At 39.1% G+C, this 60948-nt stretch overlaps 1 protein-coding gene and 1 pseudogene across 2 annotated transcripts; one reads left to right on the top strand and one right to left on the bottom strand.

Moving 5' to 3' along the window:
• Positions 1–4897: 4897 nt before the first annotated feature.
• TRMT2B (tRNA methyltransferase 2 homolog B) lies at positions 4898–60607 on the bottom strand. Of its 2 annotated transcripts, XM_036270903.1 has the most exons (13): positions 60376–60607; positions 59626–59680; positions 58097–58231; positions 57266–57365; positions 55297–55367; positions 28285–28431; positions 27084–27178; positions 26528–26742; positions 26264–26365; positions 24769–24888; positions 24441–24540; positions 5221–5318; positions 4898–5109 (listed from the first exon to the last, which is right to left on the bottom strand). In XM_036270903.1, exons 1-13 carry the CDS (start codon positions 60594–60596, stop codon positions 5069–5071), a joined length of 1500 nt encoding a protein of 499 aa, XP_036126796.1. In that variant the 5' UTR covers positions 60597–60607; the 3' UTR covers positions 4898–5068. The 2 variants fall into 2 exon arrangements, with proteins under 2 accessions (XP_036126796.1, XP_036126797.1); XM_036270904.1 differs by having other exon boundaries at positions 4898–5318.
• LOC118635892 lies at positions 49777–50563 on the top strand (annotated as a pseudogene).
• Positions 60608–60948: the final 341 nt, after the last annotated feature.

Below are 60948 nucleotides of genomic sequence, written 5' to 3' on the forward strand. Positions count from 1 at the left end.
TAAAAAACTACTTGGTCATAAAAAGCAAAATATTTTACCCTTTATGACAGCATAGGTAGACCTAGAGAGTATTATGCTAAATGAAATAAGCCAGATACAGAAAAGCAAATACCACATGATTTCACTCATATGTGGAATTTAATCAACAAACTGAACCAGCAAAATAGAGGCCGACTCAGAGAGAGAGAGCAGGCTGACAGCACTGGTGCGGTGGCAGGGAGGGCGGTGGTAGAGGGATTGAGCGATAAATGAAAAAAAAAAAAAAGAGATGCCCTGGCTGGTTTGGCTTAGCTGTTAGAGCATCAGCCCATGGACCAGAGAGTCCTGGGTTCCATTCCCGCTAAGGGTATGTACCTTGGTTGCAGTTTGTCCCCAGTCCCGGTTGGGGTCGTGTGGGTTGCTACCAGTCGATGTGTCTCTCTCACGTTGATATTTCTCTCTCTTCCTCCCTCTCTCCCTCCCGCTCTATCTGAAGATAAATGCAAAAATGTCCTCGGGTGAGGATAAAACAAAAATTAAAAGAAAACCACTGGTTATAAGAATGCTCAAAGAATTCAGGGGAAGAATAGGTCAACTCAGTGAGAACTTCAGCAAAGAGATAGGAAACATAAAAAAGGACCAGTCAGAAATGAAATATGCAGTAACTGAAATGAAGAATACAGTAGAAGGAATCAACAGTAGATCAGATGAAACAGAGGATGGAATCAGTGGTTTGGAAAATAAGGTACAGAAAACACCCAATCAGAACAGCAAAAAGAAAAAAACTGCAATTAAAAATAAAATTAAATAAGTAAACAAACGAGAGACCAAAGAGACACCACATCCAGTTTGCAACATGTGAACCAGAAACAAATGACATTCAGAGGACAACTGGGGAAATCTGAATACAGAGCACTGCTACTCAGCCAGCCCATCGATGTAGATGAACTATGTCACTAGGGACGCCATTTAATTCAGCCAACATTTGTGTGGCAACAAGACTTTCTTGAAGAATGTGATGCACTGATACACACTCTGGTGCACGCTCCTTATCTCTCTGTGAGCCATCAAGCAGTCTGCAGACCACACTTCAGGAAGCACTGGACTAGATATTAGATAATATTCGTAGAGATCAGTGAGGGGTTAGTTATGTTTTATAAGCTGGGCTTATGGAATTATGTTATAATGTCCTTATGCTTAGAAGATGCATGCTGTGGTATTTAAAGATAAAGTGTTATGATGTCTAGAACTTACTTTCAAATGATTTATCAAAGAACAGATGCACACACAGATAAAGCAAATATAGTAAAATGTTAACATTTGTTGAGTCGTGGTGGTGGATACACTGGTGTTCATTGTATTATTCTTTGGTTTTCACAATAAAAATGAAGGAAGCAAAATGAAACAGGGAAGAATTTCTATGTTTGAAAATTGGAAATAAAGACCACAGGTCTTTTGCCATGTAGCATGCAAATTAGACCCAAGTAAGATTTTCTTTTTTATGGTAAATTGCTTTCTATTTTTTTAAATATGTTTTTATTGATTTTAGGGAGAGAGAAGAAGGGAGAGGGAGAGAGAAAGATCAATAAAAGAAAATCATCCATCCCAGGCATGGGCTTTGACCAGGAATCAAACAAACAACCCATCAGTACATGGAATGACGTTCAATCAACTGAGCCACATTGGCGGGGGCATTTTTTATTGTTTTAATTGACATACCCTTGGTTTATACCATTATATATGTTTCAGCTGTGCAACATTATAATTTGACGTGAAGTCTTCTGACAGCCTAAATAAGTGACTTATACTGTTTGAATTTTGTACTGATTTGTAAATGTGTTGTTTCATTTTTTTAAATAGAGAAAAGCAAGGAATACTTATGCTTGTTTGTATCAACTAGCTAACAGTTTTATAATTCAGAAAGAAATGTACACATTAAAATGACACATTGACAGCCAAAAAAATAAAAAATGACAAAAGTATGATTCTAAAACCTTCTGACTTACAAGATCTAACTTTAGCACAATTATCAGGAAGCTGATTATCCATAGCCAATCCTATATTTGTTCAGTTGATATCCCTAGGTGAATAAATAAAAAGCAGAAAAATGCCCTGGCTGGTTTGGCTCAGCAGTTAGAGCATTGGTCTGCGGTCCAGAGAGACCCGGGTTCAGTTCCCCGCTAAGGGCATGTAACTTGGTTGCAGTTTGTCCCCAGCCCTGGTTGGGTTGTGTGGGTGGCAGCCACTGGATGTGTCCCTTCCAGGTCGATATCTCTCTCTCTCTCTCTCTCTCTCTCTCTCTCTCTCTCTCTCTCTCTCTCTCCCTCTCTCCCTCTCTCCCTCCATCCCACCCTCCCTCCCACTCTATCTGACCAAAAAATGTCCTTGGGTGAGGATAAAAAAAAAAAAGCAGAAAAATGACTCGAGTTAGCCAGAAGAGGTAAGGAAAGCATATCCCAAGCTGAGGAAATAGAATATGAAAATGACCAGAATGGGGAAAAGTTAGTGTCTTATTCAGGGAAAGGAATTCAATGTGTATGGAAATAGGGCTTCCCAGATCATGAGGAGGTTTTGAGGCTGCATCAAGTATTTGGGACTTTATTTTAAAAGCAATAAGAAGCCAATGACATGGATTTTAAGCACTGGAGAAACACATGGAGATGGGCATTTTAGAAAACTCACTCTGGCTGTAGAGAATGAAATGGATGGGAGCAAGAGTGGAAACAGTAGCAGCACTTGGGAAGATGGCCCTGTCAGTAATAATCTGGTGAGAGGTGATGGTAACCTGCAGGGATGGAGACTCAGTGATACACTGGATGTTGGCAGGGATAAGGAAAAGGACTCAGAATTCCCAGGTTTCTGGCTTGATTGACTGAGTAGATTAGATATTCATCCAGATTATGAATATAGGGAGAAGAACAGATTCGGGGGCGGGGGGATGTGAAACATTCAACATTAGATATGTTGGTTTTTGAGTACTTATAATATATCCAGGTGGTATCTACCCTGTAGGCAGTTGGATACAGGAATGAGAAAGATAACTCAGTCCAACTTAGATAACTAATAGGTGGCTTTACATTTATACTTTACATTTAAATATTTTAAGTTATAGTATAATCCCATTACAAAATGAAACATAAGGAAATGGAAATAAAACTTGCATAGCTACCATATATCAACATTTCTTATCATTTTTCTCATTTTTGTAAATGGGTATTTATATATTTACTTTAATATACATTTTTTTCTAAGAAGGAGGCTTCTCTAGAAGTATTTAGGATTGAGAATTAAAAATATTAATTGGCCTGATATAATTTTGTAAATCAGACAAAATCATGCTAAATTACATGTCCTAAGGCTGTTAAAAGTTGGGGGAAAAAATCTAAGTTGTTGGACAAGAACAACTCCAGAGTTGAATAAAGAAATCATGCACCAATAAGGAAGCAAAAAACACCCAATCAGAACAGCAAAAAGAAAAAAGAATCCAAAAAAATTAGGATGGTGTAAGAAGCCTCTGGGACAAGTTCAAGTGTGCCAACATTCATATCATGGGGTGCCAGACGGAGAAGAGAGAGAGCAAAAAATTGAAAACCTATTTGAAAAAATAATGACAGAAAACTTCCCTAACTTGGTGAAGGAAACAGACATCCAAGTCCAGGAAATAAGAGTCCCAAAGAAGATGAAACACTAAAAGGCCCACACCAAGACATACTATAATTAAAATGCAAATGGTTAAAGACAAACTGAGAATCTTAAACACAGCAAGAAAATAGCAGTTAGTTACCTACAAGGGAGCTCCCATAAGACTGTCAGCTAATTTCTCAAAAGAAACTTTGCAGGCCACAAGGGAGTGGCAAGAAATATTAAAAGTGATGAAAAGCAAGGACCTACTACCAAGATTCCTTTATCCTGCAAAGCTATCATTTAGAATCAATGGATATATAAAGAGTGTCCCAGACAAGAAAAAGCTAAAGGAGTTCATCATCACCAAAACAGTATTTTATGAAATATTAAAAGGTCTTGAAGAAGGAGGTGATAAAAAATATGAACAATAAAATGGCAAAAAATACATATACATCAACAATTGCATCTACAAACAAAATGAACAAGCAGAACAGAAACAGAGTTGTAGGTACAGAGAGCTATTTGCCAGATGGCAGGTGGGTGGGGGGATAGGTGAATGAGGTGAAGGGATTAAGAAATACAGATTGGTTGTTACAGAATAGTCATGTGGATGCAAAGTACAGCATAAAGAATATAGTCAATAATACGGTTAAGAACTAGGCATAGTGCTGGGTGGGTGTGGGATTTATTAAGTTATGTAATGTCTGGTCACTGGGTGTACACCTAAAACTAATATAATAATATATGTCAACTGTAATTGAAAATAAAAAAAATGAATAAACAAAAGAAATGCACCAGAGAATGTCAGTTTCAATATCCAGTTTATTATAGTATATACTGGACCATTAGGGGGTTCTGGAATTTTCTGTCTCCTTACTACACAGCACAATTGTAGGTAGTCAGTCTGTTCTCTGAAGACCTTCTTTCCCATGGGGTCTCTACTATGACCATTTCTCCCTCCACAGGTGAAAACTAATTAGTGCTATTGCTCCTAGGAATAACCACATTTTTAGAGGGTATTCTAGAAGCCTCAAAGCCTTGGAAACCCAAAGGAATGAAGCTCTACTGAGTTCATGCAGTCACCCTGCAATCACTTTATAGCTCACTCTGCTGTTTCAAAAAAAGCTAGACTTGTTTCTAGTTCTAATTCTTGGCTACCTCATGAATGCAGAACATATCTAATAAAATCTCTGGGCAAGTACAGACTCCCAAGGCAATGTGAAATTATTATTACCAGCTGCTGAGAAAGCTCAGTGTCGCCACACCACAGGCAGTCAGACAGAGGAGACGAGACTATAAACTAGGACTGAGGGAGCCACGACAGGCTGACAACAAAAGGAAAGAACAGTCTAGGTCCAGGGCCACGGAGTGGTTATAGCAAATAAACACACATGAGAGCAAGGGAACCTGAAAACTGAGGTCATAAATCTGGTTCACTTTGGAAGGCTTGTTTTATTCTTCCTGCTCATGGTCCAATGGTTGGTTTCCCTGGTAATGCTCTCGGGTCTGCAATGTAACAATATGCCAAACCTGGAAGTTAATGAAACTTCAGCCTTAATGAAGAGCCTACCATCTTGTAGGAGGCTGCTTATCGAGTAAAGAGGAACACCAGCTCACAGTGTGGTGTGTGGGGGAACAGATCCACAGGCACAGCTTGTCTCAGGACAAAAGGCTCGCCGAGAAGCTTCTTAGTAGAGTTTGGGGGACAGCATAGCCTGTAAAAAAAGATCATAATAGCAGTTCCTGGAAACCAAGAACTTCCAAGAACACAATTTCTTACATTTTAAGCCCTGCCTCTGTGTTCCCCCGGCCCCTGTGTTTCTCTCTATAACAACATTTGTCATGTTTAATGTAACCAGCTTTTTTTTTAAACCATCTTCCTCACTGGAGTATAATCTTTTTAAGAGTATAAATGAGGCAAAAACTGCTTAGTCATCTCTGTGTTCCCAGTGTTTGACGCAGAGTAGGGTGCAATGGTGGAAACAAGGGTCCTAGGTAATATACTTTTCTGTATGATTTGCACACAATAGGTAATTAATAAATATGACTGAATTAAATTATTCTAGTGAAATGTTTCAAAGTAGATTACTTTTTCCCTTTATTTCAAAGGCAGTCAAGAAAAAATGAAAACAGCAATTCACCTATAAATTCACCATTCAGAGAAAGATAACCAATGTTAACTTCAGAATACATCTTTCCAAAAATGTATATTTAAATTGGCTTTTTAAAATGGAGTCACACTGTATATATTGTACCTACTGCTTTACAACCAGTTTCTTCAGTTAATAATACATCATGAGTATCTCTTCACTGTATTATTATATTGTAAAGCTACCTCACTTTTATTGGCTATATGGTATTTCATTAAGTAAGCTAAATGCAGTTTAGTTTAATTCCTTGCTATTGGAAATTTAAGCTGTTTCTAACTTTTGGCTATTTAAAAAAGTCCTTCCATAAATATTCTTATAGTTATATCTTTACACACATTTTTATTTAGTGGAACTGCTGAGTTGAAAGGGCTGTATGTTTTTAAGGCCCTAAGATATGTAACATTAACGTGTTCCAAAAAAGGTTGTAACAATTTATACTCAAACCAACAAAGCAGAAGAGTTATTTCCATGGTTTACACTGAATAGATTAAATATCACTGTCCCATTGTAAAGAGAATCAAGGAAGTTTGTTTAAGGTTGCGTCTATAAATGTTAATGATATTAACAATTGTTATGAACAACTATTGCTTTTATAATGTTATTAACAAATATTACCTCAATAAATTTAATTTTTAAATTTTTTTTATTAATTAATTTTTGTTACAGATGTTTCTCCTTTCCCCCCCAGACACCCTTCTCCCAATCCCACCCCCAAGCCCAGCCTTTTTGTCTATGTCCATTGGTTACTCATACATGCATATAAGTTCTTTGATTTATTTCATCTCTCCCTCCTGTCCCCCTCCTCTGAGGTTTGTCAGTCTTAACCCTACTCCTTTCTATGTCTCTGGGTCTATTTTGTTCATCAGCTTATTTTCATTATTTTACACAAATAAATGAGCTCATGTGGTATTTGTCTTTCTCTGATTGGCTTACTTCACTTAGCATAACACTCTTCAGCTCCCTCCATGTCATCTCAAAGGATAAGATATCTTTCTTTCTTACAGCTGCATAGTGTTGCATTGTGTATTTGTACCACAGTTTTTTCATCCACTCATCTACTGATGGACCCTTGGGCTGTTTCCAGATCTTAGCTATTGTAAATAGTGCTGCTATGAACATAGGGGTACATATATCCTTTCTGATTGGTTTTTCAGGCTTCTTAGAATATATTCCCAGCAATGGGATCACTGGGTCAAATGGCAGTTGAGTTTTTAATTTTTTGAGGAAACACCTTACTGTTTTCCATAGTGGCTACACCAGTCTGCATTGCCACCAGCAGTGTACTAGAGTCACCTTTTCTCCACACCCTCACCAGCACTTGTTGCTTGATGATTTGTTGATGGCAGCCATTCTGGCAGGTGTGAGGTGATACCTCAGAGTTGTTTTAATTTGCATCTCTTTGATGATTAGTAACGCTGAGCATTTTTTCATAGGTCTCTTGGCCATTTGTATGTCCTTTTTGGAGAGGTGTCTATTTAGGTCCTCCACCCATTTTTTAATTGGTTTTTTGGTCTTCCTTTTGTTGAGTTGTATGAGTACTCTATATATTTTGGAAATTAACCCCTTATCTGATGTATTGTTGGCAATTATGCTCTCCCATACAGTGGGTTCCCTTTCCATTTTGATGGTTGTTTCTTTGCTGTGAGAAGCTTTTTATTTTGATGTAGTCCCATGTATTAATTTTTTTTCCTTTGTTTCTCTTGCCTTAGGCATTGTGTCCGTGAAAATTCTGTTGTGTGTGATGTATGAAATTTTGTTACCTACATTTTCTTTTAGGATTTTTATGGATTCACAATTCACATTTAAGTATTCTATCCATTTTGAGTTTATTCTTGTGTATGGTGTAAGTTGGTGGTCTAGTTTCATTTCTTTGCACGTAGCTGTCCAATTTTCCCAACACCATTTATTAAAGAAACTGTCTTTACTCCATTGTATGCTCTTGCCAGCTTTGTCAAATATTAATTGAGTATAATGTCTTGGATCAATTTCTGGGTTCTCTGTTCTGTTCCACTGATGTATATGCCTCTTCTTGTGCCAGTACCAGCCTATTTTGATTACAATGACTTTGTAGTATAACCTGATATCCAGTATTGTGATCCTTCATACTTTGTTCTTATTTTTCTTATTTTTTTCTTTATTGATTTTAGGGAGAGAGGAAGGGAGAGGGAGAGAGAGATAGAAACACTGATGAGAGAGGACACTGAATAGCTGCCTCATGCATGCCCCCTACTGGGGATTTGGCTCACAACCTGGGCACATGCCCTGACCAGGAATCGAATTGGTGACCTCTTGGTCATGGGTCAATGCTCAACCACTGAACCACATCAACTGGGCTGTTTTTATTTTTCAAGATTGCTGTGGCTATTCGGGGTCTTTTTTGGTTCCATATTAACTTTTGAAGTATTTGTTCTAGTTCTGTGAAATATGTTATTGGTATTTTAATGGTGATTGCACTGAATCTATGAATTGCTTTGGGTAGTATGGACATTTTAATGTTAATTCTTCCAATCCATGAACAAGGTATGTGCTTCTCCTTTTTGTATCTTCCTCTATTTCTTTTTTCAATGACCTGTAGTTTTCTGCAAATAAGTCCTTTACCCCTTTGGTTAAGTTTATTCCTAGGTGTCTTAATTTTTTTGCCACAATGGTAAATGGGATTGTTTTTTTAGTTTCTCTTTCTGTGAGTACAGTATTAGTGTATAAGAATGCCGTCAATTTCTTGATGTTAGTTCTGTATCCTGCTACTTTGCCAAATTAATTTATTAAATCTAGTAGATTTTTGGTGGAATCTTTAGGGTTTTCTATGTACAATATCATGTCATCTGCAAATAATGACAGTTTCACTTCCTCCTTTCCAGTTTGGATGCCTTTTATTTTTTCTTCGTGTCTAATTGCTGTGGCTAAGACTTCCAGTATTATGTTGAATAAGAGTGGTGAAAGTGGGCATCCCTGTCTTGTTCCTGTTCTTAATGGAAATGTTTTTAGTTTTTGCCCATTGAATATGATGTTGGCTGTAGGTCTTTCATATATGGCCTTTATTATGTTGAGATATGAACCCTCTATTCCCCCACTGCTGAGCATTTTTATCAGAAATCGGTGCTGGATTTTGTCAAATGCTTTTGCAGCATCTTTTGATATGATCATATGGCTTTTTATCTTTCATTTTGTTCATGTGGTGTATCACACTTATTGATTTGCGAATATTCCACCAGCCTTACATCCCTGGGATGAATCTCACTTGGTCATGGTGAATAAATTTTTTAATGTACTACTGGATCTGATTTGCTAATATTTTGTTAAAGATGTTGGCACCTATGTTCATCAGGAATATTGGTCTGTAGTTGTCTTTCTTTGTAGTGTCTATATCTGGGTTTGGAATTAAAATTATGCTGGCCTCATAATACGAGTTTGGAAGTCTCCCTCATTCTTGAAATTTTTGGAATAGTTTGAGGAGAATGAGTGTTAGTTTGTCTTTGAATGTTCAGTAAAACTCACCCATGAGGCCTCCAGGCCTGGATTTTTGTTTGCTGGGAGATTTTTGTTTGTTGTTGTTGTTTTTAATTTTTCTTTATCGATTTTAGAGAGAGAGGAAGGGAGAAAGAGATAGAAACATTGATGAGAAAGAACAACATTGATGGCTGCCTCCCACATGCCCCCCAGTGGGGATTTGGCCCACAACCTGGGCATATGCTCTGACCAGGAATTGAACTGGCGACCTCTTGGTGCTTGGGTCAACGCTCAACCACTGAGCCACACTGGCTAGGTTGCTGGGAGATTCTTGATTACATCTTCAATTTCCTTAGTTGTTATTGGTCTGTTCAAGTTTTCTATCTCTTACCGGTGCAGTTTTTAAAGACTATGTGTTTCTAGTAATTTGTCTTGTTTGCCTAGATTATCCAATTTGTTTGGCATATAATTGTTCATAGTATTTGTTTACGATCCTTTGTATTTCTGTGTTGTCAGTTGTTACTTCTCCTCTTCAGTTTCTGATTTTGTTTATTTGGGTCCTCTCTCTTTGTTCCTTGGTCAATCTAGCTAAGGGTCCATCGATCTTCTTTATCTTTTCAAAGATGCAGCTCTTTGTTTCATTGATCTTTTGAACTGTTTTGTTTTTTGATTTTTTGTTTTTGTTTTGTCTCTATGTCGTTTATTTCTTGCTCTGGGTTTTTTGTTTTGTTTTGTTTGCTTGCTTTCTTGTTCTTTTAGTTGTGAGGTTACATAGTGAATTAGAAATTTTTCTTGTTTCCTGGGGTAGGCCTATAGTGCTATGGACTTCCCTCTCAGGACTGCTTTCGCTGCGTCCCATAGATTTTTTGTTGTGTGTTCATTTTCATTGGTTTCCAGGAAGGATTTAATTTCTTCTTTGATCTCCTTAGTAACCTATTCATTGTTTAATAACATACTATTTAGCTTCTATATGTTTAAATGTTTTCACGTGTTTTTGTTGTAATTGATTTCTAGTTTTATGCCATTGTGATCTGAGAAGATACTAGATATGATTTCAATCTTCTTGAACTTGTAGGGACTTAGTTTGTTTCCTAAAAACATGTGGTCTGTCTTTGAGAATGTCTCATGTGCACTTGAGAAGAAAGTTAATTGTGCAGTTTTATGGTATACTTCTCTGTAGATGTCTATTAAATCCTTTTGATCTAGTGCATCATTTAGAGTCCCTGTTTCCTTGTTAATTTTTTGTCTAGAGCAGTGGTTCTCAACCTTCCTAATGCTGCAACCCTTTAATACAGTTCCTCATGTTGTATGTGGGCAGATCTGCATGTGGGCAGATCCGCCTGGAGACAGATAGAGAAGTGGTGTCTTGGTTCCTAAGACCATTGGAAATATGTGTTTTCCAATGGTCTTAGGTGACCCCTGTGAAAGGGTCATTTGACCCCCACAGGGGTCACGACCCACAGGTTGAGAACCGCTGGTGTAGAGGATCTATCTAGTGATGTCAGAGGGGTGTTGAAGTCCCCTGCTATGAATGTATTGTTGTTGGTTTCTCCTTTGAAGTCCTCCAGAAGTTTTTAAATATATTTTGGTGCTCCTATATTGGGTGCATATATGCTTACCAAAGTTAGCTTTTCCTGTTGGATAGATTCTTTCAATATTATGTAGTGGTCTTCTTTGTCTCTAGTTATGGCTTTCATTTTGAAGTCTATTTTATTGGATGTGAATACTGCTACCCCAGCTCTTTTTTCCTTTCCATTTGTTTGGAAGATTTTTTTTCCATCCCTTCACTTTCAACCTATGTGAGTCTTTTCTTGTGAGGTGGGTCTCTTGTAAACAACATATATATGAGGCATGCTTTCTTATCCAGTCAGCTACTCAGTGTCTTTTGATCAGACAATTTAATCAATTTACATTTAAGATTATTATTGATATGTACTTATTTATTGCCATTTTTGTTTATTGTGGATCTATTTTTCTTCCCATTTCTTCTACTAATTACAGCAGTCCTTTTGACATTTCTTGTGGTGCTGGTTTGGTGCTAATATATTCCCTTAGCCTTTTTTCTTTTCTTTTTTTTTTTGGTCTGGGAAGCTCTTAATTTGACCTTCTATTTTGAATGGTAGCCTTGCTAGATAGAGTAATCTTGGATTCAGATCCTTTTTTTTCATTACCTTGATTACTTCATGCCATTCCCTTCTGGCCTATAGTGTTTCTGTTGAGAAATCAGATAATAGCCTTATGGGGGTTCCTTTGTAGGTAACCTGTTGCTTATCTCTTGCTGCCTTTAGCATTCTCTCCCTGTCTTTAATTTTTGGCATTTTAATTATTATGTGTCTTGGTGTGGCCTATTTGGGTTCTTCTTACTTGGGGCTTTCTGTGCTTCTTGTATTTGTATACCTTTTTCCTTCATGAAGTTAGGGAACATATTAGCACCAAACCAGCACTGCAAGAAATGTTAAAAGGACTGCTGTAACTAGTAGAAGAAAAAGGAAGAAAAATAGAATCACAATAAATAACTATTTCTTCAAATATATTCTCTAACCCTTGCTCATTTTCTTCTTCTTCTGGAACTCCTATGATGCGGATGTTGTTACATTTCAGATGGTCCCACAGTTCTCTTAATCTGTCTTCCTGGTTTTGAATTGTTTTTACTTTTTGGTTTTCTGATTGGGTGATTTTTTTTCTACCCTGTCTTCTAATTCACTGATCTGGTCCTTGGCCTCCTCTACTCTGCTGGTTATTCCTTCCAATGTGTTCTCTATTTCTGCTATGTCACTCTTCATTTCCAATTGGTTAGCTTTCCATACTTCTATATCTTTACTCATGTTGTTGACCTTCCTCATGATAATTACTCTGACCTCTCCCTCTGATATCTTGCTCAATTCTCTTTCATTTATTCAATCTTCTGTCAAATTTTCTTGTTCTTTTATTTGATATGTGTTTCTGTGTTTCACCATTTTGGCTGTCTCAGTGGGTTTTGAAGCATGCCAAATTTTCCCTGTGGGTATTGGTGTTCCGCTAATTGTGGCTTCCTCTACTGGGTTTAAATGAGTGTGGGAGGACTCACGTTAAACACCACTGTCCTGGGTAGATTTGCAAGCCCAGATAAGGTTCAGTTATCCTCAATAAATTTAAGTTCAAAAAGTGAATTCTAAGGTCCACTTTTGTACTTTCTGCTTAGTTTTTCTGCAAATTTAAGACTGCTCTAAAAATAAGGCCTATTGATTTAAAAAGTAAAAAACAGATCAGGAGAAGACAAGATTTTCACTATCACTCCTATAATAGAACATTTTTTTATCCAATGTAATAAGGGGAAAAGTATTGGAAGAAAATAAATAAAACTGTGTCTATATGGTGATCATATGACAAGCTACCAAGAAAATGCAAGAAAATCAACTGGAAAACAAATAAAACTAATAAAAGAGTCCAGTAGCTGAACAGAAGATTGACAATAATCAGTTAGAAAACATCATGAAAAAGGTCCCATTCACAACAGCAATAAAAACTTTATAATATCTTGTAGTAAGTAACCTTAAGAAGAAAGACCTATGTTAGAAAAAAATATATATATGCGTGTGTGTGTGTGTGCCTTTAGAAAATTTTACATAAAACTAAAGTGAGGAACACGCCACATACCTGGATAGAAAAAAAATACTATGAAGATTTAATCCTCTGTAAATTAATTAGTAAATTCAGTGTGCTTCTAATCATAATTCCAAAAGGATATTTTTGATAAGTTGAGTCTACAGCTCTGTTAGAAAACATGAAAATATTAAGAGCATATATATCCTTTAACCCAGCAAGTCCACATCAGGGATTTATCTAATGCATATACTTATTCATCACATGTACATAACATTTCACAGGTGTGCAAAGATATATGTACAAGGATATTCACTACAAAACTGTGGTAAAAATAGAGTACAAACAACCTTAAAACTCAGTGGTAAGGGACTAGTTAAGTGACATATTTATGAGAAGAATGTTTACAAGTAAGTTCATTAATTATTTTAGATCTGGAGCTTGATTTTGTTTTTTAATAGTGATAATAATGGTGCATTACTAGGAAAATTCTGGAAAAATGCTATCAATTTTACTTTAAAATAAGAATCTGGTGTTTCTGTATTTTATTGTGTTCAATAAAACTTCATATGTTTTGGACTTTTTGAGAAAAAGAAACTATTTAAAAATAGTTTTTAGCCTATATAAAAAATCAAGTAGACCTATAAGTATTGATACAGATTCTACATCATTGTAAAACAATCTCCAAAATCTTTTGTTAACTAAAAAGCATGGGGCAAAACAGTGTTAATAGTTTGTTTGGTTTTAAAAACAGAGGTATGTACACATACATGTACATGTATACATACACACACTTGTATAGTCACAGAATATCTCTGGTAGGCTACATAAGAAACTAGTAAGAGTGGTGATATCTGAAGGACTAGGGGTCAGAAGAAAGAAAGAGACTTTATTCACCACATATTCTTGTATTGTTTGAACTTTCTCTACCACATGCATATACTGGCTTTTCAAAATAAATATTTCTTGCCTTTTTGAGGCCATGTTTATTGTTTTAAGCAGTATGAATGTTAGCAGAATCCTCAGTTTACTCTTAATCATTGCCATTTTAAAACTTTTTTTGCATAATGAATATTTCCATTTTATTTGGAAATGAAATACATAAAAAGGTATACTGTGAAGTCTCCTTCCCACCTGTGACTCCCATCTCTGCAGTTTTCTCTTGCCATAGATAACTACTACTGTCAGTTTCTTATATAACTTAACAGTTTGTCTATGCATATACACGAAAATACAAATCTATATTTGTTGTAGGGTTGGGGGTTTGGTGGATGAACAAAAGGTAACCTTGAGGTATGCACTCTTTTGGCCTGGCCAGCCAAGGATCAAAGTATGCATGTGAATAGATAAAATATGTATGAATAAGGGGTTGGAACTGCCACCCTGTCTGAATCTATAGTAGGTGTGTGAATAGATAAGGTATGCATAAATATGGATTTTTGGAAAGCCACCCTGAAAGTGATAATGGGTGATATGCCCAGGTGTGAATGAATTTGTTATGATGTATCTCTGCTAAAAACAGCGAGAGACAGGAAATATGCTGGGCTTGGCTCTATGGTCAGCACAGATGCGATCTAAAGGACTTAATTACCTAAAACATCATGTAACCTAGGGAACCACTTTGAAAATAAATTGGGCTGCATCCAGAGATCTGGGGCATTTGCTCCCTTGAAATGCTCCCTCTCATTCCAAGCAGTGTCTGCTTGTAGTTCATTGCATTGCGACAGACCTCAGCAGGCCAACAGAGTCAGCAATTCTTCTCATCCTATGTCCATTTTTTTTACAAAGATAGTTTACTATTATATAAACAATTTTTGCACACCTGCCTATTTCCACTTAGTAATATACCTTAGAATCAAAATCACAAGTCACAAAAGAAAAAAATAGTCTGGACATATTAAAAATTAAATACCCTGGGCTTCAAAGGACACCATCAAGAAAGTGAACAGACTCCTCCAAAATGGTGGTGGAGTGAATGGAAGTTACACCGACCATCTCCCAAAACCAAACTGGAATTACAACTATAACACAGACAAACTGATGGGAAAGAGCAACAGAAAAGCAGCTTGCAAGGACCATATAACCAGGGACACTGACTCGATCCTGGTAGGATTGCAAAGGTGCGAGACGGGGGCTAGGAGCCCACAGACAGCAGCAGCCTTAGCTGGGAGCAGCGCCCTCGGGTCAAACTCCCAAGAGGCTCCACAGCGCAGAGTCCGGACAGAGGCTGAAAAAGCGACAGCCACTCACCTTGGGCTCCGGCAGAGGGAGGGCAGACTGGACTGGAACTGGGTGGAGACACTCAGGATTTGGAGGGCACTCAGAGCTTTTGCTGAGTTGCTGCCACGCAGGAAGGTGGCCATCTTGCTCCTTCCCAGGGCTCTGGGGAGAGGCAGCAGCCCCTCCCTCAGAGATCCAACCCCACCCTGTGGGCCATTGAAATACTAATTGAGGCTCATTAACAACCAGTATCAGCCCCACCCTCGGGGAATCCCTTTATGCTGAGCACCTGAGAGAGTTTTTCAATGAACTGAAAACCCAAAACTCTTCAAGTAACCTTGACTGCTAGCCTCCAGGCCAAAAGTTAGAGGATAACAGTACCTTTCCTGGGGTAGTAACTTTAACCAGGAAAGTAAGACTTGACAGTGGTGTTTAACGTGGGTCCTCCCTCGCTCATCTAAACCCAGGAGAGGGAGCCACAAAGAGCAGAACACCAACACCCACAGGGAAAACTTGACAGGCTCCAAAGCTCACTGTGATAGCCAAAATGGTGAAACTCAGAAACAGAAGCCAAGTGAAAGAACAAGAGACCCCCACCGAAGATGAGATCAATGTGGAGCAGTTAGGCAAGTTAACAGAGCTAGAATTCAGAGCCATGATCTTGAGGAAGCTCAACAGGATGAATAAGGACATAGAGATGCTGAAAATAAACCAATTGGAAATTAAAAACCACCAAGAAGAGATAAAAAATGACATATCAGAAATTAAAAACACATTGGAAGTTCTAAAAAGCAGAGAAGAGGAAGCTGAGGACCGGATCAGTGAATTAGAAGACAGGGTAGAAAAAAATCAACTAATCAGAAATCCAAAAGGAAAAAACGATTAAAAAACAGGAAGACAGCTTAAGAGAACTGTGGGACAACTGGAAACGTAATAATATTCACATCATAGGAGTCCCCGAAGAAGAAAATGAGCAAGGGTTAGAGAGAATATATTCAAAGAAATAGTGACAGAAAACTTCCCTAATTTGGTGAAGGAAGAAGGCATTCAAGTTCAAGAACCACAGAGAACCCCAAGTATGAAGAACCCAAACAGGCCCACACCAAGACACATAGTAATTAAAATGCCAAAAATTAAAGATAGAGAATCCTAAAAGCAGCAAGAGATAAACAACAGGTTACCTACAAAGGAAACCCCATAAGGCTCTCAGCTGACTTCTCACAAGAAACACTACAGGCCAGAAGGAAATGGCATGAAGTAATCAAGGTCATGAAAAACAAGGTTCTGAATACAAGACTACTCTATCCAACAAGACTATCATTCAAAATAGGTCAAATAAAGAGCTTCCCACAAACACAAAAAAGGCTAAAAGAATACATTAGCACCAAACCAGCACTGTAAGAAATGTTAAAAGGACTACAGTAATTAGTAGAAGAAATAGGAAGAAAAACAGAACCACACTAAACAAAAATGGCAATAAAAAAGTACATATCAATAATCACCTTAAATGTAAATGGACTGAATGCTCCCATAAAAAGACACAGAGTAGCTGATTGGATAAGTAAGCATGATTCATCTATATGTTGTTTATAAGAGACCCACCTCACAACAAAAGACTCACATAGGTTGAAAGTAAAAGGATGGAAAAAAATTTTCCAAGCAAATGGAAAGCAAAAAAAAAAGCTGGGGTAACAATACTCATATCTGATAAAATAGATTTGAAAATGAAGGCCATGCCCTGGCCGGTTTGGCTCAGCGGTTGGAGCGTCGGCCTGCAGTACAGAGAGACCCGGGTTTGGTTCCCGCTAAGGGCACGTACCTCGGTTGCAGTTTGTCCACGGCCCTGGTTGGTCGTGAGGGTGGCAGCCACTCAATGTGTCCCTTCACATCGATGTTTCTCTCTCTCTCTTCCTCTCTCTCCCTCCCGCTCTATCTGAACAAAAAAATGGAAAAATGTCCTCGGGTGAGGATAAAAAAAAAAAAAAAAAAAAAAAGAAGGCCATAACTAGAGACAAAGAAGGCCACTATATAATATTGAAAGGATCTATCCAACAGGAAGATATAACCTTGATAAACATATATGTACCCAACATAGGAGCACCAAAATATATTAAAAATCTTCTGGAGGACTTCAAAGGAGAAATCGACAGCAATACAATCATAGAAGGGGACTTCAACACCCCATTGACAGCACTGGATAAATCCTCTAGACAAAAAAATGATCAAAGAAACAGAGACTCTAAATGAAGCACTAGACCAAATGGATTTAATAGATATCTACAGAGAATTACACCCCAAAACTACAGAATTCACATCCTTCTCAAGTGCACATGGTTCATTCTCAAAGATAGACCACATGACAGGACATAAACTAAATCTCTACAAGTTCAAGAAGATTGAAATCATATCAAACATCTTCGCAGATCACAATGTCATGCAACTAGAAATCAATTGCAACAAGAACATGCAAGGACATTTGAACACAAAGAGGCTAAATAGCATGCTATTAAACAATGAAGGGGTTACCGAGGAAATCAAGGAAGAAATTAAAAACTTTCTGGAAACCAATGAAAATGAACACACAACAACACAAAATCTATGGGATGCAGCAAAAGCAGTTCTGAGAGGAAAGTTCATAGCACTACAGGCCTACCTCAAGAAACAAGAAAAATTTTTAATTGACTGTCTAACCTCACAACTTAAAGGATTAGAAAGCAAACAAAAAGAAAACCCCAGAGCAAGTAGAAGGAAGGAAATAGTAAAGATCAAAGCAGAAATAAACAACATAGAGACCACACACACAAAAAAAATCAAAGGATGGATGAAACAAAGAGCTGGATTTTCGAAAAGATAAACAAGATTGATGGACCCTTAGCTAGACTCACCACGAAACAAAGAGAGAAAGCCCAAATACATAAAATCAGAAATGAAAGAGGAGAAGTAACAACCGACACCACAGAAATATAAAAGGTCGTTAACAGCTACTATGAACAACTATATGGCAACAAATTCGACAATCTAAGCAAAATGGACAAATTTCTAGAAACACACAGTCTCCCAAAACTGGACCAGGAAGAGATAGAAAACTTGAACAGACCAATAGCAACTAAGGAAATTGAAGAGGTAATCAAGACTCTCCCAGCAAACAAAAGCCCAGGCCGGGATGGCTTCATGGGGGAGTTTTACCAAACATTCAAAAAAGAACTAACACCCGTTCTCCTCAAACTATTTCAAAAAATTCAACAAGGAAGACTTCCAAACTCATTCTATGAGGCCAGCATAATTCTAATTCCAAAACCAAAAAAAAGACACTACCTACAGGCAATATCCCTGATGAACATAGACGCCAAAATCCTGAACAAAATACTAGCAAATTGGATGCAGCAATAAATCAAAAAATTATTCACCATGACCAAGTGGGATTCATTCCAGGGATGCAAGGCTGGTACAATATTCGCAAATCAATAAATGTGATACACCACATAAACAAAATGAAGAATAAAAACCACACGATCATATCAAGAGACGCTGAAAAAGCATTCAAAAAAATTCAGCATCCATTTCTGATAAAAACGCTCACCAATGTGGGAATCGAGGAATCATATCTCAACATAATAAAGACCATATATGAAAGACCTACAGCCAATATCATACTCAATGGGCAAAAACTAAAAACATTTCCATTAAGAACAGGAACAAGACAGGGATGTCCACTTTCACCACTCTTATTTAACATACTAGAAGTCTTAGCCACAGCAATCAGACATGAAGAAAAAATAAAGGGGATCCAAATTGGAAAGGAGGAAGTGAAACTGTCATTATTTGCAGATGACATGATATTATACATAGAAAACCCTAAAGACTCCATCAACCAGCCGGTGTGGCAAAGAGGTTGAGTGTTGACCCAGGCACGAAGAGGTCGCTGGTTTGATTCCCTGTTGGTGCACATGCCTAGGTTGTGGGCCTGATCCCCAGTGGGGGTCATGCAGGTGGCAGCCAACCAATGTTCTCTCTCATCAATGTTTCTATCTCTTTCTTCTCCCTATAAAATCAATAAAGAAAAATATATATATATTTAAAAGCCCTGGGTAGTTTGGCACAGTTGTTAGAGCGTCGGCCTGCGGTCCAGAGAGACCCGGGTTCGGTTCCCGCTAAGGGCACGTACCTCGGTTGCAGATTGTCCCCAGCCCTGGTTGGGTTGCATGGGTGGCAACCACTCAATGTGTCTCTCTTACATTGATGTTTCTCTCTCTCTCTCCCTCCCACTCTATCTGAACAAAAAATGGAAAAATGTCCTCGGGTGAGAAAGACTCCATCAAAAATCTATAAGAATAAATAAATGAATTTGGCAAAGTAGCAGGATACAAAATTAAGGTCAAGAAATTGACGGCATTTGTATACACCAACGATGAACTCACAGAAAGAGAAACTAAAAAAACAATCCCATTTACCATCGCAGCAAAAAAAAATTAAGATACATACTAATAAACTTAACCAAAGAAGTAAATGACCTATTTTCAGAAAACTACAGGACATTGAAAAAAGAAATAGAGGAAGATATAAAAAAGTGGAAGCACATACCTTGTTCATGGATTAGAAGAATTAACATCATTAAAATGTCCATACTACCCAATGCAATCTATAGATTCAATGCAATCCCCATCAAAATACCAACAGCACATTTCACAGAACTAGAACAGATACTTCAAACGTTCAAAAAAGACCCCAAATAGCGACCACAATTTTGAAAAAGAAGGACAAAGTAGGTGGGATCACAAAACCAGATATCAGGTTATACTACAAAGCGACTGTAATCAAAACAGCCTGGTACTGGCACAAGAACAGGCATATAGACTAGTGGAACAGAACTGAGAACGCAGAAATGGACCCAAGGCAATATGCTCAATTAATATTTGACAAAGTTGGCAAGAGCATACCGTGGAGTAAAGGCAGCCTCTTTAATAAATGGTGTTGAGAACATTGGACAGCTACATGTAAAAAAATGAAACTAGACTATCAACTTACACAGAAATAAACTCAAAATAAATAAAAGACTTAAATGTGACCCATGAATCCATAAAAATTCTAGAAGAAACTGTAGTCAACAAAATTTCGGACATCATGCGCAGCAGAATTTTCACTGATACATCACCTAAGGCAACAGAAACAAAGGAAAAAATGAACACATGGAACTACATCAAACTAAAAAACTTCTGCACAGCAAAAGAAATAATCATCAAAATGGAAAGTCAACCCACTGTATGGGAGAACATCATTGCCAATGATATATCAGATAAGGGGTTAATTTCCAGTATATAAAGAGTGCTCATACAACTCAACAAAAGGAAAACAAAGAATCTAATTAAAAATGGGCAGAGGAGCTGAATAGACACCTGTCCAAACAGGACATACAAACGGCCAAGAGACAAATGAAGAAATGCTCAACATCACTAATCATCAGAGAGATGCAAATTAAAACAACAATGAGGTATCACCTCACACCTGTCTGAATGGCCACCATCAACAAATTATCAAACAACAAGTGTTGGCGACGGTGTGGAGATAAGGGGACTCTAATACACTGCTGGTGGGAATGCAGACTGGTGCAGCCACTATTGAAAACAATATAGTGTTACCTCAAAAAATTAAAAATTGAACTGTCATTTGACCCAGTGATCCCACTTCTAGGAATATATGCTAAGAAGCCTGAAACACCAATCAAGAAGAATATATGTACCCCCATGTTCATAGCAGCACTATTTACAATAGCTAAGATCTGGAAACAGCCCAAGTGTCCATCAGTAGACGAATGGATAAAAAAGCAGTGATATATATACACAATGGAGTACTATGCAGCTGTAAGAAAGAAAGATCTCTTATCCTTTGAGACGACATGGAGGGACCTGGAAAGTATTATCCTAAGTGAAATAAGCCAAGCAGAAAAAGACAAATACCACATGATCTCACTTATATACATACGGAATATAATGAACATAACAGTCTGAGGAATACAGTAGACCCAGAAACATGGAAGTAGGGCACAGACTGACATCCCTCAGAAGAGGGGGTGGCGTGGGAAGAGATAAACCGCAGAACTTATATGTATGTATGCCTAACCAATGGACATGGACAACAAAGCCGGGGACTGGGCGGGGGGGGATGGGGTGGGGGGTGTCAATGGGGTAAAAAAAGAGAAACATCTGTAACAAAAAAAATAAAAAATTAAAAAATAAAAATAAAGGAAAAAAAGAAAGAAAGTGAACAGAGAACCCACAGAATGAAAGAAAATATTTGCAAATTTGTTTATCTGCTAAAGGACTGGTATCCAGAAGCCAGACACAAAAGGTCACATATTGTATGATTCCACTGATAGGAAATGTTCAGACCAGGGAAATCAGTAGGGACAGAAAGTAGATTTGTGGTTACCTAGAGCTGAAGATGGAGGGTTTGGGGAGAAATGGGGTGCATGATATATTCTTGGCTTAATGGAAATGTTCCACAATTTTTGTGACAGATGCATAGCTCCGTAAATATACTAGAAACCAGTGAACTGTATAAATGGGTGATCTATATGGTATATAAATTGTATCTCAGTAAAAGTTTTAAAAAATCAATAACTTGTATGATAAAAAACACCAAAAGCAAAGACAGGTGACAACATACATGCTGGAAATAAATTTGCAGTTCACATCACAGACAAAGCCTTTTTTCCTTAATTTATAACAAACCCCTGGAATTCCATAAGAAAAATAGTAACAGCTCAAAAAAAAAATGAACAGAAGATATGAAAAGAAAATATTATAAATGTGCTTATGAACCATGAAAGGGTTTGCAACACAAAAGTATTTTTTTACTTTGATGATGTCCAATAATAGACATGTGCACACGCACACACACACACACAACTTATTTGTTTTTATTTATTTGTTGTTGTTGTTGTTTGGGATTTTATATCATATCTAAGAAAGCTTTGCCTAACCCAAGGTCACAATGATTCACTTCATGTTTTAGCTCTTACATTTCATTCTATGATGCATTTTCAATTCATTTCTGTGCATGGTATAATGAAGGGAGAAGTTACTGTGTATGTAGCCAAATTTAACAAACTTTTATTATATGTCTTCTGAATTTTCATAGTTAGAAAAGGCTTCTGCACTCCAAGATTATAAAGAAATTCTATGGTTTCCTAGGGTACATCGTGGTTTTCCCTTTTTACATTTATTTATTTTATTATTTCTTATTTTTTATTTTATTTATTTATCTTTGTTAGGGATGTTTCTCCTTTTTCCCCCATTGACACCCTCCTCCCCCTCCCTCCCCGCCCTGTCCCCAGCTTTGTTGTCCATGTCCATTGGTTATGCATACATGCATATAAGTTCCGTGGTTTATCTTCCCCCCCACCCCGTCTTCTGGGAATTGTCAAATCTTTGACTCCTTTATAATATATCCCGGTACACAGTGTGAGATACAAATCCAACTTTTTTTTCTCACCATGGCTACCCAGTCGTCCATCTTTATTTATTAAACAGTCTATCTTTTTCCATTGATTTGAGGTGCCACCTTTATCATATATTAAAAAACACTTTTAAACAGTATAATAAAAATAAAATAAACTACAAATGAAAGAGTAAATGTACAAAAATAGATAAAGAAATAAGACTCTGAAAACAAATGGGCCTCATGCTATCATTTTGGGTAGAAGCAGCTCCTTCACAACTTCCCCAATTTTGTTTCCATGGTTACTGGTTTATTTAGGTTTACTCTATCTTCTGAAATTAGTATTAACCATTTGCATTTTTCCAGAAAATCGCCCATCTAAGTTTTCAAATGTATTGCAAGAGAGTTATACAAAGTACTTCTAATCACTTTTAAAAATGTCTTCATATTTGTAGTTTTGCTCATTTTCTCGTGTAAGACCATATTTTTACATTTTATTCCTTTATATTCTTTTTTTTTTTTTTTTTTTTATCCTCACCCGAGGACATTTTTCCATTTTTTGTTCAGATAGAGTGGAAGGGAGAGAGAGGAAGAGAGAGAGAGAGAAACATCGATGTGAAGGGACACATCGAGTGGCTGCCACCCGCACGACCAACCAGGGCCGGGGACAAACTGCAACCGAGGTACATGCCCTTAGCGGGAACCGAACCCGGGTCTCTCCAGACCGCAGGCGGACGCTCTAACCGCTGAGCCAAACCGGCCAGGGCTCCTTTATATTCTTGATTAGGTTTATATATCTATTTTGTTTTCTTCTTCCAATAACACCTTCTTGTTTATATGTCAAGTTTACAGGCTTTTGGTTTGTAGTTCATTAATTTCTTGATTTTTAAAACATTATTGATTTCTTCTTTCAGTTGCCTTTAGTTTTATTCTTTTTCTAGATCATTAATTTGAAAGTTCAATTCACTTACTTTTATCTTCAGTTTTAAATTATTTTATTGAATTTATTGGGGTGACATTGGTTAATAAAATTATATAGGTTTCAGGTGTACAATTCTATAATACATCATTTGTATATTGTATTGTGTGTTCACCACTCCAAGTTCAGTCTCCTTTCATCACTATTTATCCCCCCCTTTACTCTCTGCTTCCCCCGATTCCCCTTTCCCTCTGGTAATCACCATACTATTATCTGTATCTATCAGGTTTTTTGTTTGTTTGTTTGTTTGTTTGTTTTGCTTAATCCCTTCAATTTGTTTACTTTTAAATCTCACTTGTTTTATCCAGTCATATCATCTTTATACCCACCTATGTGGTTTGAATAGTACAAATAAATTGTATTACTTATATAAAAATAAAAAGAGGGAGGAGAAAGGCAAAGAGAGAGAGAGAGATTACAAGAAGAAGACATTTCAGAAATAAAAAATAATTAATTAACCGGGTCCAGAACTGAGATGAAGCAAGAGGCATTCACTTTGGGTGTAAAATTTAAGACAATGCCAAAAAAAAAAAAAAAAAAAAAAATCCTCAATAATCAAGACACATGATATTTGATGCGGTATTTTGGAAAATGAAATTAGAAAACTGTGGCCTGCAGGCCGGTTGCCTACTTGTGTAAATAAAGTTTTATTGGAACCAGGGCCAGGATTAGGGTAAGGTGAATGAGGCAAGGTTTAGCAAGTACAGGAGTGGATCTCACCTTTCTAAACAGTCTTAATATTTTGTTCATCACAGCTTTTTGTAATAATTTTGATTTTTGAAAACATTGCACTAAAATGAGTTTTGATGACTGAGATTTTTGAGCACCCCTTAAATTTTACAACTGGAGTTGCTTTACTGTGCCTCACCCAAGACCTGTTCTTATAATTGACTCTTGGTGGCAGTATAATAACTTTTTTCTATTTCTTTACACTTCTCTGCATTTTCCAAAGTCTACACAATAAGCATGCACTACTTTGATCACCAGGAAAAAACTAATTTAAAAAAGATGTCAAGACTCACTCAATGATGTTCCGTGTGGTTTCACCAAGAGGCTTGCAGGAAATAAAAACTAGTGTGCGAATGGCCCTGCAGTTTCGAATAGCTTGAACCACCTGGTAATCTGAAGGCAGAAAGACATTGCTATTGATATAATTAAACTATCATAATCTGGGTTATCACAAACTTTCAACTTGCCAGCACCTAGGATTGGTGAGGAATAGAGGAGAAAATGGGTTCAGAGCCAGTCCACCAGGGGTACCCTTAACATGGTGTGGGAATGGGGCTAAGGCTGGAAGACATCACGGGAACACCCAACTAGTTCTGTAGCAGGAGAGCTATTCATCCTTACGCAGTCCTGCCCGGGCTGGGTTCACCACAGCAACAATTAACTGCTCATTTTCCTTTGACTTTAGCAGCTGTGGCAAAATCTTCTCTGCTCGACCAGCATAGAATTCACAGTTGGTGATGCCTACAGAAAAGAGGACCACATGACATAAATGAAAACTCCCGCCCAAGAGTGGGGTACAAGGAGCTTCAGCTTTATAGAAATGTACAGGGGCCCTGGCCGGTTTGGCTCAGCGGTTGGAGCATCAGCCTGTGGACCAGAGAGTCCAGGGTTCAGTTTCAGCTAGGGGCACGTACCAAAAAAAAAAAAGAAGAAGAAGAAATGTATAGGAGCTCTGGCCAGTTTGGCACCAGCCCATGGACCAAAGGGTTGTGGGTTCGATTTCCAGTCAAGGGAATATACCTGGGTTGCAGGCTCAATCCCTGGCCCTGGTCGGGGTCATGCAGGAGGCAACCAATCAATGTGTCTGGCACATCAATGTTTGTCTCTCTCCCTCCCTCCCTCCCTTCCACTCTCTCTAAAAATCAATGGAAAAATATCCTCAGGTGAGGATTAACCAAAAAAGAGGAGAGAGAGAGAGAGAAGGAGAAGGAAGGAAGGAAGGAAGGAAGGAAGGAAGGAAGGGAGGGAGGGAGGGAGGGAGGGAGGGAGGGAGGGAGGGAGGGGAGGGAGGGAGGGAGGGAGGGAGGAAGATAGATACAAGGAAGGAAGGAAGGAAGGAAGGAAGATAGATACAAGGAAGGAAGGAAGGAAGGAAGGAAGGAAGGAAGGAAGGAAGGAAGGAAGGAAGGAAGGAAGGAAGGGAGATAGATACAGGAGCCATGGCTCTGCCATCTTCCTTTAGATCTAGCATACCTCTGAATAAGAAAGAAAGAAAGAAAACAAAAAACAAAACAAAAAACAAAAAAAACGCTTTGAACCTGCTTCATTTTCCAACGTGCTCTCTCTTGCAATATCTCAGTAGACCTTTCGGCTTAAGAGGCTAGACAATGTTATTTTACAGCTTCTTGACACAATACATACATTCTGATACCAAAAAGAGAAACTTGACTTTTATTCAAGTCCTCTTTCTGTTATTGAAGGTAGGGGGAACAAAGGGATCTGTTTTCTATGTTGCAGTTTGGCACAGCATTTTGTTCAAAGAAAAGGTTCTGTTGCTAGAAATAGTTTAAAACCTATTGTATTATGCTCTGATGAATCTCATGTCAAGAGGCTCTTTTATATTATCCAAAGTTTTGCTAAGTTTCCTTGCTATCATTTAGGCTTACTTCTTCCCTCAGGCTCTGCTTCTGGATAGAAAAAAAAAAAAAAAAAAAAAGATTAGCTATTGGGATCTCTTTCAGAAAACCATCAGGACCCAACTCTGACCACTCCAGAACACCCTCCCCTCCTTTTCATAGGTCAATGATACAGTAGATGTCCTTTCCCACACAACCCTTTTCATTGCACAGAAAAAAACTGCAGCTCTTCATTTCTCCCCCGACTGTGAGCAGCATACCATTGAAGGCTGCAGTCCACCTGGCGTCTTCTATGGCCTGCTCCACCAACTCAATCCCAAGGACCTGAGAGGTATACTGAGCCAGAGAGAGGCCAATCACACCTGGGGAAGTAAGAGAATGAGAGCAGGGTATTTTAGGGTTTTAGACCAATGAGGTTATGCCTGCACCACTACTACCACCTTCCCACCCAGGACCTTAGGTGCTGGGTAAATGGAGTTTGGGAGCTAAGCAGCATGTAGATTCGACCCTGTGCTGCCACTTGCCAGTTCCACAGCAGATGTCAAGGAGGATGGTGTTAGAATTCACTCCACTCAGCTTCCCCACAGTCCGATACAGCATCTCTGCACCAGCAGTGTTAATCTGGAAAAAGGCATCTGGAGAGATGCGGATCTTCAAGCCCAAGAGCTCTTCAAAGATGTGGGGTTCCCCAAACAGGAGCTGGTAGGGGGACTGCTGATGGCTGCAACGGGTCCTGGTGCTGGAAAATAATAAAAGAAGAAAGCATCTTGGAATGTCAAGCCATTCTATCTCTAGTGATTAGTTGGAAGGGGAGGCCCCAGCATCTCATCTAGGAGACACAGCCACCAAAGCATGGCCCTGAAAGCTCTGTAGGAGTTCCCGTCTGAAAGGATGGAAGTATATGCATGCAGACACTCTCTCATTTACAGGTGGCCTGGGTTCCTGGACCTCAGTGGTATACGAGGGCCTATACCACTTAGCCCAGATCCTCCATAAGCAGCAGCCCTGCCTCAGCAATCCATACCCAGACTATGGCAAGCCACCCACCTTGTGCTTGCTGTTTGGCTGTCCCAGATTTACCTTTCCTGGAAGTAAAGTGATGTCAAGTCACAAACTGCTCCTGGCCCTTTGATGAAAAACTCCTTTATAGACTCCTTCTGAACACAGAGCTCCTCCTGCCCAGACCACAAAATCAGGAATCAAGCAAAGACTCATCTCTAATAAGTTTTTGCTCCTAGCTCTACAGTCATCAGCCCACCTGATACAAGAAGGCACATTTCTCAAGTCCTATTATAAATAACACTTAGCATAAAGCAATGTAATATAAGACAAAACATAAGTGATTTTCACATCTCAGTAGAAGCATTGCTTTCTGTATTGGCTTTTGACAAATCCTATAAAATAGATACACACTTTCTCTAGTCTGAGCTCCTTTAATAGTTCTCTAAAGAAAGTGTGAATTATTGTAAACAGGAGCCAAACTAAACTTTTGTCCCATCACGAAGAAGCAATAACCTTTCAATTCCCTTCATACTTCTCACTTCATACATCCCAATCACTCACACAAACACCACCTCAGAGGACACAAGCGCTAGGAGAAAGAAAAGTGCTAGGAAGAGAATGAGTATAACTAAATTCTTTCTTTGAGTTTGGAATATTTAAGAATTCTTGGTCACTACAGAGAGCCTAACTATTAGCTTGCCACAAGGATATATCATCATAAACTATGTTGGAGCTATAGAGTTAAAAAAGCCAGGAATCAAACACTTGGGTTCAAGCCCTAGCTTGGCTATTTCCTGGCTTTTTAACCTTGGGTACTTCTATGCCTCCATTTGCCCATCTGTGAAATGAGGATGAAAATACCTCTCCTCCCATCTACTTCACAAGTATAGGAATGGTTTAATCTATTAATGTTGGAAAGCTCCTAGTGCATTACAAATGTAAAGTATTGTCTGGGTTATGAAATTCTGACTATATTCTAGCTTATATTAAATTGGTTTTTGGATTTAGTAGAGCACCTACTAACTTCCATGGGCAAAGTTCTTATAAAAATACTTAGGGGTCCTGACATGATAATTAACCTGGTAACCTGGCCTCAGTCTCTGTGGTGTGATCATGTCATCAGCACAGTTAAAGAGTATCCTTGTCATCTCCTTCTCCTCACCCCTAATCCCTCTTCCCATTTCTGCTATGTGCCCTGAAACTTCCAAAAACCAATATCAGCATAGTAATAGTAGGGGGTTCCTACAGAAGCTGCCTCATATTATCCTGTAAGTCTCACCTGCCTTAATTCCTGGGGATGGAAAGTAACAATGGCCATTGTGTGTCCTTGGCTATTGGTGCGGACTATGAGCTCACGCCAGTGTCCACCTTCATGAAACAGAAGGCAGGGCTCCATTGCAGACTGTCGAAGAAATATTTCATAATACTAGGAAGAAAACAGTATTATTACACAGGCAAAACTAACAAGTTTCACAGCTGATTATTCATGCTGGGTGATTGCTATGGGCTATATTATACTCTCCCCAAATTCATATATTGAAGCCCTAACCCCCAATACCTCAGAATGTGACTGTATTGAAGATAAGGTCTCTAAAGTGAATGATTAAGTTAAATAAGGTCATTAGGGTGGGCCCTAATATAATCTGACTGGTATCCTCATAAGACAAAAATTTGGACACACAAAGATACAACAGGATGCACACACAGAGGAAAGATCATGTGAAAAAAACAGTAAGAGGGCTACCTACAAGCCAAGGGGAGACGCCTCCGAAGAAACCAACTTGCCAGCATCTTGATCTTGGACGCTGCCTTTAGAACTGAGAGAAAATAGCCCTGGCTGGTTTGGCTCAGCGGTTAAGAGCGTTGGTCCACGGACCAGAGAGACCCGGGTTCGGTTCCTGCTAAGGGCACGTACCTGGGTTGCAGTTTGTCCCCAGCCCTGGTTGGGGTCGTGTAGGTGGCAGCCAATGTGTCTCTCTCACATCGATGTTTCTGTCTCTCTCTTCCCCCCCCCTCCCTCCCACTCTATCTGAAGATAAATGTAAAAAATATCTTTGGGTGAGGATCAAAGAAAAAAAATGGTCCAGAACTGAGAGAAAATAAATTTTGGCTGTTTAAGTCATGTAGTCTGTGGTATTTTATTATGGAAGCCCTGGCCAACTAATACAGTGATATAAGAAACATGATCCCTGCCCTTTCACCTTCCAGAGGGACACAATCCATTGTACTCCAAACAGTAAGCTGTATGAAGGCTTAGAGTTGTATCCTTAGTCTGGCACATGATAGTTGCTCAAGTCCAGTTGGTGTGACTCAGTGGATCAAGCGTCGTCCTGTGGACTGAGAGGTCCTGGTTCAATTCCCGGTCAGGGCATATGCCAGGGTTGTGGGCTCGATCCTCAGTGAGGGGTGTGCAAAAGACAAGCCCATCGATGTGTCTCTCTCACATTGATGTTTCTATCTCTCTCTCCCTTTTTCTCTCTCTCTAAAAAATCGATAAAAACATATTACAAAAATGATAGTTGCTTAATAATTGTTATTGAAAGAAGGCATGAATGAACAGGAAAGGTATTTTACTTGTATCTACAATCTCAGGTTATTCTATATACATTCCATTTCAAGTATATACATACTTAATCACTTCTGCGGTGATTTCACATAAATGCAATATGATATGCCTAACTATAGTGAGCATATTTTTTCAAATTTTGAGGTTGGTGATTTAAAGAAAAATTGATTCAATTGTTGTTTACTGGCTGGTGGGCAAAGAATGTTTTTTGGAAGCAAGATTCAAATGTCACTGAGGTCCTAGAAGGATGGGAAATTGAAAAATTGAGTCAGACCTGGAAGATAATGGGTAAATATTAAATACAGCCTCTCCATGATATGAGCTCAGGCCTCAGTATGTTCATTTATCAGATAGAGACTGAGACTCCTATTCTTTCTTATATGGAAATGCCTAAGTATTAATAGTGACGACACCTATAATCATATTGCAATATACAAATGTATCAAATCAACATATTGTGCACCTTAAATTTATACAATGTCATACCATTTATATCTCAATAAAAATAAATCTTAAAAAAAGGATGAAGGGGCCGTCTGGTTAAAGTAAAATAATATCCCTCCTAAAAATCCTACTAAAATGACATAAAGAAATAAAAAAGACATAAGCTTATTTAAGCTCTTTGCTCCACCAATTCTCCCTTCTTTCTCTCCTGCACCATCATTTTCCTCCCTCGCTACTGGATCAGTCCCATCGATATTCAAGCATGCTCCTACTCACCCATCTTCAAAAAGAAAGGGGATGGGTGAAAAAGATAAAGTGATTAAAAAGTGAAAATTGCCAATTCTAAAATTAGTCATGGGGATGTAAAGTATAGCACGAGGAATATAGTAAATAACACTAATAAGTTTGTATGGTATCAAGTGGGTAGTAGACTCCAGAGGGATCACTTCATAAATTATATAAATATCTAATCACTATGCTGTACCCCTGAAAGTAATATAATATTGCATATCGACTGTAACTGAATTTTTTTTTTTTAATTTTAAGGCGTGAACCTTCCTGACCCACTTTCCCCACCAGCTACTCTTCCATTTCTCTGTTCCTCTTTGTAGAAAAACTTTTCAAAAAACTGTATATAGCCCCGGCCAGTTTAGCTCAGAGGTCAGAGCATGGGCCTGCGGTCCAGAGAGACCCAGGTTCGGTTCCTGCTAAGGGCACGTACCTCGGTTGCAGTTTGTCCCTGGCCCTGGATGGGTCGTGCAGGTGGCAACCACTCCATGTGTCCCTTTCACATCAACGTTTCTCTCTCTCTCTCTCTCTCTTCCTCTCTCTCCCTCCTACTCTATTTGAAAAAAAAAAAAATAGAAAATTGTCCTCAGGGGAGGATTAAAAAAAAAACAAAACTGTATATACTGTTGACCCTTGAACAACGTCTGTTTGAACTGCATGGGTCCACTTATATATGAATTTTTTTTCAATAAATATGTACAGTACTGTATATGCATTTTCTCTTCCTTATGGTTTTCTTAACATTTTCTTTTTCTAAAGTATTCTATTTATTTTTGTGACAGATGTTTTTTTTCTCCCATTGACACCCTACTCCCACTCCCTCCCTGACCTATCCCCAGCTTTGTTGTCCAGGTCCATTGGTTATGCATACATGCATAAAAATTCTGTGGTTTATCTCTCCCCACCCACCTCCTCTTCTGGAGATTGTCAGTCTATACCCTACTTCTACGTCTCTGGGACTACTCTGTTCTTCAGGCTGTTCTGTTCATTATATTCCACAAATAAGTGAGATCATGATATTTGTCTTTCTCTGCTTGGCTTGTTTCGCTTAGGATAACACTTTCCAGGTCCCTCCATGTCATCTCAAAGGATAAGAGATCTTTCTTACAGCTGCATAGTACTCCATTGTGTATATGTACCACTGCATTTTTACCCACTTGGCTGTTTCCAGATCATAGCAATTGTAAATAGAGCTGCTATGAACATAGGGATACATATATTCTTTTTGATTGATGTTTCAGGCTTCTTAGCATATATTCCTAGAAGTGGGATCACTGGGTCAAATGACAGTTCAATTTTTAATTTTTTTGAGGTAACACCATAGTGTTTCCCATAGTGGCTCCACCAGTCTGCATTCCCATCAGCAGTATACCAGAGTCCCCTTTTCTCCACACCCTCGCCAACACTTGTTGTTTGATGATTTCTTGATAGCGGCCATTCTGACAGGTGTGAGGTGATACCTCATTGTTGTTTCAATTTGCATCTCTCTGATGGTTAGTGATGTTGAGCATTTCTTCATGTATCTCTTAGCCATTTATATGTCCTGTTTGGAGAGGTGTCTATTTAGTTCCTCTGCCCACTTTTTAATTGGGTTCTTTGTCTTCCTTTTGTTGAGTTGTATGAGCACTCTATATATTTTGGAAATTAACCCCTTATCTGATGTATCATTGGCAATGATGCTCTCCCATACAGTGGGTTGCCTTTCCATTTTGATGCTTGTTTCTTTTACTGTGCAGAAGGTTTTTAGTTTGATGTAGTCCCATGTGTTCAATTTTTCCTTTGTTTCTGTTGCCTTAGGTGATGTATCAGTGAAAATTCTACTGCGTTTGATGTCTGAAATTTTGTTGCCTACATTTTCTTCTAGGATTTTTATGGATTCATGAGTCACACTTAAGTGTTTTATCCATTTTGAGTTTATTCTTGTGTAAGGTGTAAGTTGATGGTCTAGTTTCATTTTTTTGCATATAGCTGTTCAATTTTCCCAACACCATTTATTAAAGAGGCTGCCTTTACTCCACTGTATGCTCTTGCCACCTTTGTCAAATATTAATTGAGCATATTGCCTTGGGTCCATTTCTGGGTTCTCTGTTCTGTTCCACTGGTCTATATGCCTGTTCTTGTGCCAGTACCAGGCTGTTTTGATTACAGTAGCTTTGTAGTATAACTTGATATCCAGTATTGCGATCCTGCCCACTTTGTCCTTCTTTTTCAAGATTGCTGTGGCTATTTGGGGTCTTTTTGGTTCCATATGAACTTCAGAAGTATTTGTTCTAGTTCTGTGAAGTATGTCGTTGGTTTTTTGATGGGGATTGCATTGAATGTATAGATTGCTTTGGGTAGTATGGACATTTTAATGATGTTAATTCTTCCAATCCATGAACAAGGTATGTGCTTCCACTTTTTTATATCTTCCTCTATTTCTTTTTTCAATGTCCTGTAGTTTTCTGCAAATAGGTCCTTGACTTCTTTGGTTAAGTTTATTCCTCGGTATCTTAAATGTTTTGCTGTGATGGTAAATGGGATTGTTTTTTTAGTTTCTCTTTCTGTGAGTTCATCATTGGTGTATAAGAATGCTGTCAATTTCTTGACATTAATTTTGTATCCTGCTACTTTGCCAAATTCATTTATTAAGTCTAGTAGATTTCTGATGGAGTCTTTAGGGTTTTCTGTGTATAATATTATGTCATCTGCGAATAATGACAGTTTCACTTCCTCCTTTCCAATTTGCATCCCTTTTATTTTTTCTTCATGTCTGGTTGACATGGCTAAGACCTCCAGTTTAAGTACTCTATTATAAGAATACAGTATATAATACATATATAAAATATGTGTTAATTGACTTTATCTCATCAGTAACGCCTATGGTCAACAGTAGGCTACTGGTAGTTAAGTTTTGGGAGAGTCAAAAGTTATATGCAGCCCTGATTGAAATGGCTCAGCGATTAGAGCATTGGCCTGCAGACTGAAGGGTATGGATTCAAGTTTCAGTCAAGGGCACGTACCTGGGTTGCAGGTTCAATCCCTGGTCAGGATTGTGCAGGAAGCAACCAATTGATGTATCTCTTTCACACTGATGTTTCTCCCTCTCTCTCTCTCTCCCTCCCTCCCTTCCACTCTAGCTGAAAATCAATGGAAAATATCCTCAGGTGAGGATTAACAACAACAACAACAACAAAGTTATATGCAGAGGACGCCCCTAACACCACCCCCAGTATTGTTCAAAGGTCAAATGTATTCACTGCCTCCTGTTCCTCTCCTTTCATTTAGCCACTTGAATCAGGTTCCCTCCAGTCCATCAGAACAGTTCACATTAAAGTGATCAATGACTTTGTTATGCAGTTCAATGGTCAATTCTCAGGTCTCATCTTACTAGTAGCATTTGACACAGCTGATGAGCCCCTTCTCTTGATTCACTGTCTTCAATTATCTTCTTGACCCCCATATTCTCCTGGTCCTCTGACCTCACTTGCAGCTCTTTCTCAGCCTCCTTTACTCATTCCCACTCCCCCTGTCTTCCCAGACCTTTTAAAATGGGAGTGCCCCCAGGTAAGGTCCATGGTCTCCCCTATCTGCTCTCACTCCCTTGGTGATCTCTTCCAGTCTTGTGATTTTAAATAATACCTACATGTTAACAAATCCTGGATTTCTAAGTCTTAAACCCCATACTAGTATATCAAACTCCCTATTTAACATCTCCACTAGATGTGTAATATGTATTTCAAGTGCACCATTCTAAAACCGAACTGTTAATTCTTCCCAAATCTCCTCTACCACAGTTTTTCCCATCTCAGTTTATAGTAACTCCATAATTCAAGTTGCTCCCCCTAAAACCTGAAGCCATTTTTTACTGTTCTCTTTCTCTTGCACCTTTCATTCAATCCTTCAGAAAATTCTGTTGCTCTATCTTCAAGATATATCTACCTCCACTGCTACAACCACTGGTGTATATAATCTCTCATCATTATTGCCACAGCCTCCTAACTGCTCTCTCCCTGCTTCTACCCATGCCCCAATAACCCCATACACAATACAACAACCAGAGTGACCCTGTTAAATACCGAAGTCACATCATGACATTCCCTCATCAAATTCTTCAGTGGCTCAGAGTAAGAGGCAAAGTCCCTACAATGACCCCTGAGGCACTACATGATCTGGCCCCCATTAACCATCTTACCTCATCTCCTTCTACTCTTATAGGACTACTTTCAGTTTCTTCAAAAAGCTTGCCACACTCACAGTCTTAGGGCCTCTGCCATGGCTGTTCTGTTTGCCTAAAAGATTCTTCAGCTGTATGCATGGCTCACACTTTCACTTCCTTTATTTTATTTTTTTATTGATGTTAGAGAGAGAAAGGGAGAGGGAGAGAGAGAGAAACACCGATGAGAGAGGACATCAATTGGCTGCCTCCTGCATGCCCCCCACTGGGGATTGGCCCACACCCTGGGCATGTGCCCTGACTGGGAATCAAACTGGCCACCTATCGGTGCATGGGTCAATGCTTAACCACTGAGCCACGCCAGCCAGGCCACACCTTCACTTCCTTTAAATATCAATTCCAAGGTATTTCAACCTTGGCACTATTGTCATTTGGGGGGAGATAATTCTTTATTGTGAGGGACCCTCCTGTGCATTGTAGAATGTTTAGCAGCATCCCTGTTCTTTACCCACTAAGTGCCAGTAGCACCACCAAACTATCTCCCTTATGGTGACAACCAAAACTGTCTCCACATATTGCCAAATGTCCCCTGCAGGGCAAAACTGCCCTCAGTTGAGAGCCACTGCTTGTTCAAATGTCACCTTCCTGATAAAGCCTACTTTGACTCTATTTAAAATGACAAACCACACCTCCTCCAGCCCAAGAACTTTTTTTATCCTCATCTGAAGATATGTTTATTGATTTTAGAGAGAGAGGAAGGAAGAGGAAGAGGAAGTGAGGGGGGAGACGGAGAGAGAGAGGGAGAGAGAGAGAGAGAGAGAGAGAGAGAGAGAGAGAGAGAAACATCAATGTAAGAAACATCAATCGGTTGTCTTCCATACATCCTCCCAGGGGGGATCAAACCAGCAACCTAGGTATTTGTCCTGACCAGGAATCAAACTTATAACCCTTCATTGTACAGGACAATGCTCCAAGCAACTTAGCCACCTGGCCAGGGCCTAAAACTGCTTATCCTTCTGATCCTGCTATATTTTCTCCATGGCACTTGTCTTAGTCCAGTTGGGCTGCTGTAACAAAAATACCATAAATTGTATGGTTTCCAAACAAGAAAAATTATTTCTCACAGTCCTGGAGACTGTGGAAGTCCAAGATGCTGGCAGATTCAGTATCTTATGAGAGCCCACTTCCTCATAGTCTTTTTACTATAAACTCATATAGCAGAAGTGATAAGCTAGCTCTCTGGAATCTCTTTTATAAGGCACTAATCCTAATCATGAGGGCTCCACCCTCATGACCCAATCACCCCTAAAGTACCCACCTCCTAATACTATCACCTTCAGGGTTAGAATTTCAACATATGAAATTCTGGGGGACACAGTCAGACCACAGCCACACTTATCACCTTCTAACATACCATATAATTTATTTCACTGTGTGTTTGGTTCTTTTGAAATATGTCTCTTCCCACTAAAATGTAAGTCCCACTAGGGAAGGAATATTTTTGTCATTATTGTATCCTAAGCACCTATAATAGTGTGAGGTCCTCGTAGGTACTCAATAGTATTTTTTTAATGAATAAATGAAAGAAATAACAAAGATAAAAGACAATAAGGGCAAACTAAATAAAGTCTTAGAAGATGGAAAACAGATTATAGTGACAACTTTCTTAGTAAGATGAAGGAAGCTACATCTTGATTGCCTAAAAAGGGGGACCTGATGAGATATAAGGCTTATCTGTTCCACATAGCCCTAGGAAGTCTCAAACTTCAAGGTGCAAGATACTGGAGGAGGCAGAGATGAGGTAAGGTACAGGGCTAAAAACAAGGTTTGGTTGAAAGTCTAGACACAAAACTGGCAAATATCCTCATCCTACCAAGAATGTCCATCCTCTTCTAAGAGGAGACTGGAGTGTTTTTTTTTCTCATGAAAAAATGAACCCACAAAATCTCTGAATTTGGAGCTACCAAGGACAGTAGTGGTGGTGGAAAAGTGGAAACAGAAAGTTTCAATGTAAATTTTCATTCTTAATGGTTGGGAACCCCACCCTCCTTCCATACCCAAATTCTACAAGGCCAGCAGCCAGGCAGGAAACTTGATGATTTTCTCATGAAACTGAATAGCTCTAGAGTAATGACCTCCTGAGACAGACACAAAGGGGAACCCCCACACATAAAATTCACAGCAGTGAAGCCACGAATTAACAAATCCACTCAAGGTAAATTGCTGATCACTCTTTTAAGGTCTCACTCTTAAATATAAAGTCAGCCAAGTACCACCAGCTGTTTGATAAAGCTTCCATTGTGAAAGACAATGCCCAAAACAAACAGCAAAAAATTCCTGAAGAAAACAGACTATTCAAAGAACAGAAACACACACACACATATTACTATATTATATTACTTAAAGTAACAATCAGAGAACAAGAAAAATCTTTTGAAAACTAAATGTAGGATAGTAAAAAAAAATTCTATAAAGATGTTGGCATTTATGTCAAGAAAATTTCACAAAAAAGCAAAGAAATGCAAAATAGTAGAGGAATGAGTAGCAGATTATAGAATTAATACATGAAGTCCAAAGTCCAAATGATAGGAGGTATAGAAAGAAAATAGAAAACAAAAGAAGGAGATAAGAAATAATACAGGAAAATTTCTCACATCTGAAAGTATTTGTTTCCAGAGTGACAAGACCTAGAAAGTTGCCCACCACAATGAATGAAAAAAAGGTCCATGAGGTCATGAAGTTTCAGGGATAAAGAAATTTCCTACAAGCTTCTGGGGGGGGGGGGATGGAAAGAGGGGAGAGAATATCTACAAAGGATTCAGCCTTAAAGTATCACCTGGACTTACACAAAAACGTTGGAGGCCAGATGACAAGGAAACCATGTCTTCATATTTATAAAGGCAAATGATTCAAGCTTAGAATTTGAAATCTATAAAAATCTCAGTCACATGTCAGAAAACAAAGAAGACATTTATAGACATGCAAAGACTCTAAAACTTTACCCCTTAGGTACTCTTCCTCAGGAAGGTAATGGAGTTCATACTACAGCCAAATGAGGTGTAAACCAGAAAAAGAAAGATGGGATCTAAAAAACAGGGGAGACAAGACAGGATAGCAGCAAAAGGAGTCTCAGGATAATAGCCATGCAGAAGGTGTTGGGAGCCTAGGATAGAAAACTCTTAGGAAAAGATCTTCAGGGGAAAAATTGAACTCAAGTTTTGAAGTATATGGAAAATATTGATGAATCTTTGACAGAGCTTTTAAAGCACCTAGAAAACAAATTACCGATAAGTTCATAGAAAACTAAGGTAATTATTCATGCCAATAAAAATGAAAAGTTGTGCCTGGCTGGTGTGGCTCAGTGGTTGAGCATCGACCCATGCAGCAAGAGGTCGGTATGATTCCTGGTCAGGGCACATGCCCAGGTTGTGGGCCTGATCCCCAGTGGGGGGCATGCAGGAGGCGGCCAATCCATGTTCTCTCACATTGATGTTTTTATCTCTCTCTCCCTCTCTTTTCCTCTCTCTCTCTCAAATCAATAAAGAAAAGAAAACAAAAAGTTGTAAAATCCATCACACCATATGGAACAATGTAGCTATAAAATAAGGTGTATTATTATATGGAATAAAACCAAGATGCAGAACGGTATCCATTTTAAGCTACCTTTCAGCCAAGAAAAGGGAGGGATACAAATATATTTTTGTTTTTTAAAATAAGCAAAAATGAGTAACAATTGTAACCCACAGAAGGAGGGATGTAACTGGGTAAAAGGGACAGTGGTGAAAAACCACTTTAAATGAATCTTTATTTTGTAGATTTGACTTTGGAATCATGTAAATATTTTTCTTAATTATAAAACAAAACTTAACCAAAGTGAAAAAAAGAAAAAAATCAACCCCTGAAATTTAAAAGCAAGCAAAATGAAAAATTTAAAAACCTGTGTATCAAGTTATTGGCTTAACTACAAAGACAAATTATTTCAAGAGGCACAATAATTTGACAAAAAGAACTGGACAGAAACCCTGAGCTCTTTTCAGTAATCACTTTTTAGTAATAATATTGATACTGTTATTCCAAAATTATATACACACATGGATGAAATAAAAAAGTAATTGCCTTAACATTATCAGGGCTAAAATGTTTATTGTAAGAGACAAGAGATAAAAATATAAAACCAAAAGGATTTAAGTAAAAACTCTGTCATTCTAAATTTGATCTCACTAATTTGATATTATGAATTCATGATATATTTTCTCTTTAAAAAATATTCCCTGCCCTGGCTGGTTTGGCTCAGTGGTTGGAGTGTCAGCCTGCAGATCAGAGAGTCCCGGGTTTGGTTCCCACTAGGGGCACGTACCAAAAAAATTAAAAAATGATAAAAAAATAAAAATATTCCCTAAATCTGTCCACTACAAAGGTCTTTGAAATATGACCAATCCAATATAAATGAGCACCTCCTAGCAACCTATACTGTGGGCCTCCAAATACTATTTCCCACTAAAAGAGACAAGGATACCTTGAAGAAATGGCTGACTGTGAGTCTTAGGCAGAAAATAGACTTAGATGGGCTAGAATTATCTTATTATTCCAGAACTACCAGAGCTATTTGGGTTCTGAGGCAACTTAAAGAGGTTCCAAATGGCCAAAAATGGAGCAATTTGAGTACTAAAAAATATTATCTGCAGTAAATTGAAACATATCAAGTATTTTAAAAGTACATGAGTTCATAATGATACCAAAACAAATTTAACTGATCATCTTTTGAGGAAGGTGAAAAAGCCAAGGATTTATCCTATCTTTCTTTGTTCTGTTTGTTTCCTTCAATTTTCTTTTTTTTTTAATTTTTTTTTCTTCCCATTTTTTAATTTAATTTATTTGTTTTTGTTACAGATGTTTCTCCTTTTTCTCCCATTGACACCCTACTCCCTCTCCCTCCCCGCCCTGTCCCCAGCTTTGTTGTCAATGTCCATTGTTCATGCATACATGCATATAAATTTTGTGGTTTATCTCTCCCCCACCACCCCCTCTTCTGGGGATTGTCAGTCTGTACCCCGCTTCCACGTCTCTGGGACTACCCCATTCCTCAGGCTGTTATGTTCATTATATTCCACAAATAAGTGAGATCATATGATACTTGTCTTTCTCTGTTTGGCTTGTTTTGCTTAGGATAATACTTTCCAGGTCCCTCCATGTCGTCTCAAAGGATAAGAGATCTTTCTTTCTTACAACTGCATAGTACTCCACTGTGTACATGTACCACAGCTTTTTTATCCATTCGTATACTATCTTTCTTGTATGAGTACCCGGGGTAACCAAATAGTTCATAATAAAAATTATTTTAGAAGAATTCTAGCTAATAGCCCTGGCCGGTTTGGCTCAGCGGTTAGAGCGTCGGCCTGCGGTCCTGAGAGACCCGGGTTCGGTTCCCGCTAAGGGCGCGTACCTCGGTTGCAGTTTGTCCCCGGCCCTGGTTGGTCGTGCGGGTGGCAGCCACTCGATGTGTCCCTTCACGTTGATGCTTCTCTCTCTCTCTCCCTTCCTCTCTCTCCCTCCCACTCTATCTGTACAAAAAATGGAAAAATATCCTCGGGTGAGGATAAAAAAAAGAAGAATTCTAGCTAATAAATGAAGAAAGCATGATAGACTAAGAATATCAACACATGCATCCCCTCAGGAAATCATGGATCTAGACAGTGATCACAAATGACTGCTAAAACCAGTAGGTGAAAAGATGATGGGGAACTTTTTAATGAGTAGATCAGGCTGATGACACCTGAATCCACTGTTCAATCTTAACAGCACCAAAAGAGAGCCCGTGAGATACATATTCATAAAAACATTCTTGCCAATAATCAAACCTAAATCTAATCAATACTCCAGATCTACCAGTTTATAGGAAACACAGGGGACAGAGGAAGAATGGTAAGTGACACCATAGGGATTCAACCAGAAAATCCAGAATGTGAGAATCTCCACAGAAAACAAACCAGTTTCTCCAAAAAATAAATTGCAGGGACAAAAAATAAATTAAGAGGAAGGAAGTACTTACAAATTAAAAGAGACTGAAGAACCCTGGCCGGTTTGGCTCCATGGTTACAGTATTGGCCTGCGGACCAAAGGATTGAGGGTTTGAACCTGGTCACAGGCTGTACCTGGGTTGCAGGTTCAATCCCTGGGACGTGTGGAAGGCAACCAATCAATATGTTTTTCTCTCACTGATGTTTCCATCTCTCTCTCCCTCTCCTTTCCTCTTTCTCTAAAATCAATAAAAACATATTTTTAATTTTTTTTAAATAAAAGAGACATTATTAAACACAATCTATTTACTCTGTTTGACCACTGATTTAAACAAACAAACTATAAAGATTTATGAGAAAAGTCAGCATACAATCTGAAAATTTGCTGGATGTTTGATGATATTATGGGATCAACATTTGTTTCTAGGCATAATAATAAAATGGAGTTATGTTTAAAAACTAAGCCTTTCTTTTAGAACTAACTCTCAAGTATGTGTTTATATATATTTTTATAATACAATGTCTGGAATTTGCCTCAAACTAATCCAAACGTGGATGACAGTATAGATAAAATAAAATTGGACACATATTGCCTGACCGGTGTGGCTCAGTGGTTGAGCATCAGCCCGTGCACCAAGAGGTCGCCTGTTTGATTCCCGGTCAGGGCACGTGCCCAGATTGTGGGCCTGATCCCCAGTGGTGGGCATGCAGGAGGCGGCTAATCGATGTTCTCTCCATCGATGTTTCTCTCTCTCTCCCTCTCTCTCTCTCTCAAATCAATAAAGGAAAAAAAGTTGGACACATATTGATAAGTTGTTGAAGCTGGTAATGGATATTTTTGGTTTGCTATACCATTTTCTATTTTAATATGCTTGTAATTTCCCATAATATGAAATGAAATAAAAATTTGTAAAATAAAAAGAATAAAGTACCCTTTTCTCCACATCCTTGCCAGCACTTATTTGATGATTTGCTTATGGCAGCCATTCTGGCAGGTGTGAGGTGATACCTCATAGTTGTTTTAATTTGCATCTCTCTGATGATTAGTGACACTGAGTATTTTTTCATGCCTCTGGCCATCTCTATGTCCTGTTTGGAGAAGTGACTATTCAGTTCCTCTGCCCATTTTCTAATTGGATTGTCTGTCTTCCTTTTGTTGAGTTGTATGAATATTTCATATATTTTGGACATTCACTCTTTATTTGATATATCATTGGCAAATATGGTCTCCCATACAGTGGGTTCCCTTTTCATTTTGATGCTGGTTTCTTTTGCTGTGCAGAGCTTTTTAGTTTGATGTAATCCCATGTACTAATTTTTCCTTTGTTTCTGTTGCCTTGGGCAATGTATCAGTGAAAATTCTGCTATGTAATGTGTCTGAGACTTTGCTGCTTACATTTCTTCTAGGATTTTTATGGTTTAACAAATGACATTTAAGTCTTTTATCCATTTTGAGGTTATTCTTGTACGTGTGTAAGTTGGTGGTATAGTCATTTTTTGCACTTAGCTGTCCAATTTTCCCAACACCATTTATTTACTGCTGGTGGGAATGCAGACTGGTGCAGCCACTATGGAAAACAACATGGTGTTTCCTAAAAAAATTCAAAATTGAACTGCCATTTGACTGAGTGGTTCCACTTCTAGGAATATATTCTAAGAAGCCTGAAACACCAATCTGAAAGAATATATGCAGCCCTATGTTCATAGCAGCACTATTTACAATAGCTAAGATCTGGAAACAGCCCAAGTGTCCATTAGTAGATGAGTGGATAAAAAATCTGTGGCTCACTTACACAATGGGATACTATGCAGCTGTAATAAAGAAAGATTTCTTACCCTTTAAGACAACATGGAGGGACCAGGAGAGCATTATATTAAGTACAGTAAATCAATCAGAAAAAGATAAGTTTCACATTATCTCACTTATTTGTGGAATATAATGAACAAAGTAACATTGACGAACAAATAGACCCAGAGACATGGAAGTAGGGAACAGAGTGACAAACCTCAGAGTGAGGAGGTTGGGGGTGGGGTGAGATAAACCAAAGAACTTATATGCATGTATGCATAACTAATGGACACAGACAACAGTGCAGTGGAGGGGAGGGGGGTGTCAATGGGGGAAAAAGGAGGGACATCTGTAATAAAATAAATAAATAAAAGAATAAGAAAAGAAAAAAATTAAATCTTAGTATACCTACTTGGCTCAGGAGTAAATATCTACATAGTCATAACAATATAAACACTAAATATTAATTTAACCAAAAATTGTGCTATAAAAATATAAGACAGGCAATTTGGAAGGGGAGACAAAGTCAGAGAAAAAAATTCTTATATGCCATAACTGGCAATCAACATATAATATGTAAATTTGATAAATCAAAATATATCAAAATAACGTACTATTTAGAAATACAGAACACCAGAAGAAATAGCTACAATAATTGCTATTGTTTCTCAGGAACAAAACTCAAGGTAAGGAGGGGTAGGGCAGAGGAGCACCATTTTTCCTCACTAACCTATAGTATTATTTGACTTTTAAAACTATGTACTTGCACCCTGGCCGGTTTGGCTCAGTGGTTTGAGCATCAGCCCGTGGACCAAAGAGTGACGGGTTCAATTCTGGTAAAAGGGGACGTACCTCAGTTTCAGTTTGGTCCCCAGCCCTGGTAGGGGTCGTGCAGGAGGCAATCAGTCACTGTGCCTCTCTCACATCGATGTTTCTCTCTCTCTCCCCCTCCCACTCTATCTGAAGATGAATGGAAAAATATACTCAGGGGAGGATTTAAAAAAAAAAACTAGGATCGACGTGAAGGGACACATCGAGTGGCTGCCACCCGCACGACCAACCAGGGCCGGGGACAAACTGCAACCGAAACCGTCTCCCAGAACCAAACTGGAATTACAACTATAACACAGACAAATCGACGGAAAAAACCAACAGAAAAGCAGCTTGGAGGACCATACAACGCAGGACACTGACTCCATCCCGGTAGGATTGCGAAGGCGCGAGACGGGGCTGGGAGCGCACGGTCGGCAGCTCGGCAGCGGCCTCAGCTGTAAGCGGCGCCCTCGGGTTACACTCCCAGGCGGCCCCACAGCGCAGCCGGGACAGAGGCTGAAACAGCCACAGCCACTCACCTTGGGCTCCGGCGGAGGGAGGGCAGACTGGACTGGAACTGTGTCTGGACACTCGGGGTTTGGAGGGCGCTCAGAGCTTTGGCTGAGTGCAGCCACTCAGGACGGTGGCCACATTGCTTCTTCCCAGGGCTCTGAGAGAGGCAGCAGCCCCTCCCTCGGAGATCCAACCCCACCCTGTGGGCCATTGTAGTGCTAATTGAGGCTCACTAACAACCAGCATCTGCCCCACCCTCCTGAAAGCCCCTTGGCTGAGCACCAGAGGGAGTTTTTCAATCAACTGACAACCCAAAACTCATCAATTAACCTAGACTGCTAGCCTCCAGGCAAAAAGCTAGAGGATAACAGTACGTTTCCTGGGCTGGCAACTTTAACCAGGAAAGTAAGACTTGACAGTGGTGTTCAACGCGGGTCCTCCCTCGCTCATCTAAACACAGGAGAGGGAGCCACAAACAGCAGAACACCAACACCCACAGGGAGAACTTGACAGGCTCCAAAGCCCACAGTGATAGCTAAAATGGTGAAACACAGAAACAGAAGCCAAATGAAAGAGCAAGACACCTCCACCGAAGATGAGATCAATGTGGAGCAATTAGGCATGTTAACAGAGCTAGAATTCAGAGCCATGATCTTGAGGAAGCTGAACAGCATGAGTAAAGACATAGAGACACTGAAAATAAGCCAAATGGAAATTAAAAACCAACAAGAAGAGATAAAAATGACATATCCGAAATGAAAAACACATTGGAAGGTTTAAAAAGCAGAGTAGGGGAAGCTGAGGACCGGATCAGTGAATTAGAAGACAGGGTAGAAAAAATCAACCAATCAGAAAAACAAAAGGAAAAAACTATTAAAAAACAGGAAGACAGCTTAAGAGAACTATGGGACAACTGGAAACGTAATAATATTCGTATCATAGGAGTCCCCGAAGAAGAAGAAAAGGAGCAAGGGATAGAGAATATATTCAAAAAAATAGTGAGAGAAAACTTCCCTAATTTGGTGAAGGAAGAAGGCATTCAAGTTCAAGAAGCACAGAGAGTCCCAAGTAAGAAGAACCCAAACAGGCCCACACCAAGACACATAGTAATTAAAATGCCACAAATTAAAGACAAAGAGAGAATCCTAAAAGCAGCAAGAGATAAGCAACAGGTTACCTACAAAGGGAACCCCATAAGGCTTTCAGCTGACTTCTCACAAGAAACACTACAGGCCAGAAGAGAATGGCATGAAGTAATCAAAGTCATGAAAAACAAGAATCTGAATCCAAGACTACTCTACCCAGCAAGGCTATCATTCAAAATAGAAGATCAAATAAAGAGCTTCCCAGACAAAAAAAAGCTAAGGGAATACATTAGCACCAAACCAGCACTGCAAGAAATGTTAAAAGGACTGCTGTAATTAGCAGTAGAAATGGGAAGAAAAAGGGAACCACACTAAACAAAAATGGCAATAAATAAGTACATATCAATAATCACCTTAAACGTAAATGGATTGAATGCTCCCATAAAGAGACACAGAGTAGCTGATTGGATAAGAAAGCATGACTCATCTATATGTTGTTTACAAGAGACCCACCTCTCAACAAAAGACTCACATAGGTTGAAAGTGAAGGGATGGAAAAAAATTTTCCAAGCAAATGGAAAGCAAAAAAAAGCGGGGGTAGCAATTCTCATATCTGATAAAATAGATTTCAAAATGAAGACCATAACTAGAGACAAAGACGGCCACTACATAATATTGAAAGGATCTATCCAACAGGAAGATATAACCTTGATAAACATATATGCACCCAATATAGGAGCACCAAAATATATTAAAAATCTTCTGGAGGACTTCCAAGGAGAAATCGACAACAATACAATTATAGCAGGGGACTTCAACACCCCATTGACAGCACTGGATAGATCCTCTAGGCAAAAAATTAGCAAGGAAACAGAGACTCTAAATGAAGCACTAGACCAAATGGATTTAATAGATATCTACAGAGAATTACACCCCAAAACTACAGAATACACATTCTTCTCAAGTGCACATGGGACATTTTCAAAGATAGACCACATGATAGGACACAAACTAAATCTCTACAAGTTCAAGAAGATTGAAATCATATCAAGCATCTTCTCAGATCACAATGGCATGAAACTAGAAATCAATTGCACAAAGAACATGCAAAGACATTTCAACACATGGAGACTAAATAGCATGTTATTAAACAATGAATGGGTCACCGAGGAGATCAAGGAAGAAATTAAAAACTTCCTGGAAACCAATGAAAATGAACACACAACAACACAAAATCTATGGGATGCAGCGAAAGCAGTTCTGAGAGGGAAGTTCATAGCACTACAGGCCTACCTCAAAAAACAAGAAAAATTTCTAATTGACTGTCTAACCTCACAACTTAAAGAATTAGAAAGCAAACAAAAAGAAAACCCCAGAGCAAGTAGAAGAAAGGAAATAGTAAAGATCAGAGCAGAAATAAATGACATAGAGACCAAAAAAACAATTCAAAGGATCAATGAAACAAAGAGCTGGTTTTTCGAAAAGATAAACAAGATAGATGGACCCTTAGCTAGACTCACCAAGAAACAAAGAGAGAGAACCCAAATACACAAAATCAGAAATGAAAGAGGAGAAGTAACAACCAACACCACGGAAATACAAAAGATCGTTAACAACTACTATGAACAACTATATGGCAACAAATTCGACAATCTCAGCGAAATGGACAAATTTCTAGAAACACACAGTCTCCCAAAACTATTCCCGGAAGAGATAGAAAACTTGAACAGACCAATAACAACTAAGGAAATTGAAGAGGTAATCAAGACTCTCCCAGCAAACAAAAGCCCAGGCCCAGATGGTTTCACGGGGGAGTTTTACCGAACATTCAAAAAAGAACTAACACCCATTCTCCTCAAACTATTTCAAAAAATTCAAGAAGAAGGAAGACTTCCAAACACGTTCTATGAGGCCAGCATAATTCTAATTCCAAAACCAGAAAAAGACACTACGAAGAAAGAAAACTACAGGCCAATATCCCTGATGAACATAGACGCCAAAATCCTGAACAAAATACTAGCAAATCGGATCCAGAAATACATCAAAAAAATTATTCACCATGACCAAGTGGGATTCATTCCAGGGATGCAAGGCTGGTACAATATTCGCAAATCAATAAACGTGATACACCACATAAACAAAATGAAGAATAAAAACCACATGATCATATCAATAGATGCTGAAAAAGCATTCGACAAAATCCAGCATCCATTTCTGATAAAAACGCTCAGCAATGTAGGAATAGAGGGATCATATCTCAACATAATAAAGGCCATATATGAAAGACCTACAGCCAACATCATACTCAATGGACAGAAACTAAAAACATTTCCATTAAGAACAGGAACAAGACAGGGATGTCCACTTTCGCCACTCTTATTTAACATTGTACTGGAAGTCTTAGCCACAGCAATCAGACATGAAGAAAAAATAAAAGGGATCCAAATTGGAAAGGAGGAAGTGAAACTGTCATTATTTGCAGATGACATGATATTGTACATAGAAAACCCTAAAGACTCCATCAAAAATCTATTAGACTTAATAAATGAGTTTGGCAAAGTAGCAGGATACAAAATTAACGTCAAGAAATCGACGGCATTCTTGTACATCAATGATGAACTCACAGAAAGAGAAACTGAAAAAACAATCCCATTTACCATCGCTCCAAAAAATTACGATACCTAGGAATAAACTTAACCAAAGAAGTAAAAGACCTATTTGCAGAAAACTACAGGTCATTGAAAAAAGAAATAGAGGAAGATATAAAGAAGTGGAAGCACATACCCTGTTCATGGATTGGAAGAATTAACATAATTAAAATGTCCATACTACCCAAAGCAATCTATAGATTCAACGCAATCCCCATCAAAATACCAACGACATATTTCATAGAACTAGAACAAATACTTCAAAAGTTCATATGGAACCAAAAAAGACCCCGAATAGCCACAGCAATCTTGAAAAAGAAGAACAAAGTTGGAGGGATCACAATACCAGATATCAGGTTATACTACAAAGCGACTGTAACCAAAACAGCCTGGTACTGGCACAAGAACAGGCATATAGACCAGTGGAACAGAACTGAAAACCCAGAAATGGACCCAAGGCAATACGCTCAATTAATATTTGACAAAGGTGGCAAGAGCATACAGTGGAGCAAAGATAGCCTCTTCAATAAATGGTGTTGGAAAAATTGGACAGCTACATGCAAAAAATAAAAATAAAGCTAGACCACTAACTTACATCATACACAAAAATAAATTCGAAATGGATAAAAGACTTATATGTAACTTGTGGATACATAAAAATCCTAGAAGAAAATGTAGGCAACAAAATTTTGGACATCATACGGAGCAGAATTTTCACTGATACATCACCTAAGGCAACAGAAATAAAGGAGAAAATGAACACATGGGACTACATCAAACTAAAAAGCTTCTGCACAGCAAAAGAAACAATCATCAAAATGGAAAGGCAACCCACTGTATGGGAGAACATCATTGCCAATGATGTATCAGATAAGGGGTTAATTTCCAGTATATACAGAGTGCTCATACAACTCCACAAAAGGAAGACAAAGAACCCAATTAAAAAATGGGCAGAGGAGCTGAATAGACACCTCTCCAAACAGGACATACAAATGGCCAAGAGACATATGAAGAAATGCTCAACATCACTAATCATCAGAGAGATGCAAATTAAAACAACTATGAGGTATCACCTCACACCTGTCAGAATGGCCGCCATCAACAAATCATCAAACAACAAGTGTTGGCGAGGGTGTGGAGAAAAGGGGACTCTAATACACTGCTGGTGGGAATGCAGACTGGTGCAGCCGCTATGGAAAACAATATGGTGCTACCTCAAAAAATTAAAAATTGAACTTCCATTCGACCCAGTGATCCCACTGCTGGGAATATACCCTAAGAAGCCTGAAACACCAATCAGGAAGAATATATGTACCCCCATGTTCATAGCAGCACTATTTACAATAGCTAAGATCTGGAAACAGCCCAAGTGTCCACCAGTAGACGAATGGATCAAAAAGCTGTGGTACATATACACAATGGAGTACTATGCAGCGGTAAGAAAGAAAGATCTCTTATCCTTTGAGACGACATGGAGGGACCTGGAAAGTATTATCCTAAGTGAAAGAAGCCAAGCAGAAAAAGACAAATACCACATGATCTCACTTATATACGGAATATAATGAACATAACAGTCTGAGGAATACAGTAGACCCAGACACATGGAAGTAGGGCACAGACTGACATCCCTCAGAAGAGGGGATGGGGGGTGGGGGGGTGGGAAGAGATAAACCACAGAACTTATATGCATGTATGCATGACCAATGGACATGGACAACTAAGCCGGGGACAGGGGGGAGGGGGGGTGGGGGGTGCCAATGGGGTAAAAAGGTAAAATATCTGTAACAAAAAAATAAATAAATAAATAAAATTAAAAAAAAACAAAAAAAAAAAAACTAGGTATTTGTATTTCTTTGATAATAGTTAAGACCCCTTCTTAGGTCTTGGTGCTCTGGCTGACAGCTCCCATAAAATTCACATTTTGAGTTAAGCCTCAATTAGATACTCAAACCTCAAATTGGGAAAGACTATGGCTATTCTATCATCTTAATGTAATGGAATGATACTACCAGTAACAGGTAAAGGGAAACAAAGGTATAAACAAACTGAGAATAGCCCAATGCATGCTGTCTATCTATCTGATACTATTATTATTACAATGGGCATCTGGCCTGTATCTGAGTATCTACTGGGTTGGATCTTAGGTCCAGAACAAATTTTGCAGGGAAGAGGAATTTGTCTGGATGAATGTGGAGGGTAGAAATTTGCCCAACAGAAGCTGGAAGGGCTAGAAACTTGGGTAAATACTGCAAAGAGGTATTCATTCACCAAACACTTGATATGTACCAAATATGTGTTTGAATGCATGTTAAAAGCTAAGCTACCAAGTTAAATAATACACAGATGCTGCCAGCAGCTGAGGAGACCCCGAGCAGTGCTGCAAATGCTCTGGCAAAGCTGAGGTCATCATCGGATAAGAAATATTTAAAGTGGATAGAAAACTGGTTCAGCAATGCAGACAATTAAATGCATTGTTGTGGGTGATGGCGCCATTGGTAAAACATGTCTCCTGACATCCTACATAACAAACAAATTTCTATCTATGTACTGACTCTATTTGACAACTATGCAGTCAGTTACGATTGGTGGCAAGCCATATACTCTTGGACTTTCTGACACTGCAGGGCAAAAGAATGACAGATTATGACCATTGAGTTATCCACAAACAGATGTATTTCTAGTCTGCATTTCAGTGGTCTCTCCATCCTCATTTGAAAACATGAAAGAAAACTGGGTGCCAGAGATAACTCACCACTGTCCAAAGATTCCTTTCTTGCTTATTGGGACCCAAACTGATCTCAGAGATAACCCCTCTACTGTTGAAAAATTGCCAAGAACAAACAGAAGCCTATCATTCCAGAGACTACTGAAAAGCTGGCCCATGACCTGAATGCCATCAAGTATGTGGAGTGTTCTGTATTCACAGAGAAAGGCCTAAAGAATGTATCTGATGCTCTGGCTGGTTTTGCTCAGTGGTTAGAGCGTCAGCCCGTGGACCGGAGAGTCCTAGGTTCAGTTCCCGCTAAGGGCACATACCTCAGTTGCGGTTTGTCCCCAGCCCCGGGTGGGGTCATGTGGGTGGCAACCACTCGATGTGTCTCTCTCACATCGATGTTTCTCTCTCTCTCTTCCTCCCTCTCTCCCTCAAAAAAAGAGAAAAGAATGTATCTGATGAAGTAATATTGGCTGCCCTGGATCCTCCAGAACCGAAAAAGAACTGCAGGTGTGTGCTGCTATGAACATCTCTCCAGAGCCCTTTCTGCACAGCTGGTATTGGCATCATGCCAAAAGTAATGTTGAAATCAAACTCAAGATTAAAAATTAAATTTTTTTTTGCAATAATGATAAATGCCCTGCACCTACCATACTCACTTGTGTGAAACAAGGCCCATAGGTATGGTCTCTTTCCCTCTCTCAATACTAGTTAATTTTGAGTAAATGTGTATTGTCAGAAACATGTATTATTGTTTCAAAAAAAACTTTTTTTTTTGTTTAAAAGCAAGGCATGCTTGTGACGACTCTGTAACAGACTAATTTGGGTTGTTGAAGTTGCTCCTGAGTTCCACTCTAATTTTTTTTTTTTTTTTTATCCTCACCTGAGAATATTTTTCCATTTTTTGTACAGATAGAGTGGGAGGGAGAGGAAGGGAGAGAGAGAGAGAAACATCGACGTGAAGGGACACATCGAGTGGCTGCCACCTGCACGACCCAATCAGGGCCGGGGACAAACTGCAACCGAAGTACGTGCCCTTAGTGGGAACCGAACCCGGGTCTCTCCGGACCGCAGGCCCACGCTCTAACCGCTGAGCCAAACCGGCCAGGGCCTGAGTTCCACTCTAGAGAGCAATCTGGAATATCTAGGATTTTTTTTTATTTTGAGGGGAAGAGAATGGGGGGTATTTTTATTTAGTCATTAAAAAAATTCATTAACCATTGGACAGCCTTTTAGGTCAGGAGGATGGAGTGATTCCACATTGCACATCCTAGATCTAATATAAAAAACATGTTCCCCACCTGGTGCTCTTAGGAAGCAGTATAGTAAATGCCTCATTTAATAACATACTCCTTTTTGAAAGTTGCCTTTTCCCTCCACCCTTGAGTAGGTTCAGTATTTAGTGAAAGTGGGTGGAATCTGTCTTGCCCCTCCTCTTTTCTAGGATGCACTATGTATGTGACTGACTTTCAAGGAAATTTGTTAGTCATTTGCTGGGGTTTTTTTTTTTTTTTTTTTTGAAGTTAATGTCTAACTTCTTTCATTGATAAATGAAAGCAAAGTATTGCACCTTTTGAAATATACCCAATGGAATAAGTATATAACTAAAAAAAAATGTTTTTCCTTGTCAATCATTCTCTTATATGCTTAGCATAGATGTGCAGCTAAATAGCGTATGATATGGTGTTCCTAGAACACAACTGAAGACCTGATATATATGAGGTGTGGTGCTAGAAGACACATGTATGTGGAATGATTCACATTCTTTTCAAGTTATGAGGACAGAGAACCGCTTCATTAAGAAGTTGGGATGGGGTGACGGTGGGGAGAACATTTAACAACATGGGGACCAATCAAGGGAATCCCCTTATTTCTGTTTTGCATGAGGAACACTAGAGCAGCCAATTAAGGTTCTTTAGTTAAATAAAAATCATAGAGAGAGTCTTATGAAGACTCTTCATAAAGGTTAATAGGGATTTTTATCAGCTTATTTTGGTTGCAGTTTCCAATTTTTAAAAATGTTTCAGTAATCTTCTCCACCTTCCCCAAATCCTAATTCTTGTAGATTCATTAGTGTTGAACCAATGCATTCTCATGTCTCAATTCTTTGTATATGCATCTTTTTCAGATGTAGTAAACAAACAAAAATCCTTTAAAAATAATAATACATAGCTGCTACCTCCACATCCAGTGTGGGAAGCACCAAAGTACAAGAATGCAATATGGTGTAACAAGTGCTACAAGAAGAGATATACAATGAGATACAGGAGTGCAGAAGGGGGGACTCCTTAATCAGACTGAGGAGTCAGATGAGATGTTCTACAGGATCTGATGCTTTAAAATGAACTTTAGAGCAGGAGTAGAATCCCGGCAACAAAAACTGAGGGCATTCTGAAAGAGGACAGCCTCAGGCAGGAGTAAGGCTGGCAGGCTAACTCTAGTTCAATACAAATGGAAAGAGGAAAACATGTGAAGATGTGGCAGAAGATGAGGCCAGGGACTTTATCACGAAGTTCTTTAAGGGAAAAGGTAAGGAATTTAATGTTTATTTTAAAAACCATTAAGCAACTGCTACAGAATTTTAAGGAGAATTATATGATTCATTTGCATTTTAAAGATGGCTCTGGCTGCAGTGTGGAGAATACACTGAGGCAGGGGGCTAGAATCGGTGAAGCCAGTTTGGAGGCGAGAGAGGATGGTAGTGGTGGTGGTGATCATGGTAGTGGAAATAGAGAGAAGAAGGTGGAATCAAGATATTTTTCAAAGAAAAACTCACAGGACTTGGAGACTGATTAAATGTGGCTGAGGAGGAAGGGAGAATTAAAACAGAGGAGCCTAGGATGACACATGCTTCTAGTACAGGGTGCTACCATTTAATAAGGTGACAACAAAAGAAGCACATCTGGAAAGGAAAGAAGATAACTTTAGTTTAAAGGCAGTGGTTCTCAAATGTAGGTGAGCGTGCTCCCCAAAGACATCTGGAGATATTTTTGGTTGTCAAAACTAATGGCAATGTAGTACATAGAGGTCAGGGATGCTACTAACATTTTACAATGCACCTAACAGCCCCACACAACAGACAATTATCTAGCCCAAAATGCCAATACTGTGGAGGGTGAGAAACCTTCGTCTAAAGCAATGCTGATTTGAAGAACTCTGCAGGACAGCTAGGTGAGGATCTTCAGTAGCCTTCGGAAATGCAGTTCAAGAGGGAGCCAGAATGCAAATACAGTTGACCCTTAAACAGACAATTAAACTGCGTGGGTCCACTTATATTCAGGTTTTTATAACAAATATATTGGAAAATTTGGGGACATCTGTAACATCTGTAAGGTTTCTAGTCAACAGCAGGCTATTAGTAGTTAACTTTGGGGGAGTCAAAACATATATGTAGATTTTCAACTGTGCAGTTAATTGGTGCCCCTAAGCCCCACATTGTTCAAGGGTCAACTATATATGTTTAAGAGTTGTCAATTTAGCCCTGGCCGGTTTTGCTCAGCGGTTAGAGCACCAGCCTGCGGTTCAGAGAGACCCTGGTTCGGTTCCCGCTAAGGGCACGTATCTCGGTTGCGGTTTGTCCCCGGCCCTGGTTGGGTCATGTGGGTGGCAGCCACTCGATGTGTCCCTTTCATGTTGATGTTTCTCTCTCTCTCTCCCCCTCCCACTCTATCTGAACAAAAAAATGGAAAAATGTCTTTGGGTGAGGATACAAAAAAAAAGAGTTGTCAATTTATAGGTGGTCATTCCAGTCATCAGCTATACATGGGTACAATCACCCATGAATATATTTAAAAAGAAGGCCAAGGGCAGAACCCTGGGGGACACCAACACTTATAGTAGGAAAGGAGAAGAGGAAAAGATCCCATGAGAAAAACTAAAAAGTAGCCAGTGAGATAGGAAGAAAACCATCAGAAAATGGTATCACAGAAACCAAACAAAAACAGTGTTTCAAGGAGGAAAATGAGAATAAATAGCGCCCATGGCAGAGAAAAGTCGAGCAAGTTAGGAGCAGAAAGTTTCCACTGGATTTGGCAAAATGATGACTTTGGCAAGATGAAGTTCCATGGAGTGTTGGGGGCAGAAGGAAGAAATATCAGATTTTTTAAAAAGATTGAAGACATTTAACATGTTTATGAACTAAAAAAAAGAGAAGACAGATATGGGGGGAAGGAGGTAAAGAAACAGGAGAAAGAGGGTATATAATGAAGGAGCAAGATCCTGAGGAGGGAGGAGATGATTTCAAGATGGTGTTTCAAGGAAGGAGAGCACTGGCCAGGGAGAGGACCGATGGCCTTTCACTGAGAAGAGGGGAGGAGGGATAAAATTTTAGCAAAGTTGGTGGATGGTAGGAGAAGCAGCAAAAGGATTTTTCATTTGATGGCCTTAATTTTTCAGTGAAGAACCAGAAATGGTCATCTGCCAAGAGCAAGGGTAAAGGCAATGAGGTAGGAAATTTGAGGAGAGGTAAGAGTTTAGAAGAGTCACTGGAGAGAATGGGAGAATCAGCTGACAAAGATCATGTAGGAGGATTTCTGAAGAAAGATCCTACAAAGGGAGCTGTGTCCTAGCAGGAAAATCTTGGAGATCATGTGGTGTCCTATCAGAAGGCACCACCCAATTGTCAAAAACCTGAATCATTAGGAGGGTGGGTGCAGGTAAGAATTAACAGATAATAAGAATATTTAGCTGGGAGTTCTGTTCAGTCATCACGAGTAAGGCTTTTGCCTGTTTAAGTTCCATGAGGGCAGGCATCATGTCTATTTGAGTCATCATTGGATCCCTAGCACTGAGCACAGTGCCCTACACATAGTAGGCACTTAATAAATAGTGGGCACATAAAACAAAAGGACATAAAAATGTCTCAGAGGCCAGCCTCCTGATGTAGATGCTTTACCATCAATCCAACATGTCTCATGATAATTCTCAATTCTGTTCTGCCGAAAATACTAGCCTTCCAAATATTTCAGACACCTGTCACTTGCTATACTGCCCTCAGCAGTACCTCTCTTTCCTAATACTTCCCTCCCATTAAAATTCCTTGGATGTCTGACATTTGCAGTAATGGATGCAGTTTTCTCTCCTCCTCTCCACCCTCCCTGAAATGAAACACTAGAAATGTTCTCTCCACGTTAAGAGATATAATTTCAGAACACAGCCCCACCTCTCCTGAAGCAGCTCTATTATTAAAATGTCAGGGCTGCTGCTGTTCCAGACTACAATGCCCCGGGTCATCTTCAACCAGCCCTTGTTCCTTATTACCTGGGCCACTTGACTGTGTTTCTCAGGGATGTTTTTCAGATGATTAGACCGTATACAGACGATGTTTCTGTCTATGGAAAGAAAAATAATTTGATTTATACATTTTTAATCTAAAAGATTAGAAGAAAATGTCTGGCAACTTAAATTCCCTCCTTCAAAGAGGTGTATGCAGATACGGAGAAGCAAAGTATCTACTTCAACCCCAAAGCCATTTTTTTTTTTTTTTATCCTCACCCAAGGACATTTTTCCCTTTTTTATACAGATAGAGTGGGAGGGAGAGAGAGGAAGGGAGAGAGAGAGAGAAACATCGACGTGAAGGGACACATCGAGTGGCTGCCACCCACATGACCAACCAGGGCCGGGGACAAACTGCAACCAAGGTACGTGCCCTTAGCGGGAACCGAACCCGGGTCTCTCCGGACCGCAGGCCGACGCTCTAACCGCTGAGCCAAACTGGCCAGGGCCCAAAGCCATTTTTTCAGAGAAAACCTATTTCCTAGTCTAGCCATTAAGAAGCCTATTGTTTTTTAAATATGTTTTTATTGATTTTTTTTTTCAAGAGCGATAGAAACATTGATGTGAGAGAGAAACATAAATCGGCTGCCTCCCGCACATTCTTGACTGGGGATCGAGCCAGCAACCCAGGCATATGCCCTGACCGGGAATCAAACCAGGACCTCTCAGTCGACAGAACGATGCTCAGTCCCCTGAGCCACATCAGCCAGGCAAGAAGCCCATTCTTTCTTTTTTTTTTTTTTTTGGTACGTGCCCCTAGCAGGAACCGAACCCGGGACTCTCTGGTCTGCAGGCCAATGCTCCAACCGCCGAGCCAAACCTGCCAGGGCAAGAAGCCCATTCTTAATGAGCTAATACAAAATATTTTATCTCATGCCACAGATAAGCAATATGACAACATCTACTTTCTGTTTAGATTTTAAAAAGGAAATAAAATGTAATGGGATTTGTTTTTCTGTTACTGAATAATAGAATGGTAACATCATATACTCATTTAATTCTGCACACAGGGGGGAAATAGCCAAGTGTCTGCCCTAATGAACTGTACCTTAAGGCACATGGATATTAAACAGTGAGACTAGCCCTGGCCGGTTTGGCTCAGCGGTTAGAACTGCAGCCTGTGGTCCTGAGAGACCCGGGTTCGGTTCCCGCTAAGGGCACATACCTCGGTTGCAGTTTGTCCCCGGCCCTGGTTGGTCGTGAGGGTGGCAGCCACTCGAAGTGTCCCTTCACGTCGATGTTTCTCTCTCTCTCTCTGTTCCTCTCTCTCCTTCCTACTCTACCTGCACAAAAAATGGAAAAATGTCCTCAGGTGAGGATTAAAACAAAACAAAAAAAAAACAGTGAGACTAATATAAAATGATGGTATTTTCAGTGAATCTATTAAAATGGGCAAATCAAAAGTTCAGGAATGGAATCTGGGGATGGATACTGGAATTAAGTCTTAGAAATATGCCATTATAATTTCCCTCACCAACATTTCCCCTATTGATTCTTTTAAGGCAAATTTATCAAAGAAAGCTCTAGTTTTCAGGGATATGGGGATGTGAAACAGAAAAGGCAACTCTAATAAGGAGGAGACTGCTCCCAGTACAGAAAGTAGCATACAATGATGACAATGACGATGATGATGACGACAATGATGAGGAGAGAGCAGCAGCAGCAGCAGCAATATTAACATTTACCAAGCACTTACTAGGTTTCAAGCATACAGTTTTTAGAGGGAGAAAGGATGAGGATTGTGATTCCTATCACTATGTTATAATAACTAGTCAAAAATGTATCCACAATTAACCTTGTGATCAAGTTCAGCATCGAAGACTTTCAATTCAACCTAATCCTTTAAGGCCACCATGTTTCCAACTCCTCTCCACTCCCACTGACACTGTTCTCTGCACCATTCCCCTCCTCTCCTTGGTTTGTTATTTCTACTAATCATGGCCATCAACTGACCTCTCCAAGTTCCCAGGTAGTATCCCACGGTCTTTGGATTGCCATCTGGACCTCGGTTCACAGAGAAAGTGGACTTATTTCGGTAGCCATCGATGACAGGCTGAAGGAGGCAGAAGGAAAGGAAAGGGAAAATGGCAAATGAAATCAAGGAGGACAACAATATAGGGAATGAATGAATGTTCTCTGGATAAGGACAAATAAGTGATGCTTGCTTGGAAACTACAACACAGATAAAAGTTCATGACTGAGATCAAGACACTCCATGGACACTTCATAGTAGAAAGGAGTTCCAATCTGGCCTTAAAGCAGAACTCAGCAAACTTTTTTAGTATAGAGACAGATAGCAAATATTTTTAGGCTTCGCAGGCCATATGGTTCCGATCACAACTACTTAACTCTGCTGTTGTAGTGTGAAAGCAGCCATATAGACAATCCATAGACAAGGAGCTCAGCTGTTCCAATAAAACTTTATTTACAAAATCAAGCAGCAAAATAGACATGGCCTAAGGGCCATAGTTTGCCAACCTCTGCCATAAATTAAATTTTGCCTCTCTGAGGCCTCTTTAGGTTTCCCAAGTCAGAATTTTTCCAAGGAGGTAGTAGGGTAGTAGTTGAGAAAGTGGATTTTGCAGTAAATAGGCCTGAGTGTGAATCTCAGTTCTGGCACATTCTAGATGTATACCCTTGGGCGAATTATTTAATCTCGCTGAGCCTCAATGTCTTCATCTGTAAAATGAAAAGTATCTATGCCCCGCCAAGTGACTGTAAACAGTAAACAAGTTAATAATGCATACTAATCACCCAACAACTGACCAGGATGTGAGGGCTTACAGAGGGTATAATAGGATGGAGAAGACAATGGAACCCCTCCAATTTGGCTGCTGCTGCTGTCACTTTGACTCCATGGAACGTTTGGAGGTAAGACTCTAGTCTTCGTAAAATTTTCTTCTGAGCTTTGAATTTCACCTGCAAAAAAATATAAGCAATAAAACAAGACTTTTGCAATATCGCCTCAAAGGATGGAAAACAAATAGGATACGAGAAGGTTATCCCACAGATACTTGGGTCATGGTCTCAGCAGATAAGGAATCCAGAATGATGGAAAAGTAATAGACCTAAAAAGGTACTGGGGAAAGGTCAAGAATGAGCTCTTGTGTAAGCTTATCATTTTATCTGAACTTTCAGACTGAACACTCAAGTTATATATGTGAGTGCTGTTAAGTAAAACTTGCTGTGGTAACAGAAATGTTCTATTTTGGTATCATGGTCTATGTAATATGGTAGCCACCAGCCACATGTGACCACTGAGCACTTGAAATGTGACTCGTGTGACTGAAGAATTAAATTTTTAATCTTATTTAATTTTAATTAATTTAAGACAGTCAGTTCTGCTCTAACATAAAATAAGTGTTCTTATACCACACTACGCAAAAGAAATCATAGAGCTCATGGGAAAAATAGGGTTGGGCACACATATTCCAAAACTTTATCAGTAATAGATACAGAAAAGATAGGAACCTAACAAAAAGAGTAATGTAGTTTTACATGTGAGATGGTTATAAAATGGATAAATACTACAATAAAAATGGCACTTTGCCCTAACAAATACCTGAAGTTTGCTTGTGGAAGTAGCTCTCCAGTTGTAAGTTATCATGAGGTGGTAAAAGGAGGGCCATGTGCTATTTTTCTAATAGCAGATGTGAACGGGTGTGGCTCATAACACACTCAGCGAACTGAGAGAGCTGCAGATGTCTGAGATGTATGCGTACGTTCATTTTATGAATGGATTCTCATGCAGCTCAGTTCAGCTGGGTGTAGTTTCCTTCTTTCTTTCTTTTTTTTAAATTTATTTTATTGGTGAAAATATTACAGATGTCCCCCATTTTCTCTCCTTTTGTGCCCCTCCACTGGGCTCCTGCCCCACCCCACACCTTCACTGGACTATTGTCTGTGTCTAAGATCTATGCATATAAGCATATAAATTCTTTGGTTTCCTTCTTTGCAAACGTGAAATTTGTATTATGTACAAATTATTTCCTAATATATCAATCCATTGGAACAAATTTCCATTTTCAAAACAAGCATTATAGCAGAACTGACTGTATTTAAATTTAAATAGCTACATGTAGCTAAAGCTGTAAGAATAACAAAAAATAAGTGAGGCAGGAAAAAGCATTTATATATGGCTCTAGAGTTTAGAAGACATAACTGGCCTAAAGTGAATTTTCAGAGTTTTTAGTATACTGAATTTAAGGACTCCTTGGGAGTGTCTGGGTAGAGCTATCCAGTCAAGATTCTTACAAGTCTAACACCATTCACCTGATGGAACAGAGGAGTGAAGACTTAAGCTGGGTACTAACCTTGAGCTGTTCTTCATAGCTCAGCCTCCAGAGTGGTGTCACAACATCGGCCAGCCTCAAATAAAATAATTCAGGCATTTAGTTCATTATATAAATATGTACTAAGTACCTATACTATGCATAAGTACTTCCTGCCACTATTTTCTCTGGCATTTTTTGTATTATTCAGAAGACATAATTCTCATGCCCCTGGGGAGATAGAGTTTGGGAGAAGAGCCCATTTTGGTCCTATCTACTTGACAAAGCAGAACAGATGGGCAAACCTAATATAAGAAAAATACAGATTTATCAGGAGGTAATTAGTCATGTTACAAAAGGCTTCACTATTGGGTTCCTTTATACAGTCCACCTCCCTAATGCTTTAAATATATAATTTGATCTAGAAAATACATTTGTTGCATAAAATAAGGTATATCTGTGTTTGCATGGCTGCAATGGGACTATTCATTTCTAGTCCATCTAATCTCTCTCTGGGTCTCTGGTTTTTAGTACACCTGCCCTGGACCTTTTGAGAGATAAGGTCCCAGTTTAATGTCTCCTTTCTGCGAAAGGCAAGGAGAATACTTTCTGCAATACCAAAGCATTTCCCACAATAGTCCTCAGATGTCTTCAAGTTTGCCCTGGGTATCCTATCTGAGGTGCCCCTTTGAATCCTTGCCATGCCACATTAGTTACATCAGGAAAACAGAATTTCAGTAGGCCCAGAGAATCAGATTTATTAAGGGGAAAAAACATAAGCCTGAGTCTTACTTTTCTTGCCAGGAACCATCTAATGGTCCAAGACAGCTTGGTTTCTTGTGACTTTTCTGTCTTCTTGGACACTTCTTGGCAGTCACGTGAGTGAAGGTTCCCTTACATGCTGAGTCCAAGAAAAGCTGTGACCAACCTGGAGGTTTTCTGGAACACCAGGGGAGCAGTCCTGGTTTGGAGAAGAGACCCACTCTGGAAAGGAAGCATCTCAGGTTGTGCATTGGGACTTTCTATTAATACCTGCCAACCACAGAAACACCAAGATTCACTTGCATGAAAGGTGGCCAAACAGAAGCTTGGAAATAGAGACATAACTCCCAAACCATTTCGTTCATTTGCAAACACTTTCATTCATTTACAAACACTTATGGAAGCTCAGCACCTAGCACAGTGCCTGGCACACAGTCAACACTCAGTAAAAGCAGGCCTGCTGAGCAGAACTGAACTACTGAAGGCTAGGCACTGGTTTGGGCTCCCAAAATAAAAAGATAAGGAAAATGTAGTCTTTGTCCTCCAGGAAAGAGTTCAAGTCTTTGGATACACTTCTATGGTCAGTCTCTCTCCATATTCTAC

Source organism: Molossus molossus, unplaced genomic scaffold (genome assembly GCF_014108415.1).
Source record: "Molossus molossus isolate mMolMol1 unplaced genomic scaffold, mMolMol1.p scaffold_m16_p_2, whole genome shotgun sequence".
Lineage (NCBI taxonomy): Eukaryota > Metazoa > Chordata > Mammalia > Chiroptera > Molossidae > Molossus > Molossus molossus.

Bases quoted from the DNA above. Each gene is read 5' to 3' on its own strand.
- TRMT2B (XM_036270903.1), bottom strand. From the start codon at position 60,596: ATGCACAACCTGAGATGCTTCCTTTCCAGAGTGGGTCTCTTCTCCAAA. The intron at 24,889-26,263 runs GTATGCTGCTCA...TCTTTTCTGTAG, and splicing joins GTGGACTGCAGCCTTCAATG to GCATCACCAACTGTGAATTC. The intron at 5,110-5,220 runs GTGAGCTGGTGT...GTTACATTGCAG, and splicing joins GTTCCCCCACACACCACACT to ACCCGAGAGCATTACCAGGG.